Source organism: Camellia sinensis, chromosome 3, assembly GCF_055761805.1.
Source record: "Camellia sinensis isolate YWXY chromosome 3, ASM5576180v1, whole genome shotgun sequence".
In the NCBI taxonomy this organism is placed as follows: domain Eukaryota; kingdom Viridiplantae; phylum Streptophyta; class Magnoliopsida; order Ericales; family Theaceae; genus Camellia; species Camellia sinensis.
In genome coordinates, this window is record NC_138963.1 from 160,409,808 (window position 1) to 160,481,896 (window position 72,089).

Genomic DNA, 72,089 nt, shown 5'->3' on the forward strand with positions numbered 1-72,089 from the left:
GAAACTTTGATGGAGCCAGAAATCAACTTTGCTCCGATTATAATGAAGCCCTCGACGAACACTATCTTTTTTTCTCCAAAGGGTAATGATAGAGAAATCAACGAATGATGGTGTTTATGAGGCTTGTAGATGAATTCTAGAGAGAGAGAGAGAGAGAGAGAGATAGAGAGAGTCACTACAAGAAATGTCGCTTTTGGCTACCAAAATATTGGTCGCCAAAAGTCCAAAATTTGGTCGCCGAAATCATTTAGCGACCAAAATTTTTTGTCGCTAAGCTCGTCGCCTTTACCCTGTCGGCGATAGTATTGGCGACTAAAATTTGTTTGGTCGCCGAAAGTGTACACATTTGGCTACTAATCTTAGTTTAGTCGGCAAAAGGTATGTTTCTGCCACTAAAGTATTAGTCGCCGAATGTGTCTTTTGGCTACTAACATTCGTTTGGTCGGCGAATGTGTTACTTTTTGCTACGAAAGAATTAGTCACTGAAAGTTAACATTTGGCTACGAATCCATACTTAGTCGGCAATAGTGACATTTCGGCTACTAATTTTTTAGTCACTAAAAGTTCTACATAAAAATTTTAACCAACTATTCCTTACTTTTTGCTACCAAATGTTTTAGTCGCCAAATGTTTTTGCTACTAAATTATTAGTAGCCAAAAAATTCCAACTATGTATTTGGCTACCAAAATATTTGGTGGCCAAATATTTTCTGTTTTTTTTTTTTTTTTTTATTTTCCAAAAAAATTCTAAACAACCTACATCCATGTTTAATACAACTTGTACGTACATAACCCAAGATTCAATATAACCCATCAACGCTAAATATATTATCAAGCATTCAACAACGTGCACACATTCTAGTTCCAACCATCCAAAACATTAAAAATAAACGTCCAATTCTATATATAATACAAATTCCATACGAACCAAGTCTAATCCAACGTCAATAATTTCATTTCATACATAATACAAGACTAACCAAATTAATTTCCAAAAAGGACATATGTACCACAACATGTCCTAACTTAAACTTGTTTGTCAGAATCTGTCTTTTACATACATATTTTAAGCAGATTATATGAAGGCTTATAAATACTAGACTAGGCACAAGTGCAAAAAAATAGTGAATGTTTCGATTTCTCTCAGCATTATCAAACCAAAGAATCTTTCTGAAACATGGCAGCGCAGCCATCATTGTCCGTTTTGCAGCCTCACGCTTCATCTCTACTGCTTTGCCACTGCCATGGAAGTACATGTAAACATCCTGCATAATATAAATAAAATGAAAAACTAATAAGATTAATACCAAGTGAAGCTAGTTCCACTAAATAAAAATGGACATTTGCACTCCCCAGTTTGACATCCACTAAATTAGCCTATCTCTATGCATAAAAATAGTAAACAGGTTCAACATCCACTAAATTAGTCTGATAAAGTCAACTTACCCCAGTTTGAGGGGTTTAATGAATGAAGAGCATTACAAAAACAACAACCCACAAAAATCATAAATAAAAATGGAGATTTATATATAGGTGGGTGAAGAGGAAAAAAATAACTAACATATGAGAAACAAGCGACATTTGCACTCCCATAACATTCAAGCTAGTAATGATGAACATAGTAAAGGCCAGAAATATTCTATTCAGAAGGCAAACAATTTAGCATTTGCAGTTTGCTTCCTAAGGTAAGACAGAATCACATTAAAAGCATTGAACAAGCTTCAAGAAATTTTGTAATTGAAACCAAGTGTATTTGGATTTACGTCACATTGGGACTGATAATGATGTAAATGATAGCTAACTCTCATGCTTGTAGTTTTGTCTCGTTTTTGACTTCACTGGCAATATGGACACCAACCCAACCTCACATCTTGTTTTGTATAGTTAAAAATGATAATATATATATATATATACATATATACTAGCGTATGCCCGTGCCTAAAGGCACGATATAAATAATACTAAGATTAAAATACAGTGATAATTTATTTTGATGATATAATTTGTGGATTAAATTTTATAATAACTAATCATCCTTAAATTTTAAAAATTTGTAATTATATCAAGTGATATCAAGGACAACAGTGATATCAAAATTTTTTGGTGGTATTGGAGCATGTTACAACATAAACAAGTGATTATTTGGTGGTATTGGAGCATTACTCCATATCTCTTATCACTTGACAACAGCAACCAACTACAATAGAAAAAAACAACAAAAAATAAAAAAGAGAGGCAACAAAACAAAAGCATACCACACACTCATCAACAGCAGCAAACCAGCAATAGCCACTAATCAAGCAACCAACAGCAGCATCCAATGGTCTATTTTTTGATTGCATATTAGAGTTTGATACGCTATTGATACTAAAATTGGCAATGACAACTTACTTGAAACATGAAAATAACACTAAAAAAGAGGAAAATATTGCTTTCCCTATCCCATGAACTATTTTGATAAGTGAAATATTTACCCCGATTAAAAGGTTGCATTTCATGACTCCTAAAAGAGGATCTCTAATGTGTTTGTGGAGAAGCTTGGTCCGAAATGCCACTAGATCCATTTGTCGCCTTATTTATACAATAAAATTCACATGAGTTTGCATAAATTTAGAAAATGATAATATATGATAAATACATCATTTGGATAGTTTCCCCGTGATGATACCAACAATTATAACTTGGACTAATTCCATAGGAAACCATGTGATCATGTACAGCTTCTAGGGTCATGTATGAATTCACACATCTCATACATGGACATGGAAATTGTCCATCATTAGATACATTGTGAGAAGCAAACTCCAAAATTCTTTAACCCCTTGCACATCATCTCTTGACAATCTACTCTTTTTCATCCAACTCTTATCCATTGATTGATAATTAAATAAACTAAAGTACCATAAAATAAAATAAAAAGTTAAATACATTGTATAGAGTTATATATAGTAACATAAAAAGGCACTACCTAAACCTGCTTTGATAACTTCTAGACTTGCTATTTTATACCATATTTAGTTTCAAATCAAATTCGTGCAAGAAAAAGGCAATGATGATCCATAAGATGCGTATCCTAAGAAACACAAAACATAGAACAAAAAAAAAGAAAAAAAAGGAAGCAACTTGTTTTACAACTAATATGAAAATAAATATTCACTAGATAAGAACACTAAGACAAACTGTAAGTTCTTTTACAACTTTAAAGCGAAAATTACATGTTTTGCTATTCATTTTTCTACATGTTTTGTGAAGTATGGTGCGAAAATGGGTACTTGTCAAGACTCCTAAGACCATAAACAACAGTGATTCTATGGGTTACATATGCCTAACACATTCTGAAGATATGAATTTGGGTTTGCATGATGGTTGCTAAACTAGTAAAAAGGGTGGGATGTTTCAAAGTTCTTCTTTAGTTGTGTATTTGGATTCAACAAAAAAAAGGGGCAAAATTCAATGTTGTATTTTCTCTAATCACATTATTAGGCCAAGAAAACATTACAAGTATACAAGCATTAAAATAATGGACAACAATTTTCTCACAAAAAATAATAATAAAAAATATATATAATGATTCCTCATTGCCATTCATAAATGTGTGTAGCATCAACAACAATTCATTCACTTCAATGACTATATTGGTTAAAATATGGATATCATAATCAGAATAGAACATGTTAATCATTCTATATTCAAGTATTTTTTTTTTCTCAAATTAAAATCATTCAAGTGTTTCATGAACCTTTCAAAGTAGAGAAGTTTTGGACATGCTAGAAGAAATGAATGGAATGGCTTTTATCTTATCATAATAAAATAATGGACAACAATTTTCTTAAAAAAATAAAAATAAAAATAAATAAATAAATAAATAGTATACTATGTTCAATCTACAATCTAGAAGGATATACTAGCAGTGGTAGTTTCTAAACCTGATCTTCATAATTTCTATGTTAGCTATACTCACATATTGATTGGGAATGGGGCTAGGACTCTGTTCTGGGAGGATAGGTGGATTAGGGCAAGTTGTTTAAAGGAAGTGTTCCCTAGACTTTTTAGAATTTGACTTGATAGGTAGAGATCTGTTAAGGAAGTCCTTGAACTCAAAAGGGTCTGTTAGAGTGGGATGAGGGGGTTTACAAGAGAGCTGAGAGATTGGGAAAAAGAAGAGGTTGCTAGACTTGTTAATCTGATAACCAATGCCTATGCTCTTAAAGATGATAAGGATGACGATTTAAGGTGGATGGCAGAAAATTCTGGGTGCTTCAGTGTATTCTCAATGTACAGATGGTGTGAAAACAATATACAACCAAATGATTTTGGAGTTATTGCCAACATGATGTGGCATAATGTATCCCCTCCTAGAGCTAAATCCATTGTGTGGTTAGCTTGGAAGCAGAAGCTCAAAACTGTCACTTTTTTACAAAAGATTGGTGTGATTCAAGGCAATGCTAACAACCTATGAGTGTTTTGTAAATCATTATCAATCATCATTGTCATTTATCAATCATTATCATTACAATAACTTTGTGATTGAAAAAAAATAAAAAAAATAAAAGATGAATCAAATTTCATAATTATCCAATCCTGCTGCTCCTTAAATAAATAAATAAATAAATAAAATACACAAAACAAAACAATAAACACATCTAACCAAATCAAAAGAATAAAAATAATCTGTAAAGAAATACTCTCTTTTTTAGTTATTATAGAGAGCAAGAGCGAGGCAGAGACAGAGACCTGAGTCTCTTTCAGTCGGTCCCCAGTTACTCCTTGAGTCTTTCACTGCCAGCCAGATCAATGAGGTTCAACACGCCCTGTACTTGTTGCTCGGTGTTCTAACAAGTGAAGTAAATCAGCATATGGAATGTGCATATTAGAGGGAGATGAGATTTTCTATGGAAACAAACAAAATTCAGAAGTGTACCACATTTACTCCAGATATTCGCAAGGTAAAAACAAAGTGACTTCTGGATGAGTGCTTGCCATATACCTGGGTGAACAGAGCATCATCAGTGGCGAGCCTCAAATCATCCTTGGTGTTTCCATTTTCAGTCAAAAGACTCACCTAAACAAAATGCAAATTTCAGTTGCCATTGTGACATTTTGTCGAACACCTTGCAGACACAAAAAGTATATAGCATGATTCATCTTTGCTATACACAGAGAAACTATACAGATGAGAGAAAAAACAATCCAAAATCAGCAAATAAAGATCAAACCATTTCAGAACTAAATTCAAAACTAATTCACTCATCAGATCAGAGAAGAACCAGATTTCAAAAAAATAGAGAGAGAAATGGAAGTTTTCTTACCTGTGATAATGGTGGCCCAGAGATCCTTGGTCGATCTAGAGATAATTTCAGAGAGATCAAAGGGGAAGGGCTGAGTCGATCAAAGTGGAATCGCATACGCAGTGACGGTGGTGCTCGTGTACGATGGCAGTGATGCTCCCGTACCCGACGACGATGGAGACAAAGGCGAGAGAGAGAGAGAGCTGGAGGAGGGCAGAGGCGTGAGAGAGTGAGAAAGAGAGCGAAAATAAAGAAGTAATAAAGTTCCCTCCGAAATTTCCCTCTGATATGAAGCAAAATTTTTAAATTTTGTAATTACAATGGCCGACTAATATTTAGTCGGTAAAAGTAAAATAACAACAATCTAAAAAATTAAAATAAAAGTAACAAATATATTAAAATTATTTTTAAATAAAAATATAAGTAATAAAATTATAAATTAAAAAAAGGCAAAAATTAAATTATCTTAAATATTTATCCTAATATTTTATGTACTGAAAAATATAATAATATATTTTAAAATTTTATATTCTTATATTTTCTTATATTCTTATATTTTATATATATATATATATATATATATATATATAATAAGAAAGAAAAGAAAGAAAGAAAATTAAAAAAAAAAAGAAGGAAATTTTTTTTTAAAAAAAATTATGAGCCAACTCAACCCGTGTTTTTTTTTTTTTTGGGACTCCTGCATGACTAACTGGGCACTAATCAATTTTTTAGAATTTTAGAACATGCAATATGTATATTTTCTCATAGATAAAGACAGATAAAGAAATCATGTGTCAAGTGGATTTAATTAATTTATTATTCAGTTATAACTAGCAGTCAAAATCATTTTCTCAAGCATATCTTAGCAGTCAAAATCATTAACGCACAACTAAAAAATATATACGCACAGCCCCAGCTTATGCCTTTAGTTCAATTAGTATTAAATCGCCAATTACTTTTATAAATCCCTCAAATTTTAAAAAAAATATATATATCTAAATTAAGTGAGTACTTATTTTGTATTTTAAAAAAATCACAAATATTTTCTTTTTTAAATATATCTAAATTAAGTGAATCTAAAAAATAAACAAATTTGCTTTAAATATTTAAAAAAGTTGAAAAAATTAATTATTAAAAAATTAAGAGAGAGAGAGAAGAGTGAGAGACAGACAAACAGACACAGAGAGAGAAAGAAAGAGAGAAGAGTGATAAGTGAGAGAGAGATAAAGAGAGAAAGAGATATAGAGAGAGAGACAGACAGAGAGACAGAGAGAGAATGAGATAGAGAGAAACATATAGAAAAATAGAGAGAAACAAGCGATGAGAGAGATATATAGAAAGAGAACGAAAAGAGATGAACGAGAGAGAGAACAGAAAAATAGAGACATAGAGAGAAGACAAATGCGAGAGATAAAGAGAAGAAAGATGAACGAAAGACACATAGACAGATAGACAAACAGACAGAGAAAGAAGAGTGATGAGTGAAAGAGAGAAAAATATGAGTGGTGGTAGTTGAATGGCATTTGCAGTAGTGGTAAATATGGTAGAGAAGATGGGTGGTGAGAGAGAGAGATGAGTGAGAGACGAATAGAGAAAAGAGATAGAGAGATAGAGAAAGAGACAGAGTGATGAGCGAGAAAGAGACAAAGTGGTCGCTAAAAGTGCATTTTTTGTAGTGGATCGATAAATCGAAAGGGAGCTCAATAAATAAAGAAGACAGATAATTCAAAACTCTTTTCAAAACTTAATTCAAATCAATTTTTTAAATATTTTAAATATTTAAATATTTTAAAAATATTTTAATTTTGTGAGAGACAGATAAAGAAGAGAGATAGAGAGAGAGAGAGAGAGAGAGAGAGACAGAGACAGAGATAGAGTGATGAGCGAGAGAGAGAGATAGACAAAGTGGTTGCTGAAAGTGTATTTTCTTATAGTGGATCGATAAATCGAGAAGGAGCTCGATAAATAGAGAAGATGGGAGTAAGAGAGTGAGCAAGACGAACATAGTAAGAGAGAAATAGACAAATAGACAAGTAGACAGAGAGAGATAGAGAAGAGTGATGAGTGAGAGAGAGACAGGGAGAGAGAGATAGACAGAAAAAGAGATAGAGAGAGAAAGAGAGAGAGAGAGATGAAGAGATAGAAAAAGAGAGAGAAACAAAAGATGAGCGAGGGATAGACAAAAAGAGAGAGACATAGAGCGAATATTTGCTGCTAATTTTTTTCGAGTCAACGAAAAATAGATCAGGCTTGTTAAATTAATATTTTTTAATTTTATATATTGTTTATACTTTTTACTTTATTAGAGTTTTATGACTCAGTTTGTGAAAAAAAAAATTACAAAATTTGGAAATATTTAGAAAGTATAAATTTAAAAATAAGTCTTACAAATCAGATTTATTTACTCATAAGTCATGAGTGAATTTTTTTTACACACTTAGCCCTCGTTTTGATAATGAAATTTTTTTAAAACTTTTTAAATATATGTTTTTGTGTCTGTAAAATGATTATTTCATTAGTACTGGTAATAATATTGAAAAATTTATTAAAATGATAAATAATTTGGATATTTTGTCTTTTATTTGTGAATTTTGATTTATTCTTAATTTATTAGTGTTATTGAAATATGATGATGTAAAAAGTATAAATAGTTTAATTGTACTTTTTAAAAATAATAAATTTATTATTAAAAATTAAATTCATCAGACTGACCTGTAACTATGCCTTTAAATTTTTGCAATGTAAAACTATCGACAAACAACCAATAACAAGTTGCCCATTTTAGCATACCTTTCGCGTGAGGGCCCAATTATTAAAAGATGTGTTCAACCCATCAAATGAAAGCCGACAACTTCTTCCATCTAAAAATAATAGTCTATTTTCAGAATTTAATTTCTTTTTATAATACAATTATTACATTTTAAAAAAATTAATTTTTCAAAATTACCTTTTGATAGTATATTTTTGTAGAAATATCAATTGTCATAATTGTACTTTTTGTATTATTAATGGATTTAAAAAAAGGACAAAATAAGAAATTCATATTATTTTAATAATTAATTTTTTTTTAAAATTAATATTTTGAGATAATAAAAAATAAAATAAGATATTAATAATTTTGGATGGTGGGTGTACAACCTAAAAATAAAAATAAAAATAAAAATAAAAATAACTATTTTGTTTAGTCAAATTTTCAAGTGGAGACTAATGGTATTGTTATTAATAAAATAAAATAACTATTTTGTTAATTTTTTTATTTTCATTCGGCTACCAAAAAATGTAGTAGCTAAAGGTAGGTCTTTGGCGACTAAAAGGAATTTTGTCGCCGAAAGTTAACATTTGCCGACCAAACTTTTGGTCGGCAAAAGATTAAAAATTAATTTTTTTATTTTCATTCGGCTACCAAATAATTTAGTAGCTAAAGGTAGGTCTTTGGCGACTAAAAGGAATTTTGTCGCCGAAAGTTAACATTTGCCGACCAAAATTTTGGTCGGCAAAAGATTAAAAATTAAATTTTTTATTTTCATTCGGCTACCAAATAATTTAGTAGCTAAAGGTAGGTCTTTGGCGACTAAAAGGAATTTTGTCGCCGAAAGTTAACATTTGCCGACCAAAATTTTGGTCGGCAAAGATTAAAAATTAATTTTTTTATTTTCATTCGGCTACCAAATAATTCAGTAGCCGAAAGTAGGTACACAACGACTAAAAGAAATTTTGTCGCCGAAACTTGACATTTGGCGACCAAAAGTTTGGTCGGAAAAGATTGAAAATTAATTTTTTTTATTTTCATTTGGCTACCAAACAATTTAGTAGCTAAAGGTACCTCTACGGCTACTAAATTTTTATTTAGTCGCCAATTGTCATATGTTTAGCTACTAAAAATTGTTTTAGTCGCCAATTGTAATATCTTTAGCTACTAAATTTTTTTTAGTAGCCAATAATCAACATTCCCCTACTAAAAAAAATTAGTAGCTAAAAAGTTGACTTTTGCCGACTAATATTATTTTTGGTAGCCAATTCCGTGACTTTTGGCGACTAAATTAGTTTTGGTAGCTAAAAGTGGTCGGCAAAAATGCTTTTTCTTGTAGTGAGTCCAGACTTAGAGTTCTGAAATGTTTAGAGAGAGAGAGATGAAAGAGTGATCCAAAAAGTGACATTTATGGCTTGATATATGTGCAGTCTGCTTGAGCGACTAGACACAATAAGTGAGACTGTTTAAGCACAAAAAGTGACCGCTCGAACGCACAATTACACCCTCCTAGAAGTTTTGTAGACAAAGGCCAACCGCCGAGCTCAAGAAAGACCACTTAAGCTAAGGTTGCTCGAGCGCAGGAAACACCGCTCGAGCGAAAAACACCACACTTTCAGTATCTTGTAGACCTGCAAAAAAACTAGAAGACCTAAAAGACTGCTCGAGCGCAAGAAATTCGCTCGAGCAAACAAGCCAAAATCTGGGCAGAAACTCTTTTGAAAATGAGTCTCAATTTGTTCCAAACGTAACAACGATACTCCAACAACCAAGCTCAACAAGGAATAAGATGAATAAAGACAAACAACCGTTCAAAAGAAAGAATCCCAGATCTGAAACAATAAATGGGTCGGGTCTAAATCGGAATTGTTATAACCTCTCCCCCTTAAGGAATCTCATCTTCGAAATTTACAATCAACTCAACAATAATACTTAAATCAAATATTACAACGATAACCAATTCAACTCGTAACCATGACCCATCCACTGATTATTCATTCTCAGAATAATGATAAACGAAGTATTCAATATTTGAATATTACAATTCACTTTTCCAAAACATATACAATATTTACATGTGCAACATAACAAGATTTTCATTACAATTTTCAAACGTTAACAAATAGATAAATATACTTCTCACGGACTTCTGCCTCACGCTCCCAAGTTGCTTCCTCAACCCCATGGTGTCTCTTCACAACACCTTGACCAGTGGAATAGTCTTGCCTCGCAAGATTTGGTCCTGAGTATCTAAAACTCTAACTGGTCTCTCCTCATACGAGGCGTCCTCATCTACCTCCAACTTAGTCCAATCTAGCATGTGTGAAGGATCGGGCTCATACTTTCGAAGCATACAGATATGGAACATGTCATGAAGCTCGAAAAGTTAGGATAGCAAGGCCAAACGATAAGCAATCTCCCCATGTGCTCTATGATCTCAAAAGGCCCAATAAATCTAAGAGACAACTTCCTACTCTTCTCAAACCTCATAAGACCCCGTCTTGGTGATATTTTCAAAAAGATATGATCTCCTACCTCAAATGATAACAGTCTTCTCCTACGATTAGCATAGCTTTATTGGCGGCTTTGAACCAAAGCCAATCTTTTACGAATAAGCACAACCTTTTCTGTCGTTTCTTGAACTAATTCAGGACCTAACATAGGTGCATCCCCATCTCGGTACAACACACAAGAGATCTACACGGTCGGCCATACAAGGCCTCAAATGATACCATTCCAATACTTGCCTAAATGTTATTGTTGTAAGCAAACTCCACTAAAGGTAAATGCCTCTTCCACGATCCCTTAAAGTCAAGAGCACAACCTCGAAGCATATCCCCTAGAATCTGAATGGTCCGTTCGGGCTGCCTGTCAGTTTGAGAATGATAGGCGGTACTAAACATCAATCTAGTACCCACGACATTCTGTAGGCCCTACCACAACTGAACTGTGAAACGTAGATCTCTATCCAAAACGATAGTCACAAGGATCTCATGAAGTCGAACTATGTCCTTAACAGAAAGGTCGACAATATAATCTACTGAGTCACTTGTGCGTATAGGTAGGAAGTGTGCTGACTTAGTTAATCGATCGACTATCACCCACATAGCATCATTACCCCGTTGAGTCCTTGGAAGACCTACAACAAAATCCATCGTGACATGCTCCTATTTCCACTCGTCTATAGGTAAGGGTTGCAACAAACCCGTTGGTCTCTGATGCTCGGCCTTCACTTATTGACAAGTAAGTCGTATTGAAATGAACAAGGCTACGTCTCTCTTCATCCCCCTCTACCAAAATTGGCAACCAAGATAGTAATACATCTTTGTGCCTCCCGGGTTGACTGCTAGGTGTGAGTGGTGAAACTCCTGCAGTACTTCCTTCCTATAAGAGTCCGGCATAAAAAGACGGTCAAGATATTTAACACTTGAGTCAGAGTACACGTTCAAGCCCTTCTTTATCTTCTCACTAGATATCTTCTCTCAGATAGTCTCTACTTCATGATCACCTCACTGTGCTTTTTTGACTCGGTTCACAAGTGTAGGTTGTGCAACTATAGTAAACAAAGTACCTGACTTAACGGACTCACCAAGATGCAAGTCAAACTTTTCAATAACACCCCACATTTCCTATTCTCGAATGGCAATACTAGTTACACTGCTAACGGATTTTTTACTCAAGGCGTCTGCCACCACATTGGCCTTCCTCAGATGATAATGTAACTCAAAATCATAATCTTCCATAAACTCTATCCACCTCCTCTACCTCAGATTCAAATCCTTCAGTTACTTCAAGCTCTTATTGTAAAACAAATACCTCAAATCTCTCTTCCAATACAAGTAGTGACTCCAAATCTTCAAGGCAAAGATCACTGTTGCTAACACTAGATCGTGAGTAAGGTAGTTTCTCTCGTGTATTTTCAACTATCGTGAGCCATAAGCTACTACCTTCCCCTCTTACATCAAGACACAATCCAAACCTTCCCGAGACGCATCACAATGAACTGAGTAGCCCAAACTCCTCTTTGAAATAATCAATGCTGGGGCAGTGGTGAGTCTAACCTTAAACTCTTGAAAAGACTTGTCACAAGTCTCACTCTACACAAATTTGATCCTCTTCCTCGTCAGTTTAGTCAAAGGTGAGGCCAATCTAGAAAAATCTTTCACAAAACGGTGGTAATACCCAGCTAATCCTAAAGAACTCTGGATCTCAAAGGCATTCTTAGATTGTTCCCAATCTTACACTGCTTCAATCTTAGAAGAATCTACAGTCACCCCTTCTCTGGATACCACGTGGCCTAAGAACTTCACTTCCTTTAGCCAAAACTCACATTTTCTGAACTTAGCATACAATTAGGGGGCTCTAAGTAACTCAAGCACAACCTATAAGTGTTTCATATGTTCCTTCTTATAGGGTGAGTAGATTAAGATGTCGTCAACAAAGACGACCACGAAATGGTCCAAGAACTCACGGAAGATTTGATTCATCAAATCCACAAACAAGGCTAGTGTGTTGGTTAGTCCAAAAGGCATCACTTACAATTCATAATGGTTATACCGTGTACAGAATGCCGTCTTCTGGATATCTTCTTCCTTCACCTATTTTATTGCTAGTTCCAATAAATCTTTTAGACCTAAAATAGTTATCCAAATAGTGGTTCTTAGATTTCATCAAGCAATGATAGGCCAACGATGATCGATGAAGACCACTAAGGCATGATCAATGGTCCAAAAGAAAATTTTCCTTACTTAGTCATTATGAACCAGGAGTTTATAAAGTTATCGCCACCTAGGGTTGGTAGTCCTCTATTTTAGACATGGTTGACATTGGTGACGTAATTTATATGCTCAAATGTACGATCCTTAGGGATTGTTCAGGGAGAATTCTTAGTGTTTTTTTTTTTTTTTTTTTTTTTTTTGATGACTTACATAAGGAATATCCTAGATTGATACTAGATGTGAAATTGCAAACCCATTGACTTACTTATTGGTAAAACCTAGAGCCTTAGCTATTAAGTGAATCCTCAGACCGTCTCTAGGAGAAATAGATGACTTATATTCCTTGATCTTTTGTTGAGGGAGCTTGAAGTACGCTATGCTGGCGTATTCGGCATGATGAGTGTTATCTTTTATAAATGGTCAACTGAGTAGTTTAGACATTGACCTTGCTCATTAGACAGTGCATAGAATGCTTTACTAGTAGTGTATAAATTTGCCCCTATAAGATTAAATGCGTTAGTTGGGTGCATCTTGAATGATCGCAAATTGGTCACAAAAATATATTTAGATAGGTAATTGCGCAAGAGGTAGTGATCTTAACCACTTCATATGAGGCGCACATGGTGGATTCCGTTGTATATGCTTATCGCAAGAGGTGTTGATAGGGCTTATGTTTGGAATCTAGAATTGCACAAATTGTGGTTGTGTTTTTTCGATTGATCACTTATTTTTGTGAGATTATGGGATATTGATGCTATTATGGTTTGTGTTATAATGATTAGCAGATGATGATGTCAGCAAGCAAGATTGACTCATTCACATGAGTGATCGCCCTTAACGCTTGGAAGTGGGCAAAGATGAGACTAGTGGTTTATTTTATTTGGAGCCAATAGAGGCTTAAATTATTCACTATGTATGTCACCTTGGTTGCAACCAAGATGAGGTCATGTTAAAGACCAAATATGGATGTTAGCACTCACTTTCCATGTTGTGCCTGTTATTATTAGCCAGATACGAGATTTCATTTGGCGCCTGGAAGGCGAGCAAATAGAGAATTCGAGTTAGGTTCTAGAAAGAGATTAGACTAAGATCTGTACGGTGCATTGAGTGTGACTTCACTCTTTGGAAGAGTTGCTCCACTGTAGCACGTATTCATAGTACATGTGCTTGGCGACCGAGTAATGAGGTAAGAGAATAGATCTTTATTTCCTCACCGTATGAGTCTTACGTGTTATTATTGATATGACTCTCACTTATGTACCCTTTTGTGACCTTTGACTATGTTATAAGGTATGGGGTTGATGTTCTTCTACTTTGGCATATAGCCTGTGGTCATATATGATTTGGCCTTAAGGGACATCACTGGGAAAACGGTCAATCCTAAACTAAATGCCATGAAGGCAAAGGGAAGATCATCTAGTATTACACCACTGTTGTATATTCACTGCTAGCAACTCACATCACTCTGTATGCAAGACAGATTGAGTGTGAATATATTGCAAGAATTGAGAGGGTTAAACGTGTTCTTTTGAGAGATTAGAGATGTTTTTTGGACCAATGTAATTAGATAGGTCTTGGATATATAAGACACTATTTTTATTTTCGATTTGATGTCTATGACTAACATTTTTTGAGTTTCTAATGTAGAGCTTCTAACATGCAGGTGTTCTCAGCAGTTACACAGTCCAGTGGCTAGTATGATCATGTTTGATGGATAGATTGAAATAAAGGAAGCGCGGTGTCATGCCAGCACAAGTTTGAGTGGGAGATGTTGGAAATTGGATCAGGTTTAGAACCCATGCCCGATTGGGTCGCCTATGGTGGTATGACCCATGACCCATTGAGAGACCCTTATTAGGAAAGATTCATTTTGAATCAATATGTCCTGGGGATAAGTGCATATAACCCACTATCTCATCTCTTAAGGAGATAAAGTTGTGGACTCTCCCATATAATATACGTGTTATATTTGGGAGAGTAAGATTTTAACCATATGGGTAATGTGTTTTCCTTCTTTCCTAGACTCTTTCTGCTTTCTCTCTCCATAGAAACACAGAATAGCCTTTGTACTGTGAAGAGTATGGATAGTTCTCTTGTAGTTCTACTCCATTGTTGGGAATTATTTGAAGACATTAATGGAGACATGTGATTTACCAATATGATCTATGGATTCAGTTTAAGTGTGAAAGGTATGCCTAAATTCGTATATTTTCCCTGATTATTATTTCTTATTGTAGACGAATCTAAGGGAATAGATCTACACAGATCTGTTGATTTACACAAATCTAGCTTTGGTTTTGATTTACATAGCTCTAAATCCTTGAGTTTCATATTCAAATTCAAAACTCCTAACATCGAAGTTTTCACAAAAATTTCTCAAAAACACAACTCCAAACATAAACCAAAACAGATTAATAATAGAAGAAGCATACTGATGAAATCACTCTTAACAGTAGGATTTCTGGAACCTAGCACGAGCACCACAACAAGGAGAGTACGATCATACCTAACAAGAATATCATTGATCTCATTCTTGGATTGTTCATTGACATACTTCTGGTAGAATGTGAGGAGAGCTTTGGTGATGATGCTTTAGCAGCGGAGAGTGGAGATAGGTGGAACTGGAGGTGACGTAGTGGGTGGTGTGGTTAGCGGTGGCCACGGCGGACAGTGACGAAGGAGATTGGAATGGTGGCAGTTGTGTCGGTGATGAAGAGAGAGAGAGAGAGAGAGAGAGAGAGAGAGAGATAGAGAGAGAGAAGGTGGAGTTGGAGGCAACGTGGTGGGCGATGTGGTCAATAGCAACAACGGTGGACGATGATAGAGGAGATTCAAACGGTGGTGGTTGTGTCGGTGATGAAGAGAGACGAAGAGAGAAGATAGTGTTTGAGAGAATAAAAAGAGAGATAGAGAGATAGAGAGAGAGAGAGAGAGAGAGAGAGAGAGAGAACAAATGGTTTGGGTGTTCTACCATATAGCACACACACACACATATATATATATATACAGGGATAGTGTGGTCATTTTACCTAAGCTTGTCCTTATAGACAAACTATTTTAATGTATGGACTTTTGACCCCCGAAAAAAAAAAAAAAAAAAATTTCCAATTTTAGATTTATGAATCGAGTGCTCATAATATTACTGTGTAAGTTAGGTGCTTTATTCATTCACCTTTAATTATCAAGTGGTTTCTATATATATATATATATACATAAGAAAAGTGAAATAATTTGGTGAATTATATATTTAATAGTAATAAGTCTAATAATGTGACATGGACTATAATCATTTTATGTTATTGGTTTCGATCTACTTTCAAAATTTTAATACTTAAACATTAATATAAAAATATAGAATAATATGTGAAATGTTTATGCTAATTTTTATTATTTTATCATACATTTAATACTTACTCATATGGTTCGACCAATGCAACTATTATAAAAATATAAAACACAAAAAGGTAAAAATTATTATAAAAACTAATAACAAAAAAAAAAAAAAAAAACAAAAAAACAAAAAAAGAAGAAAATTTACCATGTGCAACACACGTACTCCTCTAATAGTACAACTAAAAAAAAAAAAAAAAAAGCTCTGTTACTGTTAGGACTTGGGAGATGGACCATCCAGACCCTCATGGGCCTCCATAAGTTTGGACCCATTTTCTGTTCGTCAAGCTGAGGGTTTACAAGTTGGGTCAAAAACTTTAGGCCCAATACCACCGGCTCAAGCGTATCTCAAAGGGATGGGCCATCTCAGCCATCCCCAACCACTCCAAAGAAAAGTTCACCAACGATGCTATAAAAATCAGGCTCGAACGGCTTATGTCATGTTTGTTTAAGTAGACTAAATTTGTTCAAATAATTATTAATCTTTTAAAATTATGTATCATATCTCATATTTGAATTGACTCAAGATATGCAAAGAGATTAATAAAATCTTATCAATTTGACAAATTAATTAGTCAATCCAAATCTCTCAATAATTCTCTATTTTGTATTTTTTCAATTTAGGATTCAACAGTCCCTCATCATGTTTGGATATAGGCTATTAGTTCGAATTTTAACTTTTTTTAATATATTTTATCAGATAATTAATCAAATTCCAAAGTCAAGTTGGTTCAAACAAATGTTGCCCTAAAATTCTACAAATAATAATAATAATAACGATAAACAAAAGAAGAGTAAGTGTGTAGCCTAATTAGCCTAAAAAATGTTTTGAGTTTCTGTCGAATTATCAAAACAATATAAAATAATATTTTTCTATATTTTACGGTTTGTCTCATTCACTAGTGTATTAGGTTGCATAGATGTGCTCAGAAAAACCTATGAATAACTATGTGTGAATTAAACTGACAATCCAATCTACATCATATGGTTTCTAATTCACTAGTATATATTTATATGCTCAATATTGCACCAACTGAGATAAACAAAGAAAAATTCATAAATTTCACCATTGATAGTTGGTCAAACATAGTTCCGTCATCCATTGCCAATCTACCTATATGCCCCCCCTGCCCTCCTCTCTCTCTCTCTCTCTCTCACACGCACACACACACACACACATCAAAGACACTACTATGGACATTAGACATTGTACTGGTTGCCGGCTAGATTGTTGGATCTTCAAGCGTGGTGGTACATGAGTCATGTATATGACCTATGAAGCACGGGTGCGGGTACGAATACGGATACGGGTATGATATAGACACGCTGATACGGTAAAGTTTTTAAAAAGTAGGGTATAGATAAGGCTGGGGTAAGCTAATTTTTTTTTAAAAAAATTTATACCTAAACATCCAACATACAAATCAAAGTTTCAGTATCAAAACTAAAAAGAGAACAGTTTGTCTAAAAAATTATATAATTTTTTTTTGATTGCCTAAACCAAGATACAAAAAAGAGCAAAACCATGACTCATAAATAAAGGGTGTTGGAAATAAAATACTTGATATTTTCAAAATTGAAAGAGGAATAATAAAGGTTTCAATAAATTTTAGCAGTTGCGCACAAAAAAAAAAAAGCTGAACTTGCCATATTCATGCCGTACCTACGACGTACCGGTGCCGTACCCACCACATATCCAAATGTATTTGACGTACCTGGTACTCGTACTGCAATATCAATACGCGTATCCGTATTCGGTAAATATCCGGTACTCGTACAATATTATTTTTAAAGGGGAAAGTCTATAGTACATTTTGTATAAAAAATGTACGGTACATACATAATCAATGGTTAGGATTGAGCCACATCATTAAAAGTGACCTGCTAAACAGGTCACTTTTTATATTTATGAGCTAAAATCATATTTCTTCATAACTATAATCAAATTGATCATAACTTAGCTATAACTACATCTCATAACCAACACCATTTTGTTCATAACTAATATCACATATTTCATAACCACATCTCATAACACTTTGATCATAACAAATATCACATATCTCATAACTATTGATCACATACCTCATAACCACATCTCATAACCAATCCCTTCGAGTCATAACCAACATCACATATCTCATAGCCACTAGTTACATATCTCGTAACCAACACCTTTTTGTCATAACCAATATCACATATTTCATAACCACTAATCACATATCTTATAATTAACACCTTTTTGCTCATAACCACATCACTTTGATCATAACCAACATCACATATCTCATAACTACTAGTCACATATCTAATAACCAACATCACATATCTCACAACCACTAGTCACATAACCAATATCTCATAACTCATAACCATTAATACATATAGCATAACCACACCCTCTGACACCACTTTGCTCATAACCACTACCCACATATCTCATAACCACTAACACATATAGCATAACCAAATACCCTTTGACACCACTTTACTCATAACCATTACCCACATATCTCATAACTACTAACACATATAGCATAACCAAATACCCTTTGACACCACTTTGCTCATAACCATTACTCACATATCTCATAACCACTCATAACTATTACCCACATATCTCATAACCACTAACACATGTAGCATAACCAAATACCCTTTGACACCACTTTGCCCATAACCATTACCCACATATCTCATAACCACTCATAACCATTACCCACATATCTCATAACCACTAACACATGTAGCATAACCAAATACCCTTTGACACCACTTTGCTCATAACCATTACCCACATATCTCATAACCACTCATAACCATTACCCACATATCTCATAACCACTAACACATATAGCATAACCAAACACCCTTTGACACCACTTTGCTCATAACCATTACCCACATATCTCATAACCACTCATAACCATTATCCACATATCTCATAACCACTAACACATATGCCATAACCAAACATCCTTTGACACCACTTTACTCATAACCATTACCCACATATCTCATAACCACTAACACATATAGCATAACCGAACACCTTTTGACACTACTTTGCTCATAACCATTACCCACATATCTCATAACCACTCATAACCATTACCTACATATCTCATAACCACTAACACATATAGCATAACCAAACACCTTTTGACACCACTTTGCTCATAACTATTACCCACATATCTCATAACCACTAACACATATAGCATAACCAAATATCCTTTGACACCACTTTGCTCGTAACCATTAGCCACATATCTCATAACCACTAACACATATAGCATAAACCAAACACCCTTTGACACCACCTTGTTCATAACCATTACCCACATATCTCATAACCACTAACACATATAGCATAACCAAACACCTTTTGACACCACCTCGGTCAAAACTATTACTCACATATCTCATAACCACTAACACATATAGCAAAACCAAACACCCTTTGACACCACTTTGCTCATAACCATTACCCACATATCTCATAACCACTAACACATATAGCATAACCAAACACTCTTTGACACCACTTTGCTCATAACCATTACTCACATATCTCATAACCACAAATACATATAGCATAACCAAACACTCTTTGATACCACTTTGCTCATAACCATTACTCACATATCTCATAGCTACTAACACATATAGCATAACCAAACACCCTTTGGCACCACTTTGCTCATAACCATTACCAACATATCTTATAACCACTAACACATATAGCATAACCAAGCACCCTTTGACACCACTTTGCTCATAACCATTACCCACATATCTCATAACCAACATCACATATATCACAACTACTAATCACATATCTCATAACCAAACACTCTTTGACTTATGACTATACCACTATGCTCATAACCAAAATCACATATCTCATAATCACTAATCATATATCTCATTACCTTTACCCACATATGTTATAACCACATCTCCTAACCAGCACCCTTTGTTTCATAATCAATATCACATATATCATAACACTACAAGAAAGGTGGGCTTATGAGACGGAACTTTTTGCAACGGCACATTTTCCGTCGCAAAAAGTCATTTTTAGTGACGACACAACTTGCCGTCGCAAAAAATGTGACATTTTGAGATGGCATAATTTGCCGTCGCAAAAAATATGACTTTTTTAGACGGCACAACTTGCCATCGCAAAAAATGTGACCTTTTGAGACGGCGTAACTTGCCGTCACAAAAAATATGACTTTTTGAGATAGCACAATTTGCTGTCGCAAAAAATGTGCCTTTTTGAGCCGGCACAGCTTGCCGTCGCAAAAAAAATGAGACTTTTTGAGACGGTACAACTTGCTATCGCGAAAAATGTGCCTTTTGAGACGACACAACTTGCCATCGCAAAAAAATGTGACTTTTTCATAAAAAAATAATAATATTTATTTTTTCATTAAAATAAAAATAAAACAAATAAATTTTCAATCTATAACTAAAAAAAATATTTTTTAAAAAAAAAATTCATTAACTACAAAAAAAAATTATTTTAACAAAAAATAAATTTTTTTGGCAACGGCAATCCTTATTGCAAAAAAAAAAAAGGTTAAACCACGTTTTGTTGTTTAAATTTCATTTGTGACCGAATTTTTTTTTTTCTTTCCCGCTATGTTTCCCCCAATTTTTTTTCCATTCCCCCCCCTTTTTTTTTTCCATTCTCATTCTGTAACCCCCCCAACCCAAACAAAAAATCCCCAATCTCGAACCCCCCCGCCCAAAACCAAAAATCCATAATCTCTTCTTATTTCCCTCTTTGTCTCTTTTCACCAATTTTTCACGTTCCTCTCTCTCTTCTCTTTCTCTCTTTCACTCATCACTCTTCTCTGTCTGTCTTTCTATCTGTCTCTCTTTCTCTCTCTATGTCTCTCACTCGTCTATCTCTTCTCTCATCTCTTTTCTCTCTCTGTCTCTTTCGTTCATCTATCTTCTCTCTATCTCTCTCATCTTTTTTCTCTCTCTATCTCTCTTCTCTCTCTGTCTCTTTTTCTGTCTCTCACTCTCTATCTTTTTCTCTCTGTCTCTTCTCTTTCTCTCTCTAACTCATCACTCTTCTCTGTCTGTCTGTCTGTCTCTATCTCTCTCTTTCTCTCTTTGCCTCTCGCTCATCTCTCTTCTCTCTATCTTTCTCATCTGTTTTCTCTCTCTACCTCTCTCACTCATCTCTCTTCTCTTTACCTCTCTCTCGCTCATCTCTCTTCTCTCTATCTCTCTCATCTCTTTTCTCTCTATGTCTCTCTCGCTCATCTCTCTCTCTATATATATATATATCCATCTCTCACTCATTTTTCTTCTCTTTCTATGTCTTTCTCTCGTTCATCTCTTTTTGTTCTCTTTCTCTCTCTTTTTCTGTCTGTCTGTCTGTCTGTCTCTCTTTCTTTCTCTGTCTCTCACTCTCTTTCACTCAGCACTCTTCTCTCTCTCTTTTTCTCTCTATCTGCCTGTCTATTTGTCTCCTCCTCATTGTGTTCGCCTTGCTTACTCCCTTCTCCCTTATTCTCTATTTACCAAGCTATATTTTGATTTATCGAGACACTATAAGAAAATCACTTTTGGTGACCACTTTGTCTTTCTATCGCTCATCACTCTGTCGCTGTCTCTATTTCTCTTCTCTATTTGTCTCTCACCACCCATCTCCTCTACCACCTTCAACACTACTGCAAAATGTCATTCCACTACCACAACTACTACCACTGTTGCTAATCCGCCTCTACGACTATCATTACTACCACCATCACCACCACTCCACTACCACTATTACTATTACCATTACCTCTCATTCACCACCGCTACTCTATCTCCTTTACGATTACCACAGTTTCACCACTAATCTCATTCGCTATCACCATCACCACCATTATCACCTCTTATCCACCACCTTCACCACTACTGTTGCTCCCTATCCTGTACCACAAAAAATTAGTTTTTGATTTTTAGTAACAAAAAAAAATGAGTCGTAGAAAAATATTTTTCATTGATGACAAAAAATTAACTTTATTTTAATGAAAAATATTTTTTATTCATTAAAATAAGAATGAAACAAATAAATTTTCAACCTTAATAACTAAAAGAAAACGAAAAATAAAAAAATAAAAAATTTCATTAACTATAAAAAAAATTATTTTAACAAAAAATAAAATTTTTAAATATTCATTTGTAATGGAAATAAAAAAAAAAAATCCATTCACACAAACCCCCCTCCTTTTTTTTCCATTCCCGCTCAGGGTACCAAAACCCCCCCAATCTCCCCCGCTCGGCCCGCCCTTTTTTTTTCCATTCCCGCTCGGGTTACTAAAAACCCCCAATCTCTTCAACCAAAATCCCTAATCTCTTGAATCAAAAATCTCATTCAACCAAAAATCCCTAATCTCTTCTTACGGCTCTCTCTCTCCGGCGAACGGTGGCGGACAACGGTGAGCGGCAGACGACGTCATCGAGCAACGTGCGACGACTACGAAGTTCCTCATTTCTTCTCTCTCCTTCTAGACCCTTTGAAGCCTCCTTGCCTTCCAAGTTCGTACAAAACGCCACGGTTTCATCCGAGTACGAGCAAGAACAGGACCTATTGAGCGATACAGAGGAACCCAGTTATGTTTGATAATGTTTAGCTCATTGTTTTTTTCTAAATTTATATTTAAAATTTCAAACTATTATGTGTTATAATTTTAAAATTTTGATATTGATATTCATTTGTAAATGACAGGTGTTTGAAGGAAAGGGCAGAGGATTTTATAGTAAACCTGTTAAATGATCGGACGTGAAACGTTTGGAAGATAAGTCTTCGATGATGATGATGTTCATGTTCTTGTAAAGGTATTAAGCTAATTCGTATTTTTTTGGCATCCATTTTCATGCACATCAAGTGTTTGATTAAATGTGTCAATGGGTTTGTTTTGTCTGTGTTGATAGTCACTGCAGTGGATGGTGGAAGGAGAGCTCTGCAATTTCTAGGATTGGATGATGAGGAAAAGAGCTATGTTGGGTTTGATGATAATGTTCATGGTTTTTTTTTTTTTTTTTTTTTTTTTTTTTTGCGTAGAAGAAAATGCTTTGCTTATTTTTGCTCTCTGTTTTGTGTGTTGATCAAATGATTCATAATAATTCTAGAACATCAGGTGAAGATGATTTCACTTTGGGGTCCTAACTGTGGTACTCACTAAAACACCAAACAAATGTTAATTAAAAAATAAAGTATCTGAAAAAAAAGAAGCAGCATGTTATATATGTGTTTTAAGACCCACCTTCAACAATGAAACCAACCTTCAAAAAAAAGTGCCATCCTTGCTGGGGTTTGTTGAATTTGATTAACTGTGTTTACCTGTTGTGTTTATCAAATTTTGAGGTTTATGATAATGGGTCGACGGTAAAGAAAAAGAAAATCAAATTCCTTGTTTTTGGTTTTGGAATTTGATGTGTTGTTTTCTCATGATGTCAGGATTTGGGGATGACAGTTACAACTTTGATTGATAGTATTTGGCATAAATAGATGCGTTAAAATGTCTGTAACGGATATCAATGCTTGATGCGAAGCTGGCATAAGCATTAGTGTAACATTTCTTAGAGTGCGCCCATTTTTAGGGATGCACACCATAAATTTTTCCTTTAATATTATGTCTTACTTTATTTTTTATTCATGAATTGAAATATGATAGTTTATATCAATTACTAAAAAACTTATTATCATTCTCACCCCTTCAGATAGGAAATTATAGTTCCATATCCTTGTCTATGTATAGATTATTGGCTAAGGTTATTGAATTGTGGGTCTTTTGATTTTGATTTTGATTTATTTATTTTTGGCTTTATTTTTTAATTTGTAGGTATGAGTCGGCAGAGGATTGCGCAGATGATGATGATGCTAAGATTGGGATTAGTCAGTTGAGGAAAAGTCTCCTAGAAAAGCTGAAAATGCATGGTTCGTTTGTCAAAGTAAGACATTGAACATTGTTTTGCTTTATTTTGTTTCCTTGCTAGTTATTGGAAATGATCAGGTCCTGTTCGTATCATGATATTAGATCAATGAGACAATTCTTTTGTTCCATATGGCGAGTCTTGAGGCTACTACAACTAATTGCTAGACCAAACAACAATAGTAATGTGTTTATGTGCATGAGTGAGTGTGGTTATTTAGAATAACAATCTAGAAAACTGGAACTCAAGATCTAGCACTTGAATTCCTAACCTCACTTAAAAAACTGCTAGTAGGCTAAGTGTGCTTCTTATATATTTTTTGATAAGTTAACTTTATTCCTTATTTTATTAGCAATGTTGGTTTTGATCAATTTTTCTAGTAAAAATTATTTCTTTTGAAGATTGGGGTCCGGATCCCAAAAAAAAAAGTAGAAAAAGAAAAACAGTTGGGTCCTGTTAGACTACTGGTTGTGCACGACGATAGTTGCTGCAAGAGCATTGAGTGCATGAGCCATTTTCTTCCTGGATGATTTTTGATTGCAAGTTGTTGTTATAGCACTGAACATAGTGGGTTTGAGTACCTAAGCTAAAAAATGTTTACAAGCTAGTTGTAACTGTAGAGCTAGTTATATGTGTGGGAGAAATTTAAGAGAAATTTGAGTGCATAAAGATAAAGAATATTTGTCTAAAAGAAATTTCAAATGCTTCTTTCAATTGCAACACTATTCTGCAGCTTGATCACTGAAGCTTTTCTTGGAGAATGGATAGATATGCAATCAGTACCATTTATTATGGGCTATTAACTAAACAGTTCACTTGTTAATACGCAGTCTGTTTGGAGATTTTAATTCAACTATTGCCTTCATGTATCTTTGCTAATCAGTTTTGCGAAATTAATTACACTAATCAGATACCTATGCATGTAATTATTCTTCTCATGCATATAATGGTACTCTGCTTGAGGCTGAAACACTGTGCCCTTGATCACCCATGTAAAAATCGCATCGAGCAACATACTCCTCTTGTATAACCACAACTTCCTTTCCCCTAAGATTCGACTCCCAATGTCAAAACAATTGGAACAAACCCTCGAAATTTTGTCCAAACCAAAATTCCCTTCTATTTTTTTTTTGACAAACCCCTGGACCTTTTCTTCAGACCTAACATTTGGAGAAATTATGCTCTCTCTCTCTCTCTCTCTCCAATCGTCGCCGCTGTCCATTGCCACAACCATCACCACATCTAGGTAAGTCCCACACCTTTCTCTCCTATTCTGTTTTATTTCGAACAACTGATTTTAACCCTCTAGGTGTCACTCTCTGTCAAGGGATCCTACACTTCCTGCCATCGTCTCCACCACCTTCGTCTCCACCGTCATCTCCAAATTAAACAACCTATTAGATAACGCCCAACCCCTTGCAGCGACGACGAAACCCCAGATGTATTCGAGCTCGATTACAAACTGGTTTGTACGTAGTTCATAATTGCCGAAAGCCCTTACTTTTACTATATTATCTTCGATTTGTCTGTGCTAAGAGGAAATTTTCAAATTTAGGGTTTTCAAGTAGAGGATATGGAATTTTTTGTATGATTTAAGTAAAAAAAATCGAAAACCCATCTTTATTCATTCCCATTTCCTTTGAAGAAGACTTGATTTTGTTTTTCCAGGTGTAATTTATGAGCTTAGGTTGATTGTTTGTGTTATTTAATGTTTTTGTTTCTCTCCCTTTCTCTATCTCCATTCTATGAAACCCTAGACCGAAATCCCCTTCTTCGAAACTGCCCCTTTCACCTTTGTGAACTCGCTGGGTTGGTTCATAAAATTAGGAAAATATGATTTGAATAGGTTTACGTTTTTTGATGTTTGTTAGTTGTGTTGTTTCCATATGATGCATTCAACAATCCAATTACGTTGGTTTTTTGTGAATGTGAGTCAACTATATGGGACTAATCAAAGGGCATTCGTTACTCTCAACTTGTATGCTAGATCTGTGTGATATTGAATAGGCGTTGCTAAAGAGTGGTTAAATGCTTTTAATAATTTAAATTTAAATATGGATTGTTTACTTACTTAGTTTACTATGCATGAAACCAGAATTTTGTTTACCTGTCATTGAAAGTTTTCACCTGACGTGAATTTCACATGGCCTGCAATTTGAATTTTTTAATTTCTGGGAAACATACCCTAGTTGAGTTTCATTTTAAAGTTTTGGGACCTCGATGTTGTTAAAGTACATCATTTTATTATATTGCTCAGTAATTGCCAACAATTTGTTACTAGTTTCGATTGGGACAAACAAAGACAGGCTTACATTGAATTTATTATATTAACCTGCTAAGATTTATATAGCTGTAGGTCTATTTAAGGAATATCAAGAATGTAGTTGAAGTTGATCACATAGTTAACCTACAGTAATTATTAAAAGTTGGAGGAAAACCGTAGCTTAACCAAATCAAAATATGTGTTTTATATTATAATGCCAGGTAATAAACCTTATAACCGTGTACATGGAATAGATGGAATACTGATACATGCATAATTACCAATTACCATCATATGGTCCCTTTGTACAACTGTTATGTGGGTGTACTGTTTGATGGTCACACCTTTGTTTTCAATTAAAATTTCACTCCTAACCAAGTTCACGTGTGATATTAAGGTATCTCACTGACCTATAAGTTGCTTTAAGGTCCTACTTTCTCAATACCTGATGTGAATATGTAGAAAGCAACTTGCAACTGTAATTAATTGTTCTGTAGCATCCCCATTCCTCACGAATGATTGTAAAAGTTGTTCTGGCCTATTTTTGCTGAAGTACTAATTCTGTACCATGCATGCAAAGGTGTTCACAGGCAGTGATCCTAGATTTTATCAGATAATTGATTGAACGATGGTTAAGGACCTAACATGATAAGAAAATTTTATGACCATTACCCTCAATTTGATAATACAATTTACTGTATACTTGATTGCCCCATGGTTCTGGCATGATATTCTTTGAAATTTTTGTTTTCTTATTAGTAGAGACAGTGACCAACTTTTGCTCTCTTTTATGAGCAACCAGAGGGAATATATTTCTACTACAAAAAGCAGAATTGGGTTTTAAAATCCTCAGAAAAAAACGCCTACCTGTGTTGTTTGTAATAAACATGGAGTTTGAATAAGTCCTCAGTTGTCTGTTAGAAAAACTCTTAAACTGTCAATTTGAATTTATTTTATAAATATACAGCTTTGTTTTGACTTTCATTCTACAGGTTCTTTTCTTTAATAAACTGTCTAGTTTTAATCTCTTTCAGATGAATTTTATTGTTCCAATGATCTATAGCAATTTTACAAATGTCGAAAATCATAAAGTATAAAATTTTCAATTCACAAAGACTAGTATAAATATAATTAATTATTGCAGGTGGTTGAAATCAGTAAGGGGAGTAAAGTGAAGTATGAACTTGACAAAAAAATGGGAATGATCAAGGTAATCATGCATAGTCAGTCATTAATCTCAGTATCTGTTTTTGATCGTTAATGGTTGCTAAAGCCGATGCATGTTGCAGGTTGACCGTGTGCTTTACTCATCGGTTGTTTACCCCCATAATTATGGTTTCATCCCTCGTACTCTCTGTGAGGACAATGACCCCATGGATGTCTTAGTTATCATGCAGGTGTGCTGTTTGATATGCATTTTTTCACATTTGCAAACATTTGCAGACATTTGCAGATTATGCATGCAATATTGGTTTTCATATTACGGATATACCGAAAATTTTGAGGCTTGATAAAGCTTAAATGTAGCAAGTAATGCTTTACATGAAATAATTCAGAACCCAGTGATCCTGTGAGAGAATGAGCACGCTTTGGGAAATATTTTCTATTGAGAATAATAGAAATAAAAAGGTAGTCAATGAGGTGTTCAGGCAGGGTATTTTAAAAAATAAAAAAGCCCCAGAAAAATTAAGTCTATTTACCTTGGAATGAACCTTAGTCATGTTAGATTTTCAACTACATTGTCGTATAATTAAGGGGAAAAAGGTTCATGTCTTGCTTGGTGGATTTGTCAGCATTTCGTTTCATTTAAATCAGACCCTAAAAAATTATATATTTTCGGGTGTCCTATGTAATGAAATTTAGCAGAACCCATAGTTTTATCTGTCATGAACAGATTGTAGGACAGCTGTGCCAAGTCATGTAAAGATAGTGATCACAGTAATCAGGCCACAACTTACCTCTTACATGAACCACATTATTTGCTTTCAAGCTTTCTTGACCACCCAAGGACAATAGTATTGCAGCCTTGCACTTGCACCTCATTTGGGTGGACAGCCCACATCGATTGGCTGAGATTCGCCACTTCTTTGAGGACTGTATCCTTCTAAAAGTTTTAGTTCATATTGTGCAATTGACTCTGCGTTGTGTAACAATTTTTTCTAGTCTATACAATTCTTTTCTTTAAGGAAAATGGGTACAAAAGGAATGTATCGAAAGAATGTTATTCTTTAGTTTGTTATATTTGAAGAACTCTCTTTTATGTTTTGAATGATGTCAACTTGAGAATTGAATTCATTTTATAATCCACAGATTTCTTCTCTCAGTGCTCCAATTCATTTGAATTCCTTTTTCTTTTTTTGTCCATTGATTAAAATTTCTTTACAAAGTTGCTCCTTTTATTTTCCCAAAACGAAAACCACATGTGATTTAAGGCAATTATTGACAAGATATTCCAGTGTTTCATCCTTATAATATGTGGAAGCTTTGGAAATCAGAGAATTTCTCTGGACCAAACCAGAGAATTTCTCTGGACCAACTCAATTTTCTCTGAAACAGAGCACTAGTTCAACTCAGAGAATTTCTCTGGACCAATCCAATTTTCTCTGAAGCAGAGCACTAGTTCAACCCAGAGAAAATTGAGTTCAAACTAAAGAATTTCTCTGGACCAACCCAATTTTTTCTGAAGTAGAGCACTAGTACTCATTGTTGTCTAGAGAAATTTGAAATTTTCTCTGTGATGTGTCCAGAGAAATTTGAAATTTTTTCTGTGATTTGTTCAGAGAAATTTTCTGGATTGAATTTTCTCTGGATTGATGTTGAGAAACTTTAGACATTATGAAAATATTGAGTGTCTTTTATGCTGTAAAATCTTAATACCAGGGACCTTAAAAAAAATTCCCCAAAAGAAATTTAATGCATAGAGAAAAACATACGATTTTTTTAAACAATTGCCGAATATATATAAATTTTATTAAAAAAAATTATCTTTTCACAAACCAAAAGTAAAGGTAAACACATGTTTACACTGGCTAAGTTTTCAAACTAAATTTAAATAATTTACTTTTTGAATCAATAAGCTTACATTAGTTTTAAAATTATAATTTGAGTGTGAAGTTATATTTTGAGTTTTTAAATTATGATTTGAAAAGAGAAAATTTGTTTGATTATAAGTTTTAAAAATAATTTTGAAATGATTTTTAATTTTTTTTTATTTTTTAGATTGATTGATGTATAAAATGTAAAAGAATGTGAGAAGAGAGATGAGAGAGAAAAAAATAATTAATTGATTGAATAATAATAATAAAATAAAGAGAAGGTAGGAGTTTTAAAAATAATTTTGAATTGTATTTTAAAAATATGTTTAGTTAACATTTCATCCCAATTATAATTTAAAAACATAATTGAGTATCCAAAAGCAAACCAAACCTTATCTAAGTTATTCGAGCTCAACTAATTAATTTGTTAAAATCTTGTTCAACTCATATCAATTTGTTGAAATCTTGTTTAATATCAACTCGTTATGTAAATAAATCAAACTTAAACATAATTTAACAGTCGTTAAGTTATCAAATCAAACTTGAAAAACTTAACACACAACTTGCCTTTCAGCCCTAATTATATAACCGAATACAGTTCCAGCTTTCCGAATAGAGAACTTTTCCCACTGGCCGAACAGGAGCAGGAAAATGGTTTATAATAAACTGTGGTCAAAATTCCAACACCAACCACACATGAAATAACATAAACCAGGAACACCCATCGACTAGAATCGATGAAGAACAAGAGCACGACAATTTCCTTTAAACCAAGAAAAAAGAAAGGCCAGCTTAGATTGTAAAAACTCATCTACAGACAAAACCTGAAGTTTGTGAGGATGTCAATGCAGACTTACCAATAGCAGCACTGCAGAAGAAAATTGTCAAAAGTTTCCGAAGTACTATAACTACAGTCAACAAGACCCTAAAACAGTACTTTATTTATTAACACCATGAATGAGAAGAAAGGAGTACTCGGTGGTGATTGAAGATAAGGCTCATGTAGCCTCTGCAATGGAGAAATGCAACTCTCTGACAGATTTCTTAAGGAAACTACTCCCACAATATGAGTTTGGACTACCAACACCAAAACCCCCCGATTCAATGCAAGGCTCATTATAGTCGACCACTCTGTCATCATTGTCTAGCATTTGGTAATACTTGTTAGAACTCCCACTGTGTTTTCGAACGTGTTTCTTGTCCTTACTGCTGCTCCCTTTAGAAGGTTTGCCCTTCTACTTGTTCTTTCCGTTCTTATAATCATAATACCTCTTACTTTCACTCTTGGGCCGTGGTTTCTTGATCTTCCCAGATGTGGATATAGATATTGATGGAGGAGGATCATACACATCAGGCGCCCATCTGACGGTCAGTTTCTCTGGAGGTGTCATCCCCTGTTTCTCACGACTACCCTTTATGGCAGATACTAGCTTTGAAGGAGTCTGCAAGAAAGCAAAACATGAAGAGAAAAGAATAAACAGAACTGTCCAAAAAAAAATGTGGCTCGAGGAAGATACTAGTTCTCATCATGTACATTCAATCAGCTACTGGTCCATGATTGTACAGCCATTACATAAAATTCCAAATATAATTATATCTTTGGTTATCACCAGCTTCCACACAACAATCTAATATAGAAGCCAAGGGTAAAAGAAATTTCAGCCAGCCTGAAATGATGTCCAATGTCTCCAAAATTTAAAATGTTTTGCTTAGATTTTCTTTTTTCTTTTCAAACGAAAAAAGTTGATAAAAGAGAAAACTAGAAAGAATTGGTACCATATAAGTAACCATTTTAGTCAACTAGTGGCAACTTGCAACATAAATCACACGCTTAACATACAATGCAACTTCCAATCAATTACGGGTTACTTGGACAAAAATGCATTCATTATAGTATCATCTACCTAAGATATATTAGAATTGTAAAAAGTATCTTAACTAATCCGGCTCGGGTAGAACGAATGGGAAGGTGGAACACACTTAAGAGGCACCTAATACACACATAAATGCTTCCCTTAGAATGTAACAAGATCCAACCCCAACTGCCTCTGGCATGCATACCCTACACTTGTAAGAAACTGAAAAACACGCATTGAAAATAATGATCAAAATCCATTAACTACTTCCAAATAGCATCTGTAGTAACATCCTAACTACAATTAAAGCATCCACCTAACTACTGTCCAAGTACTTGCAAATGAAACGAGCAACTTTTAAGACAATTGATTATGTCTTGAATTGCTCCGGCATCAAACTCACATGATAGGAATCCAAGCATCATGACTTGGTAATAATATGAAGAAAAAAAAAAAACATAAAATGAAAACAAATATAGTGCAAACTTACAGGCAAGGAAATGGATTGAGGGCATGCAGGATTAACAGATTCATGGCCATTTTTCTCCAATACTGCAGCATTTATGTCATCTTCCACATTTGCAGACACAGCAAGGGATGCTTTCTTACCAGAGCATGCAAATGTTGCACATTTGGGAAAAAATTTCTCAGAAGTTACAGTGGTTGGTTCAGTTTGATCTAGATCTTTGCATTTATCTTCCTTCTCCACATTGAAGTTATCAGTCTTGTCGGCAGGTTGAACTAAATTGGAGCTTGATGCCAATTTTTTATCATCTTGAATATGTAAAAATTCAGTCAGACTGTTCCCAAGCTCACTGAGAGAAACATCTTCCAGGACATAACATGTACATTGTGATGGCTCTGGATAAAGCTGCTTCAAGTCATCAGACCTGTTAACATCTTGAGAAACTAGCGCACCCACAGGAGAACCAGTGTCCTTATGAAAATCCTGAGCTGTCAGGCAAAACTTCTTAGTCAAAGGACAAAATGCTCATAAACAAAATCAAATGAATAGATTTCTCCTGTGAAAAGATCGCCAAGCTTTTATTATTATTTGAAAAAGAAAAAAAGAAAAAAGAGGCTATTTAAAGAAACATGTCACAAAGAGTGTGCTCGTATATGAAGCGAGCTGGCTCCAGAAATGATGGAAAATCATCTGAAGTTTGTGGGCAGGGAGGATGCATCAACAGCTTAAACTAGAAAAATTCAGCCTTCCCATTGGAAAGATATTCTGTCCACATAAAAACCACACGCCACAGATACAAATTATAATAGGAAAAATTCCTACATTTATGCTAATTATAACCATTCTTATAAGTACTATCAATATAAACGTGACAAAGCTGCTTCTGAAATGGGTATTGAGTCCCGTATAGATTATCAATTTCTTGAACATCATTACATCTCAAGTTCTAAACAGTGGAAATAAGTTGGAGAGGAAGCGACAGAGAGATTGAGGATGCTAATGATCAAAGGCTATGGTATATAAAGATTCAAGATAAACACTTGTCACATCTTTATGTAGACAGCTGGAAAAAAAAATGGCAATTTTAACGTAAGAAGTAAACAAAATAAGCCTACCAAGTACACGGCAACAATGTTTTATCGATCATGAAGTATTTGAAAATGCCAACAATAACTTGAGGCTTCTGATCTCATTTACAACAATTGAAAAAATAAGACTGTCAACAAAGCAGCCGACTTCCATTGGTTCTCTCATACAACCACATCAAACAAGACTCTTCGTAACCAATAAAATAAACCATAGTGCAAATTAAGTATGATTAATATTGCAATAAAATTAGTACAAAAGCTGACAACATTTGAACTTACTCAAATCCAGGATAAGATAAATGCAATATTCAGAGGGTGAAATTGTATAAAAAAGATATCTATAAAGACACAAGATTAAATAGTAGTTGAACAACCAAACATTGTAGGCTCGTGAAATTCAAACATGTGAATTTTAAAAACAAAAGTTCAACAAAAGTAATTTTCTCAGGGGAAAAAATTAACACAAAATCAACCATAAAAATACTAATTTTAAGTAATAGAATCAGTGTTAAGCTTTAAGAGAATCAAAACGTGCTACAATTTAAAGAGCACATAGATGCGGACAGGCCTCTAAGGACCATGATCAAGATAAAGACAAGACAACTAAGCCAACTTGATATTTTGGCATTATCGCCACAAAGAAAAGCTTTTGAATTTTTCAGTTGCAACTAGTATTTAGGACACTACTTGATTCAAATGGTTCTCACGAAGACCGGATACATCTAATTAAATTTCAAATTTGACAGACCATCTTTCAAAATTAAGGAAACTTAATTTTTGCAACAATCAAACTGATTTAAACTCTATCTATCATGTTAATAAGAAGGGGAAAAAAGAAGGATAATTTCACTTTCGTCCCTAAACTATCACCCTTTTTTCTATTTCATTCCTAAGCTATCACTTTCGTCTATTTAGTCGCTAAAGTTTCTAATTTATCTTCATGTGGTCCAATTGGAGAATGATTATAAAACTTAATAACAGTTGAAAACTAATTTGACCCAAAGAACGTATTTCATAAATTTGAATATCTTAAACAATACAACAAAAAACTAATTTTTCTTACCAATTTGAATAAACTACACCCCACAACTTATTTAATGGGTTTTTGTCGTATGATTTAAGCTGTTTCAATTTTAAAATTACCCTTTTCCAATCAAATTTGGTTACAATCGTCGACAATTGAACCACATAAGTAAAAATTGTCTGTAGTAGGACTATATGAAATCATAGGGTAATTAAGGGGATAAAAGTGAAATTAAACCCCCTAAAATAAATAAATAAATAAAAAGAAGAGCATTTTATGAAAATTCAATAGAAATTAAAGAAAATACCTTTCTGCAACAAGAAGGAAAAGCAGGTGAAACCCACCAGGCAATACCTTGTTAGCAAGCGAATAACACACTTTGCGATGGATCAAACCCAAAATCTCCGATTCGTAGATGACTAATTGGTGAACCCAAAATCACAGTTTAAGCTGTCCACAATTTATCCCGACTCCAAACACAAAATTATCAGCAACCTGATAATCCAAAAAGATGTGATATCCAACTTGTAGCAAACAAACCACGACAGAGATTTGAAAAAATTTCACTAAACTTTAGAGATGCAACTTGATACCTAGACTCAATGAGATGCGACACATACTTGCCCATATAGATTTTCATACTTACTTTGAGGAAGAAATGGTGATACAAATTCCCATCAAAATTAATTTCTTACTATTAATTTCCACGAGATATTTCCAAGAAATGGTTAGGGTTTTCAAATCAAAAGCCCTAATGTAAATGAAGTTTAGAGTTAGAAACAAACCTGAGCTACAGAAAATATATCTTGGAAATATTCAATTAGAATGGAAGAAACTCTAGTTCTTGACGTCAAGACAGTGAGAGGTTATGAAGAAAGATGTCTACACCGAGAGAATGGTGGCCCCGACGCCGACGGGGCTGGTGGTCTTCGGCAATGGCTGAAGCTTCGGCTATGGTGGAAGAGAGGAGGGAGGAGAAGACAGGAGCTACAGCATGAGCCAGAGAGGGAGGCCAACTGACTTCCGACTGTTGGACTACTCTCATCTTTTGCTATGTTTGGTAACCGGTTACACAGGTTGCCTAATTTGAGAGTTAAATTATTTAAATATCTTAGTTATGACCTAATTATGAAGTAATATGGTATAAGTAAATAATTGAATATAACTAATTTATGACTTATTATGATAGTAGTTATAACTAATATAGTATTGGTTATGATATAAAACTATATAAGTTCATAACTAAATGTATGGTACATCTAAATGTACCATAGCATCACCCCTAAAAACAATGGAGTACCTACTACACTACAATGCAGTCAAAAGAAGTCATGACAATAACCAATTAGTGATCCCCAAGACAAAGGTAGCCTTTCTATAGTCACTGCAAAGTCCCTTTCTCTAGTAATAACATGCATTGCAGTAATCAGTTACTTGGTCATATCATGGCAAACAATATGCTGCCAAGACCAGCCATGATATTGCTCCCATTATTTGCACAACTACCGCGCACCTAAATAGTAAATACAGAGCCTCTAACAAGGTAGCCCACTTAAAAGAGTATTTTCTGAACTGATTACAACCATGTCAATTAAAATTCTAAACTAATTCTCTGCAGATTATTGCTCCTATCAAATAAATTAATCGTTACAAACAACTCTGCACTCAGTTCTGATACAAATTCAAGAAGACGTACATTCAATATAAAAATTTCAAGTTCTAAACTTTACTTTAACAACGAGATTCTTATTTTATTTTTCATTTTTAGTCTCTGCATTCAAAGAAAAAACAAGAATTAATTTTAAATAGTATAGATTATCATATATGAATGATAAACCTGCATTTGATATTTTAGAACTTCGTTACAACTGGGATCTACCATTTATGTGGAATTTTCCCACAAAGAACTTCAATGTAGGTAAAGTTTTTAAAAGAATTGATATTCTACATGATTTATCTCTACTAATTACTTCATGCTATAATTTCTTTTAATAATTTATATACATGGTTATAGATGAAGAAAACTAGGTTTGCTCTGAGTTCTAACTGGATCAGAAAAACATTGTGCCAAAGTTTCAACTTGAATCAATCCATGTTTTCTTTTTTCTTCCTCCCCCTTACTCTTCATCTTCCATTTTAATTCAAATAAGAAATGGAAAAGCTCTATCAAAAAAGGTAACCCCCACCCACACATCTTCCCAAAATCGAATATGAAGCCCATTACCCACTTTCATAGACAAGAAAGGAGACACTATAGGATATAAATGAGAGATGGACTTCCAAGGAGACCGACAATTGCCTCTCCTAACCACATTTGAATCTCTACCAATGTCCTAAACACCATACTTGTTTTTAATGATGGAGCACCATAATGACTCTTTTTCACTAGGGAACCTCCACAACCATTTGCTCAAGAGTCTAATATTCCTCACAACAATATTCCCGATAGCAAGACCCCGTTTCTCCCTAGGGAGAGAAACCACCTCCCACTTAACTAAGTGATCCTTCTTATCTTCATCACACCCTTCCCAAAGAAAGTCTCGCACCAACTTCCCAACTTTCTTTGCAATCCTTACTAGAATCGTAAACAAAGACGAGTAGATAGGGATGCAACTCAGCAGTGATTGCACCAAAATGTATATCCCCCCTTAGACAACAACGCTCTCTTCCAGCCATCTATTCTTTTCCCAATCTCGACAAGTACAGATTCCAAAAAGAATTCGCTAGAGGATCCCCTCCTAAAGGCAAACTCAGATATTTAAGAGGGAACTCCTCAATGGGGCAACCTAAAAAATGAAATATTGCTCAGTTGACTTTGTTGATCGATTATATATCAATCATTCACCTTGACCAGCAGAAGTTTGGAGTTTTTAACTTCCTCCAATTTCTTTAATTAAAATTCTTACACAAACTGGAGGAAGTTAAAGAAATTATTTATTATTATTATTTCAAATTCTTTAATTACAGATAACACATACACAAAGATGAAAAGTTATTTATTATTATTATTTCAAATATTGAAGATCTCTAATATTCGCAAACTAGTCAGATTGCTTTGAGAAATTTCAATTGAGAATCTTAAAGTTTTGGTAACTATATATACGTTTCACTTTTATTTCTCAAAAAGTTCAAAATGCTCTGTAATTTCAGTGGAAGTACGAACCCATTGGATGGAATGTTGTTGCTCCTGGATGTCATTGCAGTACTCAAGAAGCTTAAAAAATCTTATTCTCAACACTATTTTTTTTCAAAATTTTGTTTGTTGATAAGAAAATAACGGCATGAACAGCACAGATTATCTAATAATTGAAGAAAGTAACAAGTAATATACAAAGAAACTTACAGAGCTATAATCCAAATGCTTAATGGCACAGATAAAATCATCTGGAAGAACATTTTCAGGTAACAATTCCTGTGTTAGAAAAGCATAAGAAATCCAATTAAAACAGAAAGTTGACAATGTCATAGCAAAACATGAATACGCTTCTACAAGTCAAATAATAGTGGTAGGGAATATTACCATAAAAGTTTTGTAAGGGGTTGCATTTGACAAAACAACTGAAGAATGAACCTTTGTCCCATCAGCCAATATAACCTAAATGATTCCACCCAGGTTCCTAATATCTAAATTACTCTTTCGAAGCTCGAAAATCCATTTCATTGAAGAAATCCAGATAATGAAACTAACCCCATTTACAGCTCCAGAGTCCTCAATCATCAATCTTAAAACCTAAATAACAAAAAACATCCTCATAGGTAGCAAGATAATAGATTAGACATGACCAAACTAGCAAAAAGGTAAATAATTTATTATTTCTTGAAAAAAGAAGAGGAAAAGGTATGATAAGAACTAAGGATGTATGTTTCCTAGCTTATTAATTTCATTGCGAACTACGAAAATGGTTAATCAGATGAACCATATTTCTCTCAAATTTGGCATTTAAACTATTTTTCTGTTTCAATTATAAAATGAAGAGCATTTGAAACAAATACTTCACTCGAGAAATTTCAAAAAACAAAACAAATACAAAAAACAAGTACCAATCTAAATACTAAAGTTTTGTGGAGTTGCATGTGGATCAGAAGCTTAGTGACCATGGATACTACAGAAAACTATCGCCAAAAGGCAGATGAGCTTTCTCTATGAATCTCATCCAATATAATAGAGCAATCAATCACCAATCTAACAATTGCAAAGCAATCAGACAATAAAATTACTTACAAAAACTCTCTGTATAACATATCAAATCCAACTGTTGATCAGATCAAGAGGACAACAATTCAAATATAACTTTCGATTACAGCACCACAGGAAAATGTATACTTAAGGAGCTTCAAAATTTGAATATAAACTAGTTTACAACTCAAATGAAATCTAACAAATTTGTTTTTTTGCAACCACCATATATATATATATATATATATTTTCATTTATTAGCAAATGAAATCTAAGAAAAAAATATATGAAAGACAATACATGAATTTTTTTAATTTTCTGAAAAATGTACCTGAGATAAAGAGCAAGATAGATCTGATCTGATTCAAACTCGATTTCGGATTTGCGATTTGCAAACTCAAGATGGGACCTAATAGCGAGAGAGATTGAGTTCGAGTTCGATTAGCCTCGAGATCGATGAAGAACAGAGATCGTTGCGATTGATGAAGAAAAACTAGAACAAACCCATGGTGGAGACGTCCAGAGAGTGAGAGCTTGCGAGGAAGATGTCGACATGGCTGAAGCCCGGATCGCCGACGAGGCTGGTGGCCCTTGGAAGCTTCAGCTATGGCGGAAGAGAAGAGGGAGGAGAAGAGCCAACAACATGGCCAAACACGACTGATTGAATTTTGTTTCCCCTTCTAACCGGTGTAGCCGGTTGCCTATTTGAGAGTTAAATTATTTAAGTAATTTAGTTATGACCTAGGTATGAGATAATATGGCATAAATAAGTAACTGAATATAACTAAGTTATGACTCAATATGGTAGTGATTATGACTAATATGATGTTGGTTATGACATAAAATCATATAAGTTCATAACTAAATGTATGGTACATCTAAATGTACCATAGCTATAGCGACCCCGGTCTTTTCTCCTTAAATTATTGTATCCGGACTTAGGTTCTGTGGATCCTGTCATTACTTATTGGTTGTTGTTGTCCTTTAATCTCTTTGTATTTGAGGTATAGGTTGTGTTGGGCGGGTCTGTTACAGGTTGGTTGATTTTGGATGCCAATAGGTGATGCCCAGATTTTGGCCTTCACGCTCGAGCGGAAGTTTTAACGCTCGAGCGGTCCCTTCGTTGTTGCTTCTCCGCTCGAGCGGGAATCTTGACGCTCGAGCGTGATTTTCCATCCCCCAGTATTTTGCTCTGCAGTTCTTCCGCTCGAGCGGTAGTTTTTACGCTCGAGCGTGATCCCTTGTTTTTGCTCCTCCGCTCGAGCGGGGGGTTTGACGCTCGAGCGAGTGCCAGCGCCTGCAAAACTTCTGGAAGGGTGCAAACGACGCTCGAGCGGCTTTCTTCACGCTCGAGCATGATTCTGTGTCTTACGCTCGAGCGGGGCTTTCTACGCTCGAGCGTAGAGTCGATTATATCAGTCCGTGATTTCACTTTTTGGATCACTTTTTGACCTACCTTTTCTTTCTTAACCTTTAAAAACCGCCATTTGAGAGTTTCTCTCTCTACTCTCACCTTCTCTCTAAGATTTGATCTATTCCTTGTGGTCTTCTACCCTAGTTCCTTTGGAAGAAAGGTAGAGCTTCGCGAGATCTTTCTTTTAATCTGAAAAAGAGAGGATTTGGAGCACTTTGGATTTTGGGTCACCATCTCCATCTTCTCTATTTTAGTTGTGATCTTCAAGGTAGGGATTTCCTACTCTATTTTATAAGCTTTGTTCTAAGTTTTGGTATTTCAAGATGTTGGGGATACTTAGATAATTTTGGGAAAAACCCTAGTTGTATTAATTAATTAATTTGTAAAATTAATTTAAGGGAATTGGGGAATTTGGTTAAATTCATGAAATTGATGAATTCATTGATTAAATGGTGTAGTTGGATGATTTAAATCACTCACCTATTGAATTGTTGATATATTTATTTCCAGTCTAGAAATAACTGTTTTGGGCTATCGGTGGAGAATAGTCGTGATTGTTGTAGACATTGCATGTGGATTAGGAATAACTGAAACTAATCACATTGGTTAAGTCATTAATTTTGACTAATGAATTAATACTGAAAATACGTGTATTGGTTGAGCATTGCATTTGCATATTGTGTGGGAGGAGATAGGGGATGTACTCCACGGTTTAGGGGAAGATAGGGGATGGACCTCTAAACCGGATTTTCGTTTGGGAGGAGATAGGGGATGGACTCCATTAGCACCATTTTTATGTGTGCTTATTATATTGAAGTGTTTTTACATGATTATTGATACAGCACTAAAATGTGTATCAAATGGGAAGTATGAAGTGTTTCGATATGAGCATGAGTCTCATTTGTTTTGTTGATATTGGAAGTAATGTGAATATGATATATATAATTCACTGTTGTGAGTTTGGCCAGGTTCTGAGCCATGTTGATAATAATGGAAAGTGAAATGTGTCTTAGACATGTTTAATGATAAAATTGATTATCTTGGTTAACCATCTATTGAATGCTATGGCTTTATTCAATGCTTATATTTGGTTTAGTATTTTTCTACTGGGCTGTGGCTCACCCTTTATGGGAACATCATTTTCAGGTTCAGGTGATAAGCTACCTCCACGGACTTAGCCTGGAAGGATTTGATGTTTGGGATTTTGAAGACTTGTCTTTAGTTATATGTTTTATTTTGTTATTTTTGAAATTTCATGTAAACATTCAAGCCTAGGGCTTAACTTGTAAATGAGTTAGTACTCATCCTTTTTGTGTCCAAGTGTTAGCTTGGAAAGATGTAAGCCCTTAGGGCATTTATTTTGATGTTGCAGGATGTTACATGTGATGTTTTTCAATAAGAATACTCTGATGACTAACTCAAATGATTCGTTTTCTTTTATAAATGCATGTTAATGTTATGGTTATTATGGGTTTATTTGAGGGCGTTACAATAGCATCACCCATTTTTAAAGTACCTGTGTTTCATAGTGTATGACAAATACAACTGATTTATTACTAGCATATATTATGTCAAACCTATGGCACAATGTAAGATATTAAAACTTGTTTGGGAAAAATCGATTCATGAGATGGAAAATCCATACCATCTTACTTGAATTTGAAGATGTTATTTGAACAAATCATAAATTTTAGATGGTTCTATTCTATCACCTATGTTTTTCTTTGTTTTATACCACTAGGTATCCAGAGCAAGATATTTTTTGCCTTGATATATTTCTTAATATATTTCTTAATATATGTTTATGTGATTATGTGGGTATGGAACGTAGTTTCTAGGATGTTAATTGGACCCTTGAGTTTCTAGTAGTCTTGTTGGAAAGGCACTTGATCAATGCTGTTTCCAACCGGAACTATAGTAACGCTTCGGGACTATTATTATCCAGGAATGAAATTCGTAGGTGCTTATGTGATTATGTGCTTACGTGGAATGAATTATTTTTGTCCAATGCATTAGGACGCGAGTGTTTAGTTTCGGCACATTTATTAATGTGCTAACGTCTTTGTTTGTTTCCTTTATTAGGATGTCAGGATGAGGACGAGGACGCGGTAGGCGTGGTAGGCCGGGTAGGCAGGAGGTACCGGTGCCAGAGGAGATTCCGGCAGTTCATGAGGGTATTGGCCAGGCCAATGTGGCCGAGCCAGTAGGCCAGCAGGCTATGGGCGCTTTAGCCCGAGAGATAGCAGGGGCATTTAGGGAGTCAGTAGGCATTCTTAGGGCTGAGAATCAAGCCCAGGTTGTTGTTGCGGATGCAGGACCTTCCTTTCTGAAGAGGGAGTTCTTCCGGTCTAATCCGGATGAATTTGTGGGTGATCCTAAAGAGCCGCTTAAGGCAGATGAATGGCTCGAACAGACAACGAAGACGTTTGAGATGCTTGGCATCGAAGACGAGGGGTTGAGGGTGACCTTGGCATCATTCCAGTTGAAGGGGGATGCGGGTCAGTGGTGGAAGTTCACTAAGGGGCGTATAGGAGGTACATGGGAGGCTTTTGTGAATGCTTTCCAGGAGAAGTTCTTATCTCCAGCAGTTAGGGAGAAGCTGAGAGACCAGTTCTGCCAGCTTAAGCAGTCGAGTTCTTCAGTGGCCGAGTTTGAGGCTGCATTTACTAGTTTGTCCAGGTTTGCACCTGAATTGGTGGCGTCTGAGGAACGCCGTTGTATTGAGTTTGAGAGGAAGTTGAGGCGTGGCCTCAAGCTGAGAGTTGGGGGAACTATGATTCGGGATTATGGGCGTTTGGTTGATGCTGCAGCCCACATGGAAATCATGATGCAGGAGGAGGAGAAAGGACAGAAGGGCTCCAAGAGGAGTCAGGATGGTCAGAGTGATGGTAGGAGACAGAAGGGCTTTAATCCCCAACAGTCTCAGAGTAGCTTTTCTAGATCGACTTTTCCTGTGCCGAGTGCTAGTTCGGGGAAAGGCAGTCAAGGAGACATTACCTGCTTCAAGTGTGGCCAGCTGGGCCACAAGTCTCCAGTTTGTCCTCAGAGGGGAGGAGTGCAGAGAGCAGCATCATCTGCGGCTCGATCTCAGAGCCAGAGTCAGGGTAGAGGCCAGCCACTCTCGTGTTATCAGTGTGGTCAGCCAGGGCATATGAAGAGGTATTGCCCACAGTTGGGTGGCACACCTGGTGCATCTGGTTTGAGGCAGATTCAGGGTCAACAGCCAGCTCAGTCGGGTCAGGCCTCGAGGGCCAATCAGGGGGCTTCATCGTCTCAGTCGGTGCAGCAATCTTATGCTCCTAGGGGTGAGCAGGTTGATCAGAGGTCATCTGGGCGCGTGTATGCTGTTACCGCGCAGGACCTTGTACCGGCTCCATCTGTTGTGAGAGGTACTTTCTTGTTTTGCAACTCGGTTGCTAATGTTTTGATTGATACGGGTGCATCTCATTCCTTTGTGTCTGCTGCATTTGCATCTGTTTTGGAGTTGGAGTTAGCACAGTTAGCATCTCCTATTTGTGTAGTGTCGCCTCTTGGGGGTGAATTGATTTTGAAACACGGTGTTAGGGGGTTGTGATATAGAGGTTGAATACCATAGAATCCCATTTTCCTTTGTAGTTATGCCTATGAGAGGTTTCGATGTTATTTTGGGTATGGACTGGTTATCGTCATACCGGGCAGTTATTGATTGCTACCGCCAGAGAGTCACTTGTTGTACCGTGAATGGTGAGTGTTTTCATTTTCTGGGGGACTGTGTTGGTAATGTTTTGCCACCGGGGTATGTTCCACGAGGACGGAGTGAGCTTAGTGGTCTACTTGCTAACCTCTCGATTAGTGAGGACGGTGAGACTCAGATTGTGTTGCCAAGGGTGGTGTGTGAGTACTCGGACGTTTTTCCCGAGGATCTTGTTGGTTTGCCACCGCATCGAGAGATTGAATTCTCTATTGACTTAGTGCCCGGCACGGCGCCGATTTCTATGGCACCTTATCGTTTTGCCCCAGCTGAGTTAGTTGAGTTGAAGATCCAACTCCAGGAGTTGCTAGATAAAGGCTTTATACGTCCTAGTGTTTCGCCTTGGGGAGCACCGGCCCTCTTTGTTAAAAAGAAAGGTGGTGCTTTGAGACTTTGTATAGATTACCGGAAATTGAATCGGGCTACGGTTAAGAATAAGTACCCTATGCCCCGTATAGATGATCTGTTCGATCAGTTGAAAGGTTCCCGTTGTTTCTCGAAGATAGACTTGAGATCAGGTTATCATCAGTTGAGAGTCAGGGAGGAGGATATTCCAAAGACGGCATTCCGTACGCGGTATGGCCACTATGAGTTTTTGGTGATGCCATTTGGGCTCACCAATGCACCGGCAGTATTTATGGATATGATGAACCGGATATTCCGGGAATTTCTAGATCGTTTTGTAGTCGTCTTCGTGGACGACATCCTTATCTATTCACCTTCAGAGGAAGAGCACGAGGAACACTTGAGGGTGGTGCTTGATTTACTTAGAGCCCATCAGCTTTATGCTAAGTTTGGGAAGTGTGAGTTCTGGCTAGAGGAGGTAAAGTTCTTAGGCCATGTAGTTTCTAGGGGAGGGGTGTCTGTTGATACATCCAAGACAGAGACAGTGCAAGATTGGGTACAGCCTAAGAGTGTGTTTGAGATCCGCAGTTTTCTGGGATTAGCTGGGTATTATCGCCGGTTTGTAAGAGATTTCTCCAGATTAGCTTCGCCTTTGACTAGTTTGACTCGGAAGGGAGTCAAATTTGTTTGGAGTGAGACTTGTGAAAAGTCGTTCCAGGAGTTGAAAGTTAGACTGACCACTGCTCCAGTCTTGATTATTCCGGAGAGAGGGTTGGGTTATGCAGTCTATTGTGACGCCTCACGAGAGGGTCTTGGTTGTGTGTTGATGCAAGAGGGGAAAGTGGTTGCCTATGGCTCACGTCAGTTAAAAGTTCACGAGAAGAATTACCCTACGCATGATTTAGAGTTAGCAGCTGTGATATTTGCCTTGAAGATTTGGAGGCATTATCTTTACGGTGAGAGGTTCGAGGTATTCTCGGATCATAAGAGTCTGAAATATCTGTTCACACAGAAAGACTTGAACTTGAGGCAGAGGAGGTGGATGGAATTTATTGAGGATTATGACTTTGAATTGCATTATCATCCGGGAAAGGCCAATGTGGTGGCCGACGCCCTTAGCAGGAAACCTGTTGGTAACATAGCTAGTATAGCCATCCGAGAGTGGGAGATGTTAGGTGCACTTGGAGAGTTTGATTTGCTTCTGGGCGAATCCGTCGAGGCTGCGGCCTTGTTTTCTGTTGTTGCGCAACCTACACTTGTGACTCGAGTGTTAGAGGCTCAGAGGGGCAACCTTGAGGTAGAATCCCTCCGTGAGAAGATTTCTGGTGGGAAGGTTGAGAAAGGTTTGACGGTGTATCCCGACCTGAGTGTGAGATACCGAGACCGTCTGTTTGTGCCGGAGTCTCATCGAGAGGAGGTACTCCGAGAGTTTCATCATTCACGCCTTGCGGTGCATCCGGGAGGTACTAAGATGTATCGGGATTTGGGTCGCCAGTTTTGGTGGCGGGGTATGAAGAGAGATGTGGCAGCTTTCGTGTCTAAGTGCCTTACTTGTCAGCAAGTGAAGGCCGAACATCAGAGGCCAGCGGGTTTGTTGCAACCCTTGCCTATTGCCAAGTGGAAGTGGGAGCATGTCACTATGGACTTCGTTGTAGGTCTTCCGAGGACTCAGCGGGGCAGTGATGCTATTTGGGTGGTTGTAGACCGGTTGACTAAGTCGGCGCACTTCATTCCTATGTGTGTTAGAGATTCAGTAGATCATCTTGCCGACTTGTATATTCGGGACATAGTGAGGTTGCACGGGGTTCCAGTGACGATCGTCTCCGATAGGGACCCTCGTTTTACTGCCAGATTATGGCAGAGCTTGCAGAGCGCCTTAGGTACTAAGTTGACCTTTAGCACAGCTTATCATCCTCAGACTGATGGGCAGTCCGAGCGTACTATTCAGATCCTTGAAGATATGCTTCGGGGTTGTGTTCTTGACTTTAACGGGTCATGGGAGAGGCACTTGCCATTAGTGGAGTTTGCCTACAACAACAGCTTCCAGTCTAGTATCGGTATGGCACCGTTTGAGGCCTTATACGGCCGACCGTGTAGGTCTCCTGTTTGTTGGGCCGAGGTGGGTGATGCACCTCTGTTGGGTCCGGAGTTAGTGAGGGAAACGACGGAGAAGGTTGAGCTTATCCGTAAGAGGCTTGTTACAGCCCAGAGTCGTCAGAAATCTTATGCCGACCGTAGGAGGAGACCTTTGGTGTTTGAGGTGAGTGATCATGTCTTTTTGAAGATATCACCAAGACGGGGATTGATGAGGTTTGGGAAGAGCGGGAAGTTGTCCCCTCGATTCATTGGTCCTTTTGAGATCCTTGAGAGGATTGGCGAGACTGCTTATCGTTTAGCTTTGCCGCCGCAGTTGTCCGGAGTACATGACGTGTTTCATGTGAGTATGCTTCGGAAGTATGAGCCGGATCCATCACATGTATTGGATTGGACCGATTTAGTAGTTGATGAGGATGTCTCGTATGAGGAGAGACCGGTTAGGGTCTTGGATAAGCGGGATCAAGTCTTGCGAGGCAAGACCATTCCTTTAGTGAACGTTTTGTGGAAACATCACAGGGTGGAGGAAGCCACATGGGAACGTGAGTTGGAAGTCCGCGAGAAATATCCGGACATGTTTATTGATTTGTAATCTTGTAGTTAGATTTTGTAATATTGTCGAACTTTAAAGCTTTTTATATATGTCTTAAGCTGTAAAACATTTAGAATGTTTTGGTTAACGGAAATATTTTGGAACTTGCATCGAAATGGAAGTTTAATGGAACATTGTATATATTGAATATATTGAAAATTGTTGAAATTGAAAGAAAATTGCATAGTGTTAATGCAGGTTGAAATATATGGTTGTTTTGCATATTGTGGCATGCCTCTTTGTTAAGAGATGGAATGGCCGGTGTTGGGTCAAGTTGTTTATTAGTGATTATCATATGGTTGGAATTTGAGGAAAAACTTGTTTTCGAAACCTTGTGCTTAATTTCGGGGACGAAATTCTTTTAAGGAGGGGAGGTTATAGCGACCCCGGTCTTTTCTCCTTAAATTATTGTATCCGGACTTAGGTTCTGTGGATCCTGTCATTACTTATTGGTTGTTGTTGTCCTTTAATCTCTTTGTATTTGAGGTATAGGTTGTGTTGGGCGGGTCTGTTACAGGTTGGTTGATTTTGGATGCCAATAGGTGATGCCCAGATTTTGGCCTTCACGCTCGAGCGGAAGTTTTAACGCTCGAGCGGTCCCTTCGTTGTTGCTTCTCCGCTCGAGCGGGAATCTTGACGCTCGAGCGTGATTTTCCATCCCCCAGTATTTTGCTCTGCAGTTCTTCCGCTCGAGCGGTAGTTTTTACGCTCGAGCGTGATCCCTTGTTTTTGCTCCTCCGCTCGAGCGGGGGGTTTGACGCTCGAGCGAGTGCCAGCGCCTGCAAAACTTCTGGAAGGGTGCAAACGACGCTCGAGCGGCTTTCTTCACGCTCGAGCATGATTCTGTGTCTTACGCTCGAGCGGGGCTTTCTACGCTCGAGCGTAGAGTCGATTATATCAGTCCGTGATTTCACTTTTTGGATCACTTTTTGACCTACCTTTTCTTTCTTAACCTTTAAAAACCGCCATTTGAGAGTTTCTCTCTCTACTCTCACCTTCTCTCTAAGATTTGATCTATTCCTTGTGGTCTTCTACCCTAGTTCCTTTGGAAGAAAGGTAGAGCTTCGCGAGATCTTTCTTTTAATCTGAAAAAGAGAGGATTTGGAGCACTTTGGATTTTGGGTCACCATCTCCATCTTCTCTATTTTAGTTGTGATCTTCAAGGTAGGGATTTCCTACTCTATTTTATAAGCTTTGTTCTAAGTTTTGGTATTTCAAGATGTTGGGGATACTTAGATAATTTTGGGAAAAACCCTAGTTGTATTAATTAATTAATTTGTAAAATTAATTTAAGGGAATTGGGGAATTTGGTTAAATTCATGAAATTGATGAATTCATTGATTAAATGGTGTAGTTGGATGATTTAAATCACTCACCTATTGAATTGTTGATATATTTATTTCCAGTCTAGAAATAACTGTTTTGGGCTATCGGTGGAGAATAGTCGTGATTGTTGTAGACATTGCATGTGGATTAGGAATAACTGAAACTAATCACATTGGTTAAGTCATTAATTTTGACTAATGAATTAATACTGAAAATACGTGTATTGGTTGAGCATTGCATTTGCATATTGTGTGGGAGGAGATAGGGGATGTACTCCACGGTTTAGGGGAAGATAGGGGATGGACCTCTAAACCGGATTTTCGTTTGGGAGGAGATAGGGGATGGACTCCATTAGCACCATTTTTATGTGTGCTTATTATATTGAAGTGTTTTTACATGATTATTGATACAGCACTAAAATGTGTATCAAATGGGAAGTATGAAGTGTTTCGATATGAGCATGAGTCTCATTTGTTTTGTTGATATTGGAAGTAATGTGAATATGATATATATAATTCACTGTTGTGAGTTTGGCCAGGTTCTGAGCCATGTTGATAATAATGGAAAGTGAAATGTGTCTTAGACATGTTTAATGATAAAATTGATTATCTTGGTTAACCATCTATTGAATGCTATGGCTTTATTCAATGCTTATATTTGGTTTAGTATTTTTCTACTGGGCTGTGGCTCACCCTTTATGGAAACATCATTTTCAGGTTCAGGTGATAAGCTACCTCCACGGACTTAGCCTGGAAGGATTTGATGTTTGGGATTTTGAAGACTTGTCTTTAGTTATATGTTTTATTTTGTTATTTTTGAAATTTCATGTAAACATTCAAGCCTAGGGCTTAACTTGTAAATGAGTTAGTACTCATCCTTTTTGTGTCCAAGTGTTAGCTTGGAAAGATGTAAGCCCTTAGGGCATTTATTTTGATGTTGCAGGATGTTACATGTGATGTTTTTCAATAAGAATACTCTGATGACTAACTCAAATGATTCGTTTTCTTTTATAAATGCATGTTAATGTTATGGTTATTATGGGTTTATTTGAGGGCGTTACAATAGCATCACCCATTTTTAAAGTACCTGTGTTTCATAGTGTATGACAAATACAACTGATTTATTACTAGCATATATTATGTCAAACCTATGGCACAATGTAAGATATTAAAACTTGTCTGGGAAAAATCGATTCATGAGATGGAAAATCCATACCATCTTACTTGAATTTGAAGATGTTATTTGAACAAATCATAAATTTTAGATGGTTCTATTCTATCACCTATGTTTTTCTTTGTTTTATACCACTAGGTATCCAGAGCAAGATATTTTTTGCCTTGATATATTTCTTAATATATATTTTTAAGTAAATGAACCAATTAAATTCAAAAAGAAGATAAATTAGCGTTTTGTATAAACTGAAATCATGAAACTCTATTTTTCACGGTAACACAGTCTTTTATCTATTCATTATTTTTTTGCTCTTTGATTTCTTTGTTGCATTTTTTTTTTCTTTTTCAAAAGCTCTACTTTTTTGCATTTTCTTCCCAATTTTATTTTACGAACATATATATATATACTATTATCTAACTCTCATGTGCTTATCACGCAGGACAAAGTGTATTGATGGGAAACATAGATGATTTTCTTTTCTTACTCTCATTTCGTAGTCATATTTTTGTCACATGACTAGATTTTGTTAAAAATTTAAAAATGAAATTACAGAAAAGGAGCATTGACACTTGTATAGGGATCAAAGTAAGATTTGAATAAAAGTGCAAGGGGTTGACTGTCACGATTTCATGTGTAGCGATTAAAGTGAGATTTGACCAGAAATACAGGAGGTTGACTGTTATGATTTCATGTGTACGGACCAAAGTGAGATTTGTTGCAGAGTGCATGAGTGCAAAGTGTAATTTACCCATTTGAATAATTAAAGTAATATTTTTTTTTATTTATAAATTTGTAAATATTTTGTGAAGACATCACTGATTTGTAATGTTTTTTAATTTTTTAATTTTTTTTTTACAGCAACATTTCATCTTTTAGGTGAATCTCTAATTAAATTTATGGATAACTAGAATTATTGTTAAAATTTGTGATGTAGATTAAAATTTAATATGTTGTGGTGCTATATTGAATCTGCTTCATATAATTTCAGTTTTGAGGAACTCTTTGGGGTTGTTTTTTTTTATTTTTTATTGATTTATTCTCAAGTTTAAAATCTCAACTTGATTGTCGTGTTAGGGTTTGTGGGGTTCACTATTACTTTTGTTTCAATAATCTAATTGATTCATTTTGTAAAGTTTTTGTGTATAACATTCTTAGAAAAAATTAGGTGTTGATAATCATAATTTTTTTCATTTTATTGCATTTATTTTTGAAAAAAATGAGTAATAAGTATGTTTTTTTTAAATAAATAAATCATCTATTATTTTTATACAGACAATAAAATAAAATAAAAATATTATAACTATCGGATTAATTTTTTATTTTATAAATAATATATACGAAAAATCTCTATCAGCTCTGAATCTCAGCCCCCGTAGCCTACGATTGTTATGACCAACACGACAACCGAACCTCTCACAAACATCGAGGCCTCCAACTCTCCAGCTTCCCAATTTCCAGCACAAAAAACAAGTTCACCGCTGTCGGATGCGGCACCTATGCTCTCATCGACGGCAGCCTCGGGCACGGCTACATGATAGACTGCACATCCTTATGTAGCTTGATTGACGATATAAGAAACGACATGTTCAGGTTTGGGTTGTTGTCAGACCTCGATTCCAAGAGGAGTGAGAGACTTTACTATTAATGTGGAGAGCTATTTGCCGCATGCTGGGATATGGAATTTTACTAAATGTAGCTATGCTTTTGTGGTTGAAGAAGAACACTATAGTTTTTCGGCAATCGATCTTGACAATACACAGGGCATGGATTTTTTTCCTGTTGTGCTTTTGATTGGGCTGTTGGAAACACGACATGTGAAGTAGTTGAGAGGAACACGGTCTTATGTATGTCCGGAGCAAGGTTTTAAAAAAACGAATGTAATCGATATATAAATTTGTTTTATGTGACGTTACGATAATTATAGTGATGTGACAAAAATTTATAACCATAATAGTCACCATCGTTTTGTAAAATATCACTGTTTTGATTGTTACAACCATTATGCTTTTAGTTTTTTAATTTTCTAATAAATTTTGTATATGTTACTATTTTTCCTTTTTATTTTCTAGTAATATATTGTTACAACCATTATGATTTTATTTTTTTAATTTTTTAATAATTTTTGTATATATTACTATTTTCCATTTTTATTTTCTAGTTATATATAACTGAAATATAAATCTTATCTATATATGTTTTAAATGTCCAATCTTCAAGTTCTATAACATATTATTACTTTTTTACTTAATTATATTTGAATATGAACTTATATCTATTTCTCTTATGTTAAATTTATTGAGCAAAATTAAGATTTTGTGTTATGTATTTTTACATTATTATATTGACATTTTGTATTCTGAACTTTGTTTATGAGATTATTATTTTTAATATTAAACGTATTTCATTTTTTTTCTTAAGAAATTAGAAAAGTTATCCATAATTATAATTAGTAAAGGAAAAAAATTTAAATGAATCTAGCAATAGGAAAATTCTTTATAGCAACTTAAAACTAATATAAAAATTAGTATATATATAAGATTGTGTTTTAAAACTAAATAAAAATATTAAAAATCATTTTGAACCTCATTAAATATGATTATGAAATAAAACATGCATATTGGTATGCTTTCCCAAAGTAATGCGAAGAATTAAAAAATTCTTGGTTCCGATTGCCACTACAAGAAATTGCATTTTTTGCAACGCAAGAAAATATGTTGCTAAAAGGGAAAATTCGTCGGCAAAGAGTTTTGCCAACACACAAAGCTACGTTGGCAACCCGTAGGCAAAAGTGAGTCGGCAAAAGTTTTTGCCGACGAAATTATCATCGCGTTGGTAAAAGTAATGCCTTTAGCGACGAACATAGTCGTTGTTAAAAGCCTTCATCCATCGTCGGCAATTTACCTTGCGTCGGTAAAAGTCATTCAAATATGGTGATTGTGTGACACTTTTCGCGATACAAATTTGCATGGGCAAAAAATATACTTTTAGCAACAAAATATACGTCGGCAAAAGTAAACTTTTGGCAACACATTTACGTTGGTAAATGTTGCCATTTGCCTACGATTTGTTTGTCGATAAAGCTTCACTTTTGGCAACGACAAATTAGCATTGACAAAAAATACACTTTCAGCAACACAATATGAGTGGGCAAAAATAAACTTTTAGCAATACATTTAAATCGGTAAATATTGCTATTTGCCGACGATTTATTTGTTGATAAAGGTTTACTTTAGACAACGACAAATTAGCATTGGCTAAAAATACACTTCTAACAACACAATATGAGTGGGCACAAATGAACTTTTGGCGACTCATTTACCAACAAAAATAATTGAAAATAATTTATATATTTTTATAAGATTTATAGATTTACAAGAGACATTCCTCAGGCACCACTATTACAAACTAATAACATTGATATAAAATTACCTAAAGTTGATGTGCAAGCAAAAAAAAAAAAACACCGCTGATACTGCTTTTAGAAGTAGTGTATAAAACCTAAAAGGGTAAACTCACTAAAATACCCAAATACATCCAAATTGTGAACCCACATTACAAACAACAGATAACACAATGAAAACATGAAACTAACAAAGACAGGCAAAACGACACGAAAAGTATCCACAAACTTATCCAGCAAACCAACATCTAGTAGCAGCCGCTTCACAGCAACATTGCAGCAGCAGCAGCAACAGCAGCCCAGCAAGCATCAACCACAAGGGCGGCAGCAGCAGACCAGCAACTGCAGCAGGCGAATCTGATTCATGCATCTCAGATGAGCTTTGTGCATCTGCAACCACCAGGCCAGCTGCATTATTTGACATTCCTTGGGGCATTTCAGAAGAGATGACCAACATGTAAAGGCATTTTAATAGGAGCTACTCAAGCCAAGTTCTTTGCTAATCCTTGCATGATAATTAGAAGAAAAAAAAAAGAATGTAAAATACCCCCCACTTTGGAGGAGAACATCCTTTCTTCTCTACATGATACAGGTGCATTAGCCTCTTGTACATATGAAAATATTGTCAACTTTTGAATATTGGCTCCGCTTGGTAGATTTTTGGAGCTCGCCCTCCCTCCGAAAGAAAAGGAGGATTCATCGGCTTCAACAAGACCACCCTACATAAAACTTTTGCATTTGCAATTTTGTTGAAGCTCAAGGGTTGTACAATGTGATGGAAAATCACTTTCATGTGTATTTTCAAGCAGGAGGGGCATATTCCTGAATTGCTGCTGCAAGCTTCTTCCGATCCTCCTCAGTTTTTGTTCTTATTAAGAAGGTACCTGCCACAACACTGTCACTGTCAATGTTGTTGTTTCCCACATCACCCTAAAAAAAACACAAGTGAAATTTCCCACTACAAAGTGCATTAAAAAAAATGCTTCAGAAAAAAATTCTGTAAAAAACAACCCATGAGAATCCTTCCCACATATATACGTACAAGCGGTGTGTGCAAACGCATTTGCAATTTTATATTTAAATTTTTGGATAGTATGATGGTTGAGGAAAAGTAATAGCAATTTTGGACGGTCTGACCAAAAAAAAATTATTCTTTTTGTTATTAGATGTGATAGTTACTGAGTGGGAAAAGTGACAGTTACTAGGTATAAAGACATTCTTGGAAATTTTTTTTTTAAAAAAAAAGTGACAGCTTCAGACCTAACTCAGGTGCACTTTATATAATAGAATAGTTATCCCATTTGTTTATTGGATAAATATCCCATTATCATGCAGCAGAAATAGGAACCTCGATTTGTTAGCCTCACTTATGAATTCAATGACAAGATTTACCATGCCTGGAGCCTTGTATGATACAACAGAATATATTGCAGTAGAAATGACAGATAACAAACATCCCCGTTTCTTATTTATTTCCCCCACAAAAGTGTATTTTGAATTATTTAATTAAGAAATATTACCGCCGTATGAAATATCGCAACAATGGAATTTTTCTACATGTTCGTCTTGATGCCTGGATATAACAATGCATTTAGCAACACTTTCCCCACCTGCCATAAGCAAAAAGGGAACAGAAGTATAATTATGGTTGCAATTGAGCTTTCGTTCTTAATTTAACATAAACCACTGGTGTGTCTCAGCTCTTCCCTATATGGACAGGTGTGTGTGCATGTACATGTAAGTACTTTTTTCACACATGTCAGACAAATAATGAACAAGTAGGAAAATTGCAAAGAAGAAAAAAACAGAAACAAAAATCAAAAATTCATTACAAACTCAAGTTTTCAAGCTGAATTCAACTTGGGAAGAGCAAAAACAGCAAGAAGACACATACGTCATTTCGAACGAGAAATGTTGGCTTGGATTCTCTTGTGCCCTTGTTAACACCCTCTTTACATTTGATAGATCACTTGACTGAACAAAGCAGAAAAGAAAATAACTAACCATAAGAAAATCAAATGTCTTAATATTATATTATATAAAAGCAGGCAGATGTAAACAGTGCCCAACTCATCAATGCACTACACGCTGTTGATGCAAATTACAAGAAGTAATGCCCCGATGAATATTTCAAATATGCCTCTTCTTAAAATTTTGGATGATTAACAAAATGAGTAGATGCAAAATGTGTTTTTCTCTTTGAAAAGTTCCAAGAGATGCAAGTCCAAGTCAATTTTATATTTGTCCAATAAGAAAACAGAGCCAATTCAACCCGGCCAACGAACTTGGGTGCCAGAAGATTCTTATTGACAACAAAATGGACATCAAGGAATGGCAAGTTAATGCTGAATTTAAGCATGGAGAAGTTATTCTAGATGTTTCATCTGATTAGGAAGTGAAAACAAAATTCTTATGGCTGAAAAGAGCTTTAATTATTCACAGGATTAATGACTTCAGACAGAGTGTAGTTTGGAGGTCCTATAACCAAAAGATTTGATTAGCATCCCACATCAATTAAACTTGAAGGCAACATTCCCAAGCCCTTCACAAACTGCTCCTAGTTCCAATTATAGAGCAGGGTAATAAATAAACTTTCAGCAACTTGTTGACTCCCTCTCTCTCTCTCTCTCTCTCTCTCTCTATAGAGCAAGTGTTTCCAGGTAGAGAAACACTGAAAGGAGTGGGAGGGAATTATATTGATTAGAGTTCAAACTTCCAAACAAATCACAAGAGACACTAGAAACAAACACAAAGGAAATAAACTGTTTCTTTTACACTGAAAACAAGTAACAATAAATTAGACAATTCTAAAAATTAGACAATTCAAAGAAATAGACATGTCATCTTAAAAACTGACTAACCTGCATCCAACCTTTCCACTCTTCAGTTTGATGCCTGTTCAGATACAGTATGGATTTTCCTGAGATTGGTGACTTATCATGATGAATCTTGAAAGAAGTAATTGCTGAAACTATGATGAGAAGGAAGTAGAGAAATAAGAAAAGATCCCGATTATAACTCTGCAAAAACAAATGATGGTTAAAAGACAAGCTCATTGGACACAACTTTGATGCAGATGGACCAATTATAACTGAAATAGATACAAAAAACAATAACTGTATATCCTGGCCATTGTGAATTTTATGTGGAGAGATGAAGTCCTCCCTAATTGTTTGGTTACACATCCAAGGAAGCAGAAGAGAGACTGAAGCATCTGGTAGCAGCTAGCCTGTCGACTAGTAATTTTGCTTTTGTTATCTCTCCTTTCTATTAGTGTTGGTTCATTAGGTTATGCCCATATAAGTGGATCAGGTTATGACCTCGCTAATCCTTTCACTTCCTCGTAAAGTTCTGGGATATACATATATATATATATTTTAAAATAACATTTCAAAGTTGTTAAAGAATGTGATATCCACCCATTCCTCTTTCTATATTTTTCACATTGAACTTTTCTTTTTAAGATTTAAAATTGGTCTAGCACATACTTCACCGAAGAAAATAACAAACTCGCGGAATGAAAAGTATGAATTATAAGATGAGGGCATTGGCAAAACCTTTTTGATTCACCGAAGAGAATTGTATGGTCACATAAGTAACAGTAGATCAAAAGGACACCAAATTCAGATCGGTAGGGAGAGAGAACAATAAGAAGAAAAATGAGAGTCAACTTTCTAACCATGTCCTTCAAACTTACAAAGCTCCAAAACTTATGGTTTTAAATTGTGACGATGAGAGACTTACATGGCTCTGAGTGTTAATCGATTTTCTAGCAAGAAAGTCTCATCCATTAGAAGAAATCTGAAAAGTTAAAGAGCATAAAGAATGTTAAATTAACCCGTTCATATTTCTCATAAATAATCAAAGATGGAAACAGCTATTTTTTCTAACCTGACAACGTGAGATGTGACAGGTGAACTTCGAGCTTTAGGAGAAGCTGACTGGAGACCTCCCCACTCAAATAAAACAGCTCTGTCATCTTCTTTAACTGTTTCATTTGCCAACTCAACCAAGCTGATATCAGAATGCCTGCCAGTAAAACACTAAATGAGAGAGAAAAGGTGGAACGAAAAGGAAAAAAATAGCTAAGTATTTTCAAATAACTATCTAAACGCCAAGATACAATAAATTGGGAGATTGATAAATTCACTCTTTTTTGGCAGATCGGATCCATAGCACCCCTCTCTCACATGGTGGAGCCTGTTATATGAGAGAGAGGGTTGTGTCAGAGACAGGGCTGTGAATTCATAAAAAAGAACTGTGAATTTAACAATTTCCAACAAATTGATTTGAACAATTATACAAACAACTACCAACGCAAAAATAACTTTGCTATAATAATAATAATAATAAATTGATTGTCCAAACGTTTGGAAAAAAAAAATGGTAAGCACCTATTTTTATGAAACACTTTAAACCTATTTATTGAATTTTTTAAATGATGAAAACAATACCAAATAGGGCCTATTAAATAAATAAATAAATAACTAACAAAATTCTATCACATTGTCAATAGTAATCACATTGTCCATGTCATGAAGTAGAACACTTCATGAATTCTGTTACTGCAATTATGATCACAAGAATTATCTGAGTTCAGGGTGAACCAAATCGTCAAACAAAGAAGTCTTGCTCTCTGTCCTTCTCCTTCTTCTTTTTTTCTTTTTTTTTTTGGACATGATTACAGATAAAAGCTTTCTCTTTTCAGGAAAGGATAACTTAATTATCTCTATTTTCTCAATCAAACTATTCTAATTTCACAAATAGAATGTAGGATCAGTAACTGTCTTTTGTTTGCATAAATGAGACCCAACAATTGTCAAACAAAGCTTATTGGAAACTTGTTAGAAATTTCATGTAAAAACTAAGTAAACAAAATGGAAAATGCTATACGAACAAAAAAAAATTACGAACTTTTCTTACAAACTTTTCAGCTTGCGGTTTTTCTCTAGCTCACTCAATTTGATGTAGTGCTGACACGAGGAAAAAATTGAGAGGTAAGATAATGGTTAAAAATAAGGTAAAGACCAAAAACCAAACTTCCAAAGCAATACCTGTACAAGACCATGAAGGGTCAATTTCGCCTCGTCATCAACATAAATTTCCATTGGCTGAAAGGAAGAAATGTCACAGTAAAGCATATTAGGAGCCTTCCTGAAGGTAATGGAATCCAGCACGAAATGAATGATGGATGAACATCCCTTCAATTGAGATTCCGGTCCATTTGATGTCTCCTTGCAGATATTCTAACTCACAAGAAGCAAGTCCACTATTGCTCAACATATATACTATTATGTAACCAAAAGGAGCCACAGGTAAGACATCCAGCATCAACCCCATTAAAAACCCACACTCAAGGCCTAAAGTAAACAAGAAAATAACTAGGGATGTGAACAAAAGAAAAAATAAGGTACCGAAGAATGAAGAAACTATCCCCACACATCAGACCTAAAGACCGATCTCTCTTCTGCCACTACCCATCCCCTATCACATTACATACTTAGGTAGAATATTGAATAATGGGCATAAACAAAATGCAAAACTGAAAGCATAGAAGGCTACAAGCCTACAACCACTGCATTCCTAACTATTTATCGCCAGCAGAAAGCTGACATTTATGGAAAAGGATTCTTCTAAATTCAAGTAGAACTGGTCATGGGACATTACATCTTGCATAAATTTCTTGCAAACAGGACGGATTTCCTTGCTGAGTGTTGCAGAAAACATCATAACTTGTTTGTCATGAGGAGTCATCTTGAATATCTCCTGCACATCTCTCCTCATGTCTGCAGTACATATGAAGCAGAGAAATTACAAGGTAAGAAAACTTCATCATCAGTCTTGTGAAAAATAATGTCAATTGCAGCTGCAGGTAGTTGTACTCGTTTGCATAGAAAACTTTGGTAGAGAGGAGTCATTAAAATCCAACATTCAAAAAAGGGGAAAAAAATAAATTAAATAATAATAATAATAATAATAATAATAATAATAATAATAATAATAATAATAATAATAATAATAACTGGATAAAGGATGATTATCACAACCTAGAAAAATTCGGCCCCAAAGTTTAATCTTCAAGATTGCTATTGAGAGGGAAGCTGCATCCTTTTGTGGAAATATGCAAGGCACACCAAATTAAATGTTATCGATATCACAAACACAAATGGTTACACAGATTTACTTTAGGAATTCAGGGAATGTATGGAAGACTGAAGATGATGAAATAAGATATGACCTAAAGCATGGTATGAGCTCAGATTCCAATTTGTATCTAAATATAATTAAAAAGCATAAAAAATTGACCCACAAAGAGAGCGAGAGAGAGAGAGAGAGAGAGAGAGAGAGAGAGAAGAATATCAAAGTGACTGCCCAAGTAAAAGAGTGAGTAGAATAAACCCATCAAAGTTTTTTTTTTCTTTTTCTCTCCCCCAATATTCTCATGGAGCAAGAAAAGGTATTGCGTAATTATATTTATAATTTAATGAGAAATAGGGGGAAGGCAACTCAGATAGAATCGCAAGGACAGTAATTCATAGAAGACAATAAAAAATACACAAAGATAAACACTCACCTCGTAGTGTATAAGATTGAGGATGTGATATGGATGAGTGTCAACAGTGCCTTTCCCCAACCAATAAACATGTGCACCTTTATCTGCTTTGTATTGAGAGTTAAGGTGGGATGTGTGTGCTCACATATGTGGGTATGCATGTATATAACAAACTGATTCGGACCATAAATCCCTAAAGTTTCACCAATAGATATATGTAAATCTTATAACTTGCATTTTCATAAAGGATATGTAAAGTCCTGCTAATCTTACAACACTACTGCCAGACTCCAACACTGCTTTTTCTGCCTTTAAAAGGACATCTGTCCTAGGGCTCCTCCCAATTGGAACTACTGGACTGTCCTGTATAGCCATGCAAAAATTTTGTTCTTCCCATGCAGTGATCAACCGGTCAAGGCTGTCAATGACCATTTCACTTTGTGCTTTAAATCCCTCAATGGCCATTTGTCTCGGCCTGATAAATTCAGCAGCATTAGAACCCACTTCTGGTGGTTGGGTATTAGACTTTCCAACTGTAGAACCATCAGGCATCATCTTTTGGTAGGGGCCGGGAAACACCAGCTAATTTTTTAGCTGTTCTTTTGGCCTTTGCTGCTGCAACAGTTTTTGCATCCAAATATTCCCCAGCATGGTATGTTGAAGCCCAAACCAAGGGATTTTTCTTTTCATCCACAAAGCTCCTCAACATACGCCGAATTGAGTCAGTAGATATCACAGTCATGATACCCAACCTGCTATGTTGCAAAATAGATGAAGACATGACTATAAGTAAAAAAAAATTAGGATAGTATATTTTAAATGTACAACGATTAGTCTCAATTTTTGTTCAGCATTCTGAAGGCTGGTGTAGTTAACCTCAGATGCAAACTAAAGTGGCATTTAAATTGATGATTTGGAAGGGAAGACTTGCACATGATTTCTTACAGGATTCTAGCTTGGATTTGAATCCCAGGTAGACAAATGAAGAATGCGAGGGCCCACTATTGGTGAATATGAAATATCAATGAAAATGGAGTCATTTGAAATCTGTCCCATACAAGCCCAATATCCTACTCCCAAATCCATAATGTAAAGCTATCTATTTTCTTACGTCCCCCATCTCAGATCATAAGCTAGTATTAATGAATTCTAGATAAGTCCTTGTTCTCCAAAGTCATTCAGGCACAGGATGGAAGAAGGCACAGAAGCTACTATAAAGTTCCAAATTAATCTGCCACATTTGCTTCCAGCAATGTCCTAGATAGCAGTTTTTTACTATCTAATATGGAGATTTTTTCCACTTGAAATGGCGAATCCAGAAAGTTTAGTAGAAAAAAAAAAACACAACAATAAGAAAGTTTTTTTTTTTTTTTTCCAAGATCAACGAGCAGGTGTTACAATCAGCATCAATGATCATCTACTGAAAACCATTCATGCATCATATACAAAATCACTATTGTTGCCACTAAAGAGGGAATAAATGTAAAGTTAATATCCTGACCAGAAACTTTCATATATTTTTGGAGAAGAATAGGGAAAGAAGAAGAAGAAGAAGAAGAAGAAGAAGAAGAAGAAGAAGAATAAGAAGAAGAAAGATTTTAAAATGGGGGGAGGTTGAAGAAATGCCATTAATTCTCCATGTCCAAAATGTAAAAAGAATACTAATGCTTTCAGCAACAAAATAGATATACCAGCAGTGCTGACAATGTAGATTTGCCACGACCACTGGTCCCACACAACAGCATAGTTACAGATTCCTTCCTTTCCCAAATTCTGAAACAAGAAAACAAATTCTCAGAGTTCAAAATGGAAAAATGAATGATTGAGGTGCGCATTACATGAAAACCAGGGGTCATACTTCAAGCTAAATGCCACAAGTTCCCTTATAGCGTGATGTAAATAGGAAAAAAAACCTTCCCTACTCCAGCTTGATGCATCTTCCCTAGTCACTACAAACCAATAATGTAAGTGCAGAAATCATCTGCCTTCAAAAATTGAAACAAAAATAGCAAACCAGCAAACCAGCACCAGAAACACACTAACCTGTTCAAGAACCACATACAATAATATGGATGTCTAAAATAGGTCCAAACAGAGCATATAAACCACCTGGGAAATGGAAACTCAACCAATGTTGTTACAAACAAAAACAATAATCATCCAAGCCATCACAAAAGAAGCCCATGTACAGCTCACATGGGAGAGCAAATCAAAATAAAAACAATATCAAACACAACATCATAACAATTAGTAATGTAACCAAATTAATATCAAATGCATTTCAATATCCCAAATTTTATTTAAATATCTAACAATATTAAACATAAGAATTCTAAAACGTGTCTAACTATATCTAACAATCCCAAACATAATAATTCCAAAAAGTATCTAAATGTTCAACAAAATAACCTATAAAACGAAACAAAGAAAAATAAAATGAATGCCTACGTGCCAAACGACAAATTATCATATCTTTAATGACCATATATGTCACTACTAAATCACGAACATCCACTAAAATAATATCATATGATTTCAAACTACCTAATAATTTTACATTTCAAATTGCATAATAGTTTTAAAAAAATGTTAGTAAGAATGTACATGTTTGACCATCCAGATCTCGATTTCTCCTTTTAGTAACCAATATATATATATATATATATATATACAGTGAAAGCATATACATTTAGATAAATTTCAGCAATATTCAAATTTTTTTTTTCAAACAATCCATGTCCACTCACAAGAAAATAAATTTGTTCACATACTTTGTGATTATGTGAACAAAACACAAAATTTTATTGATCTAAAACTTCGAATCCCACACTATTGTCAGTAATTGCACCCATGATTGCAAAAATTTGACAATGTGAATTGCAAGGAGTAATCATGCCAACCAAAATAAATATTAAAAAAATAGAAGCACGTCTGGTTATTTATAGTCACATAACAATAATCAAATTATTTACTTAAACATTGTCACAAATTCTTTCTTTGTATGAACAGTAGCACAATAACTTAATTCTCATTAAAATTTGATCATTTGAGGAAATTAAAACTTTGTGAAGCTGGGTTAGCTTCCTTTCAAATAAAATTATATTTTTTTAGTCTAAAAATTAAAATGTGAATCATGCACTTTTGATATGTGGCAATCTGGATCGTAGAACTTTTTACTGCTGATAATGGTAATAACATTATATTGAAATGAAAAAAGAAAAAAAAAATTCATTACATTGGATGTATCCTAGATGAATTTTTTACGGATCAATTAATAATGTGATTATTTTATTGGTTGAACAAGTATATATGATATAGGATGATATTTAATGCTTGTAGAATATATCAACACTAGAACAATTTGGGGGGGAAAAAAAATCTCTTTGAAACATTAGTTCACAATTGTAACTTGTTTGAGCATTGGTGCTTTGAAATGAGGAATTCAAAATATCATGAATGCAAAGTATTATGTTTTTCTCTCTTTTTCTTTGAAGCTTTTTGGGAGATGATGGCATTTATAGGTTTTTATCGCTTGGGCATTTCTATATGATTTGTCACGTGAGGCTAATGAAGAAGAAAGGCACCTAATGAAGAAAAAAGGCTTAAGCTGCAACCTGACAACATCAAATCAACGCATGAGCGAAGGAATTTCTTGAAGGAAAAGACAAGTGCAGAATTTAAGGTAAGCAATTTATGTTTTTATTGATACTATTTTATAAAGGGAGCATTTGATTTGGTGTCCAAATTTAAAGGCTTTGCAATATTACCTTAGGCCACTCCATAGAGCTTCCAAAACAACCTAATCCTAAAGATATGGACGTGTATAATGTGCAATCTCTACAGGTTTCAGCTTAGGTGGAATCCTGGGAAGCCAAGAAGAAAACAAACTAATAAGGTTGAGGTTTAAGAGCTCACTGTTATAGACGCCATGTTTTGAACAATTAAATTTTCAGTACTTTTATCAGTACCATCTTGCATAACATAACTTAAACTTTCATTCAAGCATAGGCTGGACCTACCTGCGACTAATGCAACAAGTACACAACTTTCATTCAAGCATGGGCATGCCTTTCGTTTATCCCCATCCCCCTAGTACACTTCAAGTACACTTGGGTTGTTTCTCTGCCTTTTACTGAATTTGTTTCTTATAAAGGATGGGGAAAGCAAAAGAACACAAACAAAAATATGTTAGTGGTAAAAGAGTCAATTATCCCTTGTAAACATAATTAGGTCCTAGTCATAGGAAAGCACTAAATTTAAGATGCAAATATTACTCAACATTGCTAGGGAATCCTATCGCTTTTAGTTAGGGAAGCTATTCAACTCTTTGGTAATGTCTCTGGGTGTTTAGGATATGGTTTGTTCTGTTTCTTTTATCATGCTTTTGGTTGTGTGAATGAATTATGGTTGGGAGTGACTCTGTCAATTTTGTAGTTATGAATGCACATTTTCTGGATCTGGAGTTTTTAATTTGCCTATCATTTGAATAACACCTAGATGCCTGTTTCTGTTTTTGTTTTGTAAACTTAAATATATAAACATATATATATACACACACATATTTTTTAGGGGGAAAGTGCAATATTTCATGATTTTCAAAAATCATAGATTTTCAAAAGAAGAAGTACTAAATAATATATTTAGAAATGCGTTAAAAATGATCACAAAGCTAGGGATAGAGACATTTCAGAAAATGTTCACTTACAGAGTACATCAGATCAAAATACAAAATGAGGGCATTGATATACAGATTTTATTCTAAACCTAATTCAATCAAATACCTATAAAACTTACTTCGATTTCACATCAGTAGTTAAACACTCCATATAGCTTACCGACAGTTGCATTTCGAACAGCAAAATCACATGGATATCAAAGACAGATCGAAGAAAACCAGATTAATAATAAAATAAAAAAAACAGGGGCAGTAAGATACAAAGCCAAAAGGGAACAAACCTATAGGGGCAGACTGAAGCACTGATGGTCTCGCACAGCAGCAGCAAACAGCGACAACCTGACGATCAACAAACGTCTATGCAGTGTGCGATTGTGAGGGGGAGAGAACTACGAATTGTGAGAGAAGCCTGTGCAAGAGTGAAAATCGGGGAGAGTGATGAGGGGGCTTACCTATCTTGGAAAAACAAAGAGCGAATTTTGAGAGGGAACATTCACCGCCTCAACAATTTCTACAGGCAAATCACCAAAACAAAAAATAATAAAATCAATTTTTAGATTTTTTTTTTTAAAAAAAATTAAAACTAATTTGAGACCAATAAAAATCAGAAATATATTTTTAAAATTTTAAAAATTATTTATATCCTCCTAAAAGATAAAATTATACAAAAATAATAAGTATTTTTTTATTTTTGCACCAATTTTTTTTAGTTTTTTAGAAAAAAAAATTCTGAAACAAGTTTTTAAAAATAAAACCAAACATATTAAAATTGATAATCTAATTCTTTGGAAAAGTTTAGATTATCTCGAATTAGCCATCTCAACTTAAGAGTTAAGAGTGTGTTTGGACTTGATAGGTTTATTTTGTGATCTAATTCGATAATCACTTTAATTTTACAATTCAATAACTAGAATATTAAAACTCTTTGAAAAACTAGAATAAAAACACAAATTACTAAATCACCTCATTTCACTAGCAAAACTTTTACCAACGAATAGTGTTATCATCGCTAAATGTTTAAGTCTTTGCCCACACCAACTTGTCATCGCCAAAAGTAAGCACACTAATAGCAACGCTTATTGTGTTGCTAAAAAATAAGTCTCGTAGCTAAAAATTTTGAAATTTTGGCGCCAACCAATAATTTTGGCGCTTAATGAATGTTATACTTTTTTAGCGACGGTAGTAAATTGCGTCGGTAAAAGTCTACCTTTACCAACGAAATTTGTCCCTGTGTCGCCAAAAATATACTTTTGGCTATGAAAATTGACATCGTCGCTAAAAGTAGTCGCGAAAAATGCAATTTCTTGTAGTGTGCTACCACCATTACACTATGACCGTTACACCTTGCAATCACGTTAGTGTTACTGCTACCATTACGGTAACTGCCACCGTTATTTAAAACCTAGGTCCGGGGTATCGCTGCAATTGTTTGGAGGCATATGAGGGGAATCCATACATCTTCAATGGCTGCCGACGTATTTAGTTTGACATCCATACTATCCATACTATTATATTAGGTGAGCCTTTGTTTTGGTTTCTTGAAACTTTTGTCATGTGGTATTTACATAATAATAATAAAAAAAAATTCTACAATAACTTCCCAATAAACCACATTCTCTAAATAACTACTTTATAATAACTTATTCTCTTCTCTAATAACTTACTTTTGCTATCACTACAACAATCTATACCTTTGGGGACCACTTTTGGCTACTAAAACATTTTCAGTTGCCAAAACTTAGACCTTTACTGACAAGTTTTCGTGTTGGTCTGCAATGATTTAATTTTTAGCTACTAAATTTTTTTAGTAGCCATATGTTGGTTATTGGCAACTAAAAAAATATTTAGTCGCTAAAAATATATCAATAGGCAGCTAAAAAAGTTTTAGTTGGCATTTGTTTACATTTTAGGCTACTAATTATGGTTTTAGTCGGTGTACACAGCCTTTTGCCGACCAAAATTTTTGTTAGTCGCCAAAAATAGGCTTATTTATTGCAACCATCAGTGACTAAAAAACGGTAGTCGTAGATGGGTAGTTGTTGCCGACAAAAAGATTTTTAGTGGCCAATATTAAACAAACAACTACAAACTTTTAGTAGCTATTTATTACATTTGCCGACAAATATTTATTTAGTCGCTAAAGGTAAGGAATTTTTTTTAGAGGGAGATATTGGCTCCCTTCCCTCTTATTTTTTTTACAAAGATCATTTCTCTGTTCTGTCTCACAAACACACACAAACCAGTACACTAAACCAGACGCACGCTTAGTGACAGCCACCACCTCACCGTCGCATGTTGCCACTGCCGCAAATCACCACCTCCACTACCGCAAATCACAGGTTCTTGTCCCTTTCTATTTGTCACTCTCGGTCCTCTCCCTCTCTTTCAATCTGGGTCTCTCTCACTCTCTCAAGCTATCTCTCTACTTCTCTCTCTTTCTCTCTGCATTGCCCTATTTCCCCATCTCTCACACTTCATCTAGGGTTTATATGATTTTTTAAGTTTAATTTTGTGTTGATTTTGTAAATGCGTTTATGTAGACATCCCATTTTCGACCGCCCTTACAACTTGGGCACCATCACTTTTACACCCAATAATGAATGTATATGCTTGTTAAGTGCTCAAAAGTCCTTAGCGGAATGTCACAGCTCTAAGCCTCAAAACCCTGCAAATCTTGTGCCTTAGTTTTGCACCAAAATCCCAGCCTTTCAAACCTAAAAAGCTTCGGACCTGCAGGCCCATTTTTGTGGGCTACCAGTCATTTCTTTTGGTTGCCGGCTATCCTTGTGCCTTGCCAGCCAAGTGTGTGGCTTGCCAGCTACAAGTGTGTTTTGCAGATATTTTCTGCCAGCTGTGCCAGCTATTTGCATAGATGTTTGCATCTACCTACACGTGTATGGATGGATGTTTTTGAGGGAGTGTGATGTTTTTCTATAAATATAGGACCTCTCCTTCCATTTTTGAGGGTTAGAAAAATTGGAGCAAAATTAATTTTCTCTCTCTACAATTCTCTCTATCTCATGAAATTTCTTGAGGCTTTGCCTATACACCTTTAACCAAACCTTGCCATCTTTGAGCTGAGGTACTTTTGGCCCTACTTTGAGCTCTTGAGGGTGTGTATGTGTTGAATTGTTGCTTAAAAGTGCTATTCTCTTCAAGAGGTATAAGGCTTAGCTTGTTTCATTGCTTTTTTTGCTTTGTTTCCTACTATTTTTCTATTGTTTTCAGGCTGTATAAACGCTATATTTTTTGGCTGAAACTTGTGGTTTAAGGCCTTAAAGGGTGGAGGGGTAGTTCACCTTTCTTTCCACCGTGCTTCTCTAGGCCTTTACCATTGTGTTTTCCATATTTACACTATCTTTTTTTGAGCTTTTAATCACTAATTTTTAGAGTTATTTTAGTGGCTAAAAACATGTTTTGAAGTCCAAAATTGGAGAGGTTAGCCTCCCCTTCTTGTGTCTTGCTTACTAGTTTAACATGCTCCATGTTTTAGCTTATTGTTCTAGCTTTTGTTAGCTTAATTCCAGCATGTTTTAGAACTATTTTTAGACTTTATTAAGACTGTTTTTAGTGGTTCATTACATTTGAGCCTTGTATTGCATGCCTGTAGTTTAATTGTCCTCATAGGTTTGGTGGTTTACGCCTTAGCCACCATCCTATTTGAGTTGATAGCATTTGTTTATGGCTTTGCATACTTGTTTTCACCCCTAATCACACCTGCAACCTCATTCCTTTCTTGGCTTTTGCTTTGCTTTGAAAGTTGGATCAAAGTAGTTGCTTATTTAAAGCATGAGATTGAGGTCTTATGCTTAATGGTTTAATCCCTTTGGAGTTTCATTACCAACGGCATGACACTTCTATCATGCCTGAAACAACTCTTGGTTTGATGCTTCTTTCCATTAGAGGACTTAAAGCTCACCTTTGGACTTAATGAATCAAAGAATGAATAGGTAATTAAAATGGATTAATAAAACGTGGACTAAAATGATGCAAGATAATAACTTGGTTTGGGTTCAATCAGACGTTAATTGAACCCTTAAGTCTTGAGTTGTTTCATACTCATTAGTGATGAAAACGGTTCACGAGTCATTGTCAACCATTTCCCTTGATTATTCATGGTAGGGATGGGGTTTGAAAGTCCTTATTTGAGCATTTATTGAACTTGCACCCTTTAGTTCATAGGCCATCATGTAATGAAATTGCATCTATTGATGGTTTGTGAATCAAGTTTACTACTCCTTTGAGCTGTTTGATGATAAGGAGATGTAAATTATGCAAACAACCCGTGACAATACCCAGTGCTTGCTTTGTTTTCTTTCTATTGCAACAGGAAAAACCAGGAATCAGTGGCCTGCAGACCACCTTTGGTGGACGGCAGACCATCATTTGTGGCCGGCAGGCCACCACTTCTACCCTGCTGGCCACCTTGCAAAACCAAGCAGTGTACTTTTCTGGCAAAACAAAGTTGATTCTGAGATGAAAAACAGTGTAAATGTTCTGTGCAACAGAGGCATTTGGCAGTAGGACAGTGGCCTTTTTCAGGTGGAAATCAGTACATGCATGAGCATTCCTTCTTTCTCGAGGTGGAGTAATCAGAATAGCTAGCTTAACACTTCTTCCATATCGTATTCATGTAATTAATTACTTCATTTTGATTTGTAATTAATTAATTAGTTAGTTCAATTATTTAGTTCTAATTTGTTGTAATATTTAATTAGCTAGTTTAGCTGTTTGTTAGCTTGTTATAAGTAGTAATTAGCTTAGCTAGTTAGTTTATTCGGACCCTCCTGCGTGAGGGAGCAATTGTAATAACGTGTATGTCTTCCAACCCCATGTCTTTCTCCCTTTTACTTATCTGCTTATGATAGTTAGTTTAAAAGCATCATGTTTCGTTTGGTATCTCTCATGCCTTGCATCCACTTGTCTTGCATGCATTGAGCTCAGTTCATCATTCTAACTTGCATTGCTAGTTAATACTTCTTCGAATACGTGCTTAGACTGCATGCTATCTGTAGACACCCCATTTTTTTACTGTCCTCAAGACTTGGACGTCATCATTTGTGCACTCGATGATTATACTTGTTTGTGTTCGTTTTGAGTGCCTGAAGTCCTCGGCGGAACGCCTTGTCCATGAGCCTCTAAACCTTGCCTGTTTTGCGCATGTTTTTGGACCAAGAGCTTGTTGTCTTTTGCCTGGAGAGGAGGGTGACTTGTCGGCTAGCCTTGGGACCTGTCGGCCACCACTGGTGGCCGATCGGCTACCAATGGTGGCCAACGGCCATTGGTCTCATTTTTCAGATATTTGTTTGCCAGCTGTTGCTCATTGAATTGCATCTTCATACACGTGTATGGTGGGATGAATTCAAGCTCAAACCTTGATTTCTATATATAGGGGGTGTCCTCCCCCATTTTGGAGGGTTAGAATTTTTGGACCAAAAATTTCTCTCTCTCTCTCTCTCTCTCTCTCTCTCTCTTGTTATTTTGCACATGCTTGCTTAGTTTCTCTACACTTTTGCACATCAACCCTTAACCAAACACTCCCACCTTGGAGCTGAGATCTCTTGAGGCCCTCTTTGAGCTCTAGAAGAAGATTTTGGCTTGATTTAGCTTGTTTTGTTGCTCTAACATGCATTTTGTCTTCAAGAGGTATAACACTTGTATTTTAAGCTTGTTTTAAATACTTGTTTTGCCATCTTTTTGCACTATTTTTGAGCTGGTTTTGGACTCCAAAAAACTCTATTGTTATGGTTTAAAAATGGTGGTTTGAGGCTATTTGGTGTTTAAGAGATATTCCACCCTTCTTGTTGCTTAATTGTGTAGCTTTTTGTAAATTCTTTCATCACCTTCAAATGAAACTTTTTGGGCCTTTAAACCATTGAAATTTAGAGGATTTTCAGTGACAAAAACCTACTTTTGAAGTCCAAAATTGGAGAGGATAGCCTCCCCTCCTTGTGTCTTTTTTGCATTTCTAGTTAGCTTCATAAGTTAGTATGTTTTTGTAGCTTAACTTAGGCTATTTTCAGCATGTTTTTGCTACTGTTTTGGGCTGCTCTAGCTCTATTTTAGGCTGTTTGTGTTGTATGAGTAGTCTTTTGCATAATTGTAGTGTAAAGGGTTTCACTAGTTTAGTGTTTTATGCCTTTAAACATGAATTGCTTGAGTTGCTTGCATGTTTTAGTGTTATTTTGTACTCCATTTTAGAACTGAAATCTCTGCAATTTCCCTCTAGTCTTCACTCTTTTGTTTACTTTGAAAGTGGGTTTAAACCCCTTATTTGCTTAAGTGTGAAATTGAGACATTAACGCTTAATGGTTTAATTCCTTCCGGAGTTCATTATCAACGACATGAGGTCTCTTTCATGCCCAAGGCACTTGTGGTTTAAGCCCTCTTTCTATTAGAGGACACTTACCAATGGACTTAATCGGTTAAAGAATTAATCGGTAATGTAAAATGAGTAAACAAAAAATGAACAAGTAAAAGAGGCAAGATAAAGCATCTTTGTGTTGCATAGCATGTGTTCGGATCGGACATTAATTCGAACACGGGGAAAATGGGACGTTTCATACTCAAAGTGATGAAACATGCCATTTTCCTTGGTCACCACTACCCTTGATCATGAATGATAGGGTAATGGTTTTGTTGAGTCTTGTTTTGCACTCATTAAACTTGTACAAGCTGTTTCCTTAGCCATCATGCATGGAAATGCTTGGTTGGCAGTTTGAGGACCAAGGGCTACACTCCTTTGAGCTTGTGTGGTGATAAGGAGGGTGGCCGTACATACACTCCTTGAGAATACACTGTTTTGCCTCTGTTTGCTCTTTGTTGCAGCAAAAAATGAAGTTCAAGGAAGGGGTGGCCGACCGGCCACCAGCAGTGGCCGACAGCCACCAATAACAACCGACCGGCCACCGATGGTAGTCGACAACCACCATTGGTAGCCGATCGACCATCAATGAAGAAGGCTGCTCTGTGTACTCTTGAAGGGGATCAGAGGTGTTCTGGGAGTTGGCACAATTATGATACCCCTGTTCCGTAATATGTTAATTGGTCCTTAATATAAGTATGATTATCTGTCTAATATGATTTTTTGTGCCATTATGTGAAAATATGTGGTTTTGAATTTCTATCTGTACACCGTAGGAATATCTGTTTGATTACCTGTTTTGAGAATTAAATTGAAGGCCCTATCGGCCACAGAAACCAAAATTGATTGCGCCATTGTGATTGGCATAATTTTTAGAGCCTACGGTGAAGTTTAATTGAAAAATTGATTCGGACTAGATTAAGTTGATTAAATGGCAAATTAGTGCCAATATATTTCTTATTATTAAATTGTGGCTAGTGGGAATTTATGTAAAAAGGCACTATACAGTCAATTTCCTTCTTTTATCTTCACTTGGGCTGATCAACTCTCTAGAAAGAGAGAAGGCCGGCTATTAGAGAGAGCAAAGGAGAGACTTGTGCAATTTTTGGCTCTAGCTTGGGGATTTGAAGATTTAACTCAAGAATTGGCTAGAGTTTGGGGGTTTGAAGCTCCTACGTAAGTGAATTCATGAATTTGAGTTATCATCTTGTGAATTCAAGTTTGATTAATGGCCAAGAACATGGATTAGTTTGATTATAAGGAAATTGAGTTATATATGTTGAATTTAAAGTCTTAGAACACATGCATGTAAGAAATTGCCATGAATCTCCATATTTGAGCACAATGTGTATGATTTATATTGAATCTTGTTTGGAAACCATGTATTTGAACCTCTCTTCACCAATTAAGTTGATATGAATGAATATTTCTCACATGCAAGAGTAGATCATGGAGGTAGGAGCTTTGCATGTTTGAATTTGATGTATTGGTGATGAGGTTGGATTAATTTGAGGCATGTATGTGTTTAATTTATGAAATTAAGCCTCAAAATGTTGTAATTTGGTGTTGGTGTCATGTTAGAACATGTTTATGTGAAATTTGAGCCATGGCATGCAAGAAATGTTGGTTAGAATGTTGAATTCGAGCTCCAGAACCATTCTGGAAAACCCAGAATTTTAGATGTCTGCTCGAGCGGCGAAATTGCCGCTCGAGCGGGGATTTCAAGCTCCTAGTATTTTCTTGCAGGCATGGAGTCCGCTCGAGCGGGGAGCTATGTAAGATGAACTTCCGCTCGAGCGTCCGAGTTCATGCTCGAGCGTAAAAATGAGGCATCTAACACTTTTTTGCAGACATGACGTCCGCTCGAGCGGGGAGCTATGTAGAGAGGCCTTCCACTCGAGCGTTAGACTTCAAGCTCAAGCGTAATTTTGATGCTTCCAGTACTTTTGCAGGCCTCAAGGGTCCGCTCGAGCGGGGACCCTGTTTTCTGAAATTTTGAAAATGCATTCTGAGTTCCGTTTTCCGTTCTCTTTCACTTCTAAGTACTCTTAGGCATACATTGAGCATTGTAATTAAGTTAAAGAGATAAGAATGAAGCCTAAGGAGGAAAATGTGAATTTAGAATGGATCGAATTGTTAGTGACCCTTTTGTGTTCATGGAATGTGTAGGGTCGAGCTCAAGGGCAAACCAACCAACCGATTGCTGTGAGTAATATCGATATTTGAAACTTGTCATCTGTCCAATTGCTTATTTCCTTATAAGCCTTTTGAGTTTTCCAGTTTGAATTGTGGACAAACGTTTGATATGACATGAATGAATGGGCCAGAGGCCGTTTTGTTAAGAATGAATGGGCCGAAGGCCGTTTGGACAAGAATGAACGTGCTGAAGGCCGTTTTGATAAGAGTGAATGGGCCAGAG

General features: G+C 35.6%; 3 protein-coding genes and 3 long non-coding RNA genes across 14 annotated transcripts; 1 reads left to right on the forward strand and 5 right to left on the reverse strand.

Annotated features, from left to right (window-relative positions):
- The first annotated feature begins 22,421 nt into the window (after positions 1-22,421).
- LOC114308374 (soluble inorganic pyrophosphatase) lies at positions 22,422-28,623 on the forward strand. 6 transcript variants are annotated; one of them, XM_082917718.1, is made up of 6 exons: positions 22,422-22,771; positions 22,888-22,997; positions 23,094-24,113; positions 27,503-27,568; positions 27,648-27,755; positions 28,253-28,623. In XM_082917718.1, the coding sequence occupies exons 3-6, from the start codon at positions 24,093-24,095 to the stop codon at positions 28,280-28,282; spliced, it is 225 nt and encodes a 74-aa protein (XP_082773844.1). In that variant the 5' UTR covers positions 22,422-22,771; positions 22,888-22,997; positions 23,094-24,092; the 3' UTR covers positions 28,283-28,623. The 6 variants fall into 6 exon arrangements, 5 of the variants coding, with proteins under 5 accessions (XP_082773844.1, XP_082773845.1, XP_082773843.1 ...); XM_082917719.1 differs by having other exon boundaries at positions 24,005-24,113; XM_082917717.1 differs by lacking the exons at positions 22,422-22,771; positions 22,888-22,997; positions 23,094-24,113 and adding exons at positions 24,885-25,341; positions 25,405-25,564 and having other exon boundaries at positions 28,349-28,623.
- A 1,384-nt stretch (positions 28,624-30,007) lies between these two features.
- Positions 30,008-34,455, reverse strand: LOC114308334 (uncharacterized). The gene is made up of 5 exons (XM_082918547.1): positions 34,353-34,455; positions 34,135-34,246; positions 33,083-33,141; positions 31,740-32,239; positions 30,008-30,835 (listed from the first exon to the last, which is right to left on the reverse strand). The coding sequence occupies exons 1-5, from the start codon at positions 34,453-34,455 to the stop codon at positions 30,629-30,631; spliced, it is 981 nt and encodes a 326-aa protein (XP_082774673.1). The 3' UTR covers positions 30,008-30,628.
- A 1,842-nt stretch (positions 34,456-36,297) lies between these two features.
- LOC114312246 (uncharacterized) lies at positions 36,298-38,672 on the reverse strand. Its single transcript, XR_014364704.1, has 3 exons — positions 38,336-38,672; positions 37,348-37,557; positions 36,298-37,239 (listed from the first exon to the last, which is right to left on the reverse strand). It is a non-coding gene; the product is annotated as an uncharacterized LOC114312246 (long non-coding RNA).
- Positions 38,673-52,006: 13,334 nt separating this feature from the next.
- On the reverse strand, positions 52,007-55,169 carry LOC114304544 (uncharacterized). 2 transcript variants are annotated; one of them, XR_014364706.1, is made up of 5 exons: positions 54,940-55,169; positions 53,973-54,052; positions 53,599-53,688; positions 52,633-53,008; positions 52,007-52,486 (listed from the first exon to the last, which is right to left on the reverse strand). It is a non-coding gene; the product is annotated as an uncharacterized LOC114304544 (long non-coding RNA). The 2 variants fall into 2 exon arrangements; XR_014364705.1 differs by having other exon boundaries at positions 52,007-53,008.
- Positions 55,170-55,969: 800 nt separating this feature from the next.
- Positions 55,970-59,323, reverse strand: LOC145822865 (uncharacterized). Of its 3 annotated transcripts, XM_082921252.1 has the most exons (7): positions 58,883-59,323; positions 58,653-58,741; positions 57,746-57,864; positions 57,133-57,189; positions 56,993-57,051; positions 56,229-56,278; positions 55,970-56,107 (listed from the first exon to the last, which is right to left on the reverse strand). In XM_082921252.1, exons 1-3 carry the CDS (start codon positions 59,184-59,186, stop codon positions 57,859-57,861), a joined length of 399 nt encoding a protein of 132 aa, XP_082777378.1. In that variant the 5' UTR covers positions 59,187-59,323; the 3' UTR covers positions 55,970-56,107; positions 56,229-56,278; positions 56,993-57,051; positions 57,133-57,189; positions 57,746-57,858. The 3 variants fall into 3 exon arrangements, with proteins under 3 accessions (XP_082777378.1, XP_082777376.1, XP_082777377.1); XM_082921250.1 differs by lacking the exon at positions 55,970-56,107 and having other exon boundaries at positions 56,183-56,278; positions 57,002-57,051; XM_082921251.1 differs by lacking the exon at positions 55,970-56,107 and having other exon boundaries at positions 56,183-56,278.
- A 1,166-nt stretch (positions 59,324-60,489) lies between these two features.
- LOC145822866 (uncharacterized) lies at positions 60,490-63,801 on the reverse strand. Its single transcript, XR_014364707.1, has 5 exons — positions 63,426-63,801; positions 62,651-62,775; positions 62,399-62,494; positions 60,675-60,740; positions 60,490-60,580 (listed from the first exon to the last, which is right to left on the reverse strand). It is a non-coding gene; the product is annotated as an uncharacterized LOC145822866 (long non-coding RNA).
- Positions 63,802-72,089: the final 8,288 nt, after the last annotated feature.

Bases quoted from the DNA above. Each gene is read 5' to 3' on its own strand.
- LOC145822865 (XM_082921252.1), bottom strand. From the start codon at position 59,186: ATGATGCCTGATGGTTCTACAGTTGGAAAGTCTAATACCCAACCACCA. The intron at 58,742-58,882 runs TATCCTTTATGA...ACTCTCAATACA, and splicing joins AAGATTAGCAGGACTTTACA to AAGCAGATAAAGGTGCACAT.
- LOC114308334 (XM_082918547.1), bottom strand. From the start codon at position 34,455: ATGGGCAAGTATGTGTCGCATCTCATTGAGTCTAGGTATCAAGTTGCA. The intron at 33,142-34,134 runs GTATTTTCTTTA...GTGTCTTTATAG, and splicing joins TTCCTTCTTGTTGCAGAAAG to ATATCTTTTTTATACAATTT. The intron at 30,836-31,739 runs GTAAGTTTGCAC...GCTTTCTTGCAG, and splicing joins CTCAATCCATTTCCTTGCCT to ACTCCTTCAAAGCTAGTATC.
- LOC114308374 (XM_028253954.2), top strand. From the start codon at position 25,160: ATGTCAAAACAATTGGAACAAACCCTCGAAATTTTGTCCAAACCAAAA. The intron at 25,342-25,404 runs GTAAGTCCCACA...TTAACCCTCTAG, and splicing joins ACAACCATCACCACATCTAG to GTGTCACTCTCTGTCAAGGG. The intron at 25,565-27,502 runs GTACGTAGTTCA...TAATTATTGCAG, and splicing joins GCTCGATTACAAACTGGTTT to GTGGTTGAAATCAGTAAGGG.